We start from the raw sequence: 71282 nt of genomic DNA, 5'->3' as shown, positions 1-71282 counted from the left end.
TGAGTGTCGGCCAGGCTTTGACATGGAAATTTAGCAATGCATTATGGGAAATCTGACCTTTTTGAGGGAATAATAAGTAAAATCTCTTTTTAAGCCTTTTTGCATAACACTTCATTCAGTCTTGAATTCATGCAGAGTCTTAGCACATCCACAAGCTAAGGTTTTGTAAGTTTATACTTATATTAACCATCAGTGATTGTGGTTTGACTGTGAAAGACCTGCCTGTCCAAAATGTGTACAACTCATACTTACCTGGCAAGGGAGATACCATGATCAAGAAGGTGGTTCACCCAGGGCGAGGCTCAGCCATTGCACTCCGGTTGTGCTGACCCCTGCGAATTCCCCAAATGTGGGAATCTCGATTGCATAATTTCTGGTAGTGGGGGACTGCGTTCGCGCTCTCCCCTGATAAGTTGTACAATGAAAAACTGTTAAGTCGAATCAGAGCTCCACTGTTGATGTTGTATCTCTAAAATTGCTGGATTAACTCAAATGAGCACTTATATGCTGTACTTGCTGTAATAATACATATTACTATGCAGTATAGTGTTTATTAATTGTGTAGTTCTTGGTAATGGGGCACTGTGATTACATTTTCTCTGATTTGTCCAAAAAAAGAAATTGAAAGAAAAACATTTGATAATTTCAAAAAATGAAAGCAGCATGTGCTGAATTGGCTACTGGAAATTTAGTCGATTGCGACCATAAAATGATATGAGATGTAAAGAATAGGGAAAATTAAAAATGGCCATGTCCCTATAAAATGCAGTTGGGAATGTTGAGCCTAATTAACCTATTGTTATTTTTTTTTTCTTCAATTCCAGCGGTCACACTTTAAGGATGGAGTAGGACTGTGTTTAAAAACATTAAGCTATGGTGGACAGCATTTAACCTCTCGGTGAGCAGCCTACCGGAATTGACTAGGAGAGGAAGAAGGGAAACCCTTAGCTGTGTGGGCTCGACTGTCTTGTTTCACACAGTGCACGACTTCCAATTATTTCTGAGTGTGCAGCCGACGGACGAGATGACTCCGTAGAAGGTAGGGGATCACATCATTCCTTATATGGTGTAAAACGTTCACTAGGGAAATGTTAAATTGTGCCAGTAATTCATGCAGTGTAGAATGGAGGATAGGAATAATGTGGGTGGCTCAGCCTTCTATTGAAGTACTTTCAGGTACTCTACTTTATTTGGACTGAAATATGAATTCTGTTTTGGTTTGATGTAGTGTTAGTAGTATCTGGACTGTACAGTTGGAGCAGTGCTCTTCCACATATTAGTTATGTCAAGCTACTTTTCGTGTCACACTTGTGAATCACACGTGAAAATATTAGAAGCCTCCAAAATTAAAAATGTGCAAAATAACACACACAAAATTTCTAATTAAATAGGAATAACAAAAATATTATGCAGTACTGTTAAAAAAATAATGCAAAAGTCAGTGCATACTTTTCTTGCAGTGAATTTGACACAGAGAAAATTATTTTGGACAAAAAATGTTGTTCACCCCTCAGACCAGTAGGCGGCGGTATTTAGTTTGGGACCCTTCACTACCAAACAGAGAAAACAGGAAGTTCTCTGCTTTTGAGAGGGAAAAGGGCTTTGTGAGTTATGCCTCTCCACCCCCGCTTTTTGCTCCTCTTAAATTTCAGTTGCTGATCAAATATTTGTCAGAATCTACTTCAACTGTTCATCACTTGAACTTGAGTTTAACAGTTTGACTATTGTTGGGTTTTAGAAGGTTAAAAGGGTGAAAAACATGATTTTAAGTCAGGCTTTGACGTGGAAAAGTAGCAATGCATGATGGGAAATCTGACGTTTTTGGAGGAATAAAATGAACATTAACTCTTTTTAAGCCTTTCTGTATAACACGTTATTCAGTCTTGAATTCATGCAGAGTCTTAGCACATCCACAAGCTAAGGTTTTGTAAGTTTATACTTATATTAACCATCAGTGATTGTGGTTGAAAAACGTCAAGTTGAATAAGAGCTCCATCTGTTGATGTTGCATCTCTAAAGTTACTGGATAAACTCAAATGAGAACTTATATGCTGTACTTGCTGTATGAATACATATTACTATACAGTATAGTGTTTGTCAATTGTGTAGTTCTTGGTAATGGGGCACTGTGATTACATTTTCCCTGATACGTTCCAAAAGGAGAAATTGAAAGAAGAACATTTGATAATTTCAAAAAATGAAAGCAGCATGTGCTGAATTGGCTACTGGAAATTTAGTCGATTGCGACCATAAAATGATATGAGATGTAAAGAAAAGGGAAAATTAAAAATGGCCATGTCCCTAGAAAATGCAGTTGGGAATGTTGAGCCTAACTAACCTATTGTTATTTTTTTTCTTCAATTCCAGCGGTCACACTTTTAGGATGGAGTAGGACTGTGTTTAAAAACATTAAACTATGGTGGACAGCATTTAACCTCTCGGCGAGCAGCCTGCCGGAATTGACTAGGAGAGGAAGAAGGGAAACCCTTAGCTGTGTGGGCTCGACTGTCTTGTTTCACACAGTGCACGACTTCCAATTATTTCTGAGTGTGCAGCCGAACGGACGAGATGACTCCGTAGAAGGTTGGGGATCACATCATTCCTTATAAGGTGTAAAACATTCACTAGGGAAATGTTAAATTGTGCCAGTAATTCATGCAGTGTAGAATGGAGGATAGGAATAATGTGGGTTGCTCAGCCTTCTATTGAAGTACTTTCAGGTACTCTACTTTATTTGGACTGAAATATGAATTCCGTTTTGGCTTGATGTAGTGTTAGTAGTATCTGGACTGTACAGTTGGAGCAGTGCTCTTCCACATATAAGTTATGTCAAGCTACTTTTCGTGTTGTGAATCTTGTGAATCACTCGTGAAAATATTAGAAGCCTCCAAAATTAAAAATGTGCAAAATAACACACACTAACTTTCTAATTGATTAGGTATAACAAAAAGATTATGCAGTACTGTTAAAAAAAATAATGCAAAAGTCAGTGCATATTTTTCTTGCAGTGAATTTGATACAGAGAAAATTATTATGGACAAAAAAAGGTTGTTCACCCCTCAGACCAGTAGGCGGCAGTATTTAGATTGGGACCCTTCACTGCCAAACAGAGATAACAGGATGTGCTCTCTTTTTGAGAGGGAAAAGGGCTTTGTGAGTTATGCCTCTCCACCCCCGCTTTTTGCTTCTCTTAAATTTCAGTTGCTGATCAAATATTTGTCAGAATCTACTTCAACTGTTTATCACTTGAACTTATGAGTTTAACAGTTTGACTGTTGTTGGGTTTTAGAAGGTTAAAAGGGTGAAAAACATGATTTTAAGTCGGGCTTTGACGTGGAAAAGTAGCAATGCATTATGGGAAATCTGACGTTTTTGGAGGAATAAAATGAACATTAACTCTTTTTAAGCCTTTCTGTATAACACTTTATTCAGTCTTGAATTCATGCAGAGTCTTAGCACGTCCACAAGCTAAGGTTTTGTAAGTTTATACTTATATTAACCATCAGTGATTGTGGTTTGTCTGTCAAACACCTGCCTGTCCAAAATGTGTACAACTCATACTTACCTGGCAAGGGAGATACCATGATCAAGAAGGTGGTTCACCCAGGGCGAGGCTCAGCCATTGCACTCCGGTTGTGCTGACCCCTGCGAATTCCCCAAATGTGGGAATCTCGATTGCATAATTTCTGGTAGTGGGGGACTGCGTTCGCGCTCTCCCCTGATAAGTTGTACAATGAAAAAACGTCAAGTTTTACCAGACCCTCCATCTGTTGATGTTGCATCTCCAAGATTGCTGGATTAACTCAGATGAGCACCTATATGCTGTACTTGCTGTATGAATACATATTACTATGCAGTATAGTGTTTATTAATTGTGTAGTTCTTGGTAATGGGGCACTGTGATTACATTTTCCCTGATACGTTCTAAAAGTAGAAATTGAAAGAAAAACATTTGATAATTTCAAAAAATGAAAGCAGCATGTGCTGAATTGGCTACTGGAAATTTAGTCGATTGCGACCATAAAGTTATATGACGTGAAGAAAAGGGAAAATTAAAAATGGCCACGTCCCTAGAAAATGCAGTTGGGAATGTTGAGCCTAATTAACCTATTGTTATTTTTTTTTTCTTCAATTCCAGAGGTCACACTTTAAGGACGGAGTAGGACTGTGTTTAAAAACATTAAACTATGGTGGACAGCATTTAACCTCTCTGTGAGCAGCCTACCGGAATTGACTAGGAGAGGAAGAAGGGAAACCCTTAGCTGTGTGGGCTCGACTGTCTTGTTTCAGACAGTGCACGACTTCCAATTATTTCTGAGTGTGCAGCCGACGGACGAGATGACTCTGTAGAAGGTTGGGGATCACATCTTTCCTTATAAGGTGTAAAACGGTCACTAGGGAAATGTTAAATTGTGCCAGTAATTCATGCAGTGTAGAATGGAGGATAGGAATAATGTGGGTTGCTCAGCCTTCTATTGAAGTACTTTCAGTTACTCTACTTTATTTGGACTGAAATATGAATTCTGTTTTGGTTTGATGTAGTGTTAGTAGTATCTGGACTGTACAGTTGGAGCAGTGCTCTTCCACATATAAGTTATGTCAAGTTACTTCTCGTGTCACACTTGTGAAAATATTAGAAGCCTCCAAAATTAAAAATGTGCAAAATAACACACACGACATTTCTAATTAATTAGGTATGACAAAAATATTATGCAGTACTGTTAAAAAAAATAATGCAAAAGTCAGTGCATATTTTTCTTGCAGTGAATTTAAAACAGAGAAAATTATTTTGGACAAAAAATGTTGTTCACCCCTCAGACCAGTAGGCGGCAGTATTTAGATTGGGACCCTTCACTGCCAAACAGAGAAAACAGGATGTGCTCTAGTTTTCCAGAGGGAAAAGGGCTTTGTGGGTTATGCCTCTCCACCCCCGCTTTTTGCTTCTCTTAAATTTTAGTTGCTGATCAAATATTTGTCAGAATCTACTTCAACTGTTTATCACTTGAACTTATGAGTTTAACAGTTTGACTGTTCTTGGGTTTTTAGAAGGTTAAAAGGGTGAAAAACATGATTTTAAGTCAGGCTTTGACGTGGAAAAGTAGCAATGCATTATGGGAAATCTGACCTTTTTGGAGGAATAAAATGAACATTAACTCTTTTTAAGCCTTTGTGTATAACACGTTATTCAGTCTTGAATTCATGCAGAGTCTTAGCACGTCCACAAGCTAAGGTTTTGTAAGTTAATACTTACAATCACCATCAGTGATTGTGGTTTGACTGTGAAAGACTTGCCTGTCCAAGATGTGTACAACTCATACTTACCTGGCAAGGGAGATACCATGATCAAGAAGGTGGTTCACCCAGGGCGAGGCTCAGCCATTGCACTCCGGTTGTGCTGACCCCTGCGAATTCCCCAAATGTGGGAATCTCGATTGCATAATTTCTGGTAGTGGGGGACTGCGTTCGCGCTCTCCCCTGAAAAGTTGTACAAAGAAAAAACGTCAAGTTGAATAAGAGCTCCATCTGTTGATGTTGCATCTCTAAAGTTGCTGGACAAACTCAAATGAGAACTTATATGCTGTACTTGCTGTAATAATACATATTACTATGCAGTATAGTGTTTATTAATTGTGTAGTTCTTGGTAATGGGGCACTGTGATTACATTTTCTCTGATTTGTCCAAAAAAAGAAATTGAAAGAAAAACATTTGATAATTTCAAAAAATGAAAGCAGCATGTGCTGAATTGGCTACTGGAAATTTAGTCGATTGCGACCATAAAATGATATGAGATGTAAAGAAAAGGGAAAGTTAAAAATGGCCATGTCCCTATAAAATGCAGTTGGGAATGTTGAGCCTAACTAACCTATTGTTATTTTTTTTCTTCAATTCCAGCGGTCACACTTTAAGGATGGAGTAGGACTGTGTTTAAAAACATTAAACTATGGTGGACAGCATTTAACCTCTCGGTGAGCAGCCTACCGGAAATGACTAGGAGAGGAAGAAGGGAAACCCTTAGCTGTGTGGGCTCGACTGTCTTGTTTCACACAGTGCACGACTTCCAATTATTTCTGAGTGTGCAGCCGACGGACGAGATGACTCTGTAGAAGGTTGGGGATCACATCTTTCCTTATAAGGTGTAAAACGGTCACTAGGGAAATGTTAAATTGTGCCAGTAATTCATGCAGTGTAGAATGGAGGATAGGAATAATGTGGGTTGCTCAGCCTTCTATTGAAGTACTTTCAGTTACTCTACTTTATTTGGACTGAAATATGAATTCTGTTTTGGTTTGATGTAGTGTTAGTAGTATCTGGACTGTACAGTTGGAGCAGTGCTCTTCCACATATAAGTTATGTCAAGTTACTTCTCGTGTCACACTTGTGAAAATATTAGAAGCCTCCAAAATTAAAAATGTGCAAAATAACACACACGACATTTCTAATTAATTAGGTATGACAAAAATATTATGCAGTACTGTTAAAAAAAATAATGCAAAAGTCAGTGCATATTTTTCTTGCAGTGAATTTAAAACAGAGAAAATTATTTTGGACAAAAAATGTTGTTCACCCCTCAGACCAGTAGGCGGCAGTATTTAGATTGGGACCCTTCACTGCCAAACAGAGAAAACAGGATGTGCTCTAGTTTTCCAGAGGGAAAAGGGCTTTGTGGGTTATGCCTCTCCACCCCCGCTTTTTGCTTCTCTTAAATTTTAGTTGCTGATCAAATATTTGTCAGAATCTACTTCAACTGTTTATCACTTGAACTTATGAGTTTAACAGTTTGACTGTTCTTGGGTTTTTAGAAGGTTAAAAGGGTGAAAAACATGATTTTAAGTCAGGCTTTGACGTGGAAAAGTAGCAATGCATTATGGGAAATCTGACCTTTTTGGAGGAATAAAATGAACATTAACTCTTTTTAAGCCTTTGTGTATAACACGTTATTCAGTCTTGAATTCATGCAGAGTCTTAGCACGTCCACAAGCTAAGGTTTTGTAAGTTAATACTTACAATCACCATCAGTGATTGTGGTTTGACTGTGAAAGACTTGCCTGTCCAAGATGTGTACAACTCATACTTACCTGGCAAGGGAGATACCATGATCAAGAAGGTGGTTCACCCAGGGCGAGGCTCAGCCATTGCACTCCGGTTGTGCTGACCCCTGCGAATTCCCCAAATGTGGGAATCTCGATTGCATAATTTCTGGTAGTGGGGGACTGCGTTCGCGCTCTCCCCTGAAAAGTTGTACAAAGAAAAAACGTCAAGTTGAATAAGAGCTCCATCTGTTGATGTTGCATCTCTAAAGTTGCTGGACAAACTCAAATGAGAACTTATATGCTGTACTTGCTGTAATAATACATATTACTATGCAGTATAGTGTTTATTAATTGTGTAGTTCTTGGTAATGGGGCACTGTGATTACATTTTCTCTGATTTGTCCAAAAAAAGAAATTGAAAGAAAAACATTTGATAATTTCAAAAAATGAAAGCAGCATGTGCTGAATTGGCTACTGGAAATTTAGTCGATTGCGACCATAAAATGATATGAGATGTAAAGAAAAGGGAAAGTTAAAAATGGCCATGTCCCTATAAAATGCAGTTGGGAATGTTGAGCCTAACTAACCTATTGTTATTTTTTTTCTTCAATTCCAGCGGTCACACTTTAAGGATGGAGTAGGACTGTGTTTAAAAACATTAAACTATGGTGGACAGCATTTAACCTCTCGGTGAGCAGCCTACCGGAAATGACTAGGAGAGGAAGAAGGGAAACCCTTAGCTGTGTGGGCTCGACTGTCTTGTTTCACACAGTGCACGACTTCCAATTATTTCTGAGTGTGCAGCCGAACGGACGAGATGACTCCGTAGAAGGTTGGGGATCACATCATTCCTTATAAGGTGTAAAACATTCACTAGGGAAATGTTAAATTGTGCCAGTAATTCATGCAGTGTAGAATGGAGGATAGGAATAATGTGGGTTGCTCAGCCTTCTATTGAAGTACTTTCAGGTACTCTACTTTATTTGGACTGAAATATGAATTCCGTTTTAGCTTGATGTAGTGTTAGTAGTATCTGGACTGTACAGTTGGAGCAGTGCTCTTCCACATATAAGTTATGTCAAGTTACTTTTCGTGTCACACTTGTGAATCACTCGTGAAAATATTAGAAGCCTCCAAAATTAAAAATGTGCAAAATAACACACAAAATTTCTAATTAAATAGGAATAACAAAAATATTATGCAGTACTGTTAAAAAAATAATGCAAAAGTCAGTGCATACTTTTCTTGCAGTGAATTTGACACAGAGAAAATTATTTTGGACAAAAAATGTTGTTCACCCCTCAGACCAGTAGGCGGCGGTATTTAGTTTGGGACCCTTCACTACCAAACAGAGAAAACAGGAAGTTCTCTGCTTTTGAGAGGGAAAAGGGCTTTGTGAGTTATGCCTCTCCACCCCCGCTTTTTGCTCCTCTTAAATTTCAGTTGCTGATCAAATATTTGTCAGAATCTACTTCAACTGTTCATCACTTGAACTTGAGTTTAACAGTTTGACTATTGTTGGGTTTTAGAAGGTTAAAAGGGTGAAAAACATGATTTTAAGTCAGGCTTTGACGTGGAAAAGTAGCAATGCATGATGGGAAATCTGACCTTTTTGGAGGAATAAAATGAACATTAACTCTTTTTAAGCCTTTCTGTATAACACGTTATTCAGTCTTGAATTCATGCAGAGTCTTAGCACATCCACAAGCTAAGGTTTTGTAAGTTTATACTTATATTAACCATCAGTGATTGTGGTTGAAAAACGTCAAGTTGAATAAGAGCTCCATCTGTTGATGTTGCATCTCTAAAGTTACTGGATAAACTCAAATGAGAACTTATATGCTGTACTTGCTGTATGAATACATATTACTATACAGTATAGTGTTTGTCAATTGTGTAGTTCTTGGTAATGGGGCACTGTGATTACATTTTCCCTGATACGTTCCAAAAGGAGAAATTGAAAGAAGAACATTTGATAATTTCAAAAAATGAAAGCAGCATGTGCTGAATTGGCTACTGGAAATTTAGTCGATTGCGACCATAAAATGATATGAGATGTAAAGAAAAGGGAAAATTAAAAATGGCCATGTCCCTAGAAAATGCAGTTGGGAATGTTGAGCCTAACTAACCTATTGTTATTTTTTTTCTTCAATTCCAGAGGTCACACTTTTAGGATGGAGTAGGACTGTGTTTAAAAACATTAAACTATGGTGGACAGCATTTAACCTCTCGGTGAGCAGCCTGCCGGAAATGACTAGGAGAGGAAGAAGGGAAACCCTTAGCTGTGTGGGCTCGACTGTCTTGTTTCAGACAGTGCACGACTTCCAATTATTTCTGAGTGTGCAGCCGACGGACGAGATGACTCCGTAGAAGGTAGGGGATCACATCTTTCCTTATAAGGTGTAAAACGGTCACTAGGGAAATGTTAAATTGTGCCAGTAAGTCATGCAGTGTAGAATGGAGGATAGGAATAATGTGGGTTGCTCAGCCTTCTATTGAAGTACTTTCAGGTACTCTACTTTATTTGGACTGAAATATGAATTCCGTTTTGGCGTGATGTAGTGTTGGTAGTATCTGGACTGTACAGTTGGAGCAGTGCACTTCCACATATTAGTTATGTCAAGCTACTTTTCGTGTCACACTTGTGAATCACACGTGAAAATATTAGAAGCCTCCAAAATTAAAAATGTGCAAAATAACACACAAAATTTCTAATTAATTAGGTATAACAAAAATATTATGCAGTACTGTTAAAAAAAAAAATGCAAAAGTCAGTGCATACTTTTCTTGCAGTGAATTTAAAACAGAGAAAATTATTTTGGACAAAAAATGTTGTTCACCCCTCAGACCAGTAGGCGGCAGTATTTAGATTGGGACCCTTCACTGCCAAACAGAGATAACAGGATGTGCTCTCTTTTCCAGAGGGTAAAGGGCTTTGTGAGTTATGCCTCTCCACCCCCGCTTTTTGCTCCTCTTAAATTTCAGTTGCTGATCAAATATTTGTCAGAATCTACTTCAACTGTTCATCACTTGAACTTATGAGTTTAACAGTTTGACTATTGTTGGGTTTTAGAAGGTTAAAAGGGTGAAAAACATGATTTTAAGTCAGGCTTTGACGTGGAAAAGTAGCAATGCATTATGAGAAATCTGACGTTTTTGGAGGAATAAAATGAACATTAACTCTTTTTAAGCCTTTCTGTATAACACGTTATTCAGTCTTGAATTCATGCAGAGTCTTAGCACGTCCACAAGCTATGGTTTTGTAAGTTAATACTTACAATCACCATCAGTGATTGTGGTTTGTCTGTGAAAGACTTGCCTGTCCGTGATGTGTACAACTCATACTTACCTGGCAAGGGAGATACCATGATCAAGAAGGTGGTTCACCCAGGGCGAGGCTCAGCCATTGCACTCCGGTTGTGCTGACCCCTGCGAATTCCCCAAATGTGGGAATCTCGATTGCATAAATTCTGGTAGTGGGGGACTGCGTTCGCGCTCTCCCCTGAAAAGTTGTACAAAGAAAAAACGTCAAGTTGAATAAGAGCTCCATCTGTTGATGTTGCATCTCTAAAGTTGCTGGATAAACTCAAATGAGAACTTATATGCTGTACTTGCTGTATGAATACATATTACTATGCAGTATAGTGTTTATTAATTGTGTAGTTCTTGGTAATGGGGCACTGTGATTACATTTTCTCTGATTTGTCCAAAAAAAGAAATTGAAAGAAAAACATTTGATAATTTCAAAAAATGAAAGCAGCATGTGCTGAATTGGCTACTGGAAATTTAGTCGATTGCGACCATAAAATGATATGAGATGTAAAGAAAAGGGAAAATTAAAAATGGCCATGTCCCTATAAAATGCAGTTGGGAATGTTGAGCCTAACTAACCTATTGTTATTTTTTTTCTTCAATTCCAGAGGTCACACTTTTAGGATGGAGTAGGACTGTGTTTAAAAACATTAAACTATGGTGGACAGCATTTAACCTCTCGGTGAGCAGCCTGCCGGAAATGACTAGGAGAGGAAGAAGGGAAACCCTTAGCTGTGTGGGCTCGACTGTCTTGTTTCAGACAGTGCACGACTTCCAATTATTTCTGAGTGTGCAGCCGACGGACGAGATGACTCCGTAGAAGGTAGGGGATCACATCATTCCTTATAAGGTGTAAAACGGTCACTAGGGAAATGTTAAATTGTGCCAGTAATTCATGCAGTGTAGAATGGAGGATAGGAATAATGTGGGTTGCTCAGCCTTCTATTGAAGTACTTTCAGGTACTCTACTTTATTTGGACTGAAATATGAATTCCGTTTTAGCTTGATGTAGTGTTAGTAGTATCTGGACTGTACAGTTGGAGCAGTGCTCTTCCACATATAAGTTATGTCAAGTTACTTTTCGTGTCACACTTGTGAATCACTCGTGAAAATATTAGAAGCCTCCAAAATTAAAAATGTGCAAAATAACACACAAAATTTCTAATTAAATAGGAATAACAAAAATATTATGCAGTACTGTTAAAAAAATAATGCAAAAGTCAGTGCATACTTTTCTTGCAGTGAATTTGACACAGAGAAAATTATTTTGGACAAAAAATGTTGTTCACCCCTCAGACCAGTAGGCGGCGGTATTTAGTTTGGGACCCTTCACTACCAAACAGAGAAAACAGGAAGTTCTCTGCTTTTGAGAGGGAAAAGGGCTTTGTGAGTTATGCCTCTCCACCCCCGCTTTTTGCTCCTCTTAAATTTCAGTTGCTGATCAAATATTTGTCAGAATCTACTTCAACTGTTCATCACTTGAACTTGAGTTTAACAGTTTGACTATTGTTGGGTTTTAGAAGGTTAAAAGGGTGAAAAACATGATTTTAAGTCAGGCTTTGACGTGGAAAAGTAGCAATGCATGATGGGAAATCTGACCTTTTTGGAGGAATAAAATGAACATTAACTCTTTTTAAGCCTTTCTGTATAACACGTTATTCAGTCTTGAATTCATGCAGAGTCTTAGCACATCCACAAGCTAAGGTTTTGTAAGTTTATACTTATATTAACCATCAGTGATTGTGGTTGAAAAACGTCAAGTTGAATAAGAGCTCCATCTGTTGATGTTGCATCTCTAAAGTTACTGGATAAACTCAAATGAGAACTTATATGCTGTACTTGCTGTATGAATACATATTACTATACAGTATAGTGTTTGTCAATTGTGTAGTTCTTGGTAATGGGGCACTGTGATAACATTTTCCCTGATACGTTCCAAAAGGAGAAATTGAAAGAAGAACATTTGATAATTTCAAAAAATGAAAGCAGCATGTGCTGAATTGGCTACTGGAAATTTAGTCGATTGCGACCATAAAATGATATGAGATGTAAAGAAAAGGGAAAATTAAAAATGGCCATGTCCCTAGAAAATGCAGTTGGGAATGTTGAGCCTAACTAACCTATTGTTATTTTTTTTCTTCAATTCCAGCGGTCACACTTTTAGGATGGAGTAGGACTGTGTTTAAAAACATTAAACTATGGTGGACAGCATTTAACCTCTCGGTGAGCAGCCTGCCGGAATTGACTAGGAGAGGAAGAAGGGAAACCCTTAGCTGTGTGGGCTCCACTGTCTTGTTTCAGACAGTGCACGACTTCCAATTATTTCTGAGTGTGCAGCCGACGGACGAGATGACTCCGTAGAAGGTAGGGGATCACATCTTTCCTTATAAGGTGTAAAACGGTCACTAGGGAAATGTTAAATTGTGCCAGTAAGTCATGCAGTGTAGAATGGAGGATAGGAATAATGTGGGTTGCTCAGCCTTCTATTGAAGTACTTTCAGGTACTCTACTTTATTTGGACTGAAATATGAATTCCGTTTTGGCGTGATGTAGTGTTGGTAGTATCTGGACTGTACAGTTGGAGCAGTGCTCTTCCACATATTAGTTATGTAAAGCTACTTTTCGTGTCACACTTGTGAATCACTCGTGAAAATATTAGAAGCCTCCAAAATTAAAAATGTGCAAAATAACACACACAACATTTCTAATTAATTAGGTATAACAAAAATATTATGCAGTACTGTTAAAAAAAAAAATGCAAAAGTCAGTGCATACTTTTCTTGCAGTGAATTTAAAACAGAGAAAATTATTTTGGACAAAAAATGTTGTTCACCCCTCAGACCAGTAGGCGGCAGTATTTAGATTGGGACCCTTCACTGCCAAACAGAGATAACAGGATGTGCTCTCTTTTCCAGAGGGTAAAGGGCTTTGTGAGTTATGCCTCTCCACCCCCGCTTTTTGCTTCTCTTAAATTTCAGTTGCTGATCAAATATTTGTCAGAATCTACTTCAACTGTTCATCACTTGAACTTATGAGTTTAACAGTTTGACTATTGTTGGGTTTTAGAAGGTTAAAAGGGTGAAAAACATGATTTTAAGTCAGGCTTTGACGTGGAAAAGTAGCAATGCATGATGGGAAATCTGACCTTTTTGGAGGAATAAAATGAACATTAACTCTTTTTAAGCCTTTCTGTATAACACGTTATTCAGTCTTGAATTCATGCAGAGTCTTAGCACGTCCACAAGCTAAGGTTTTGTAAGTTTATACTTATATTAACCATCAGTGATTGTGGTTTGTCTGTCAAAGACGTGCCTGTCCGTGATGTGTACAACTCATACTTACCTGGCAAGGGAGATACCATGATCAAGAAGGTGGTTCACCCAGGGCGAGGCTCAGCCATTGCACTCCGGTTGTGCTGACCCCTGCGAATTCCCCAAATGTGGGAATCTCGATTGCATAATTTCTGGTAGTGGGGGACTGCGTTCGCGCTCTCCCCTGATAAGTTGTACAAAGAAAAAACGTCAAGTTGAATAAGAGCTCCATCTGTTGATGTTGCATCTCTAAAGTTGCTGGATAAACTCAAATGAGAACTTATATGCTGTACTTGCTGTATGAATACATATTACTATGCAGTATAGTGTTTGTCAATTGTGTAGTTCTTGGTAATGGGGAACTGTGATTACATTTTCCCTGATACGTTCCAAAAGTAGAAATTGAAAGAAAAACATTTGATAATTTCAAAAAATGAAAGCAGCATGTGCTGAATTGGCTACTGGAAATTTAGTCGATTGCGACCATAAAATGATATGAGATGTAAAGAAAAGGGAAAATTAAAAATGGCCATGTCCCTAGAAAATGCAGTTGGGAATGTTGAGCCTAACTAACCTATTGTTATTTTTTTTCTTCAATTCCAGCGGTCACACTTTAAGGATGGAGTAGGACTGTGTTTAAAAACGTTAAACTATGGTGGACAGCATTTAACCTCTCGGTGAGCAGCCTACCGGAATTGACTAGGAGAGGAAGAAGGGAAACCCTTAGCTGTGTGGGCTCCACTGTCTTGTTTCACACAGTGCACGACTTCCAATTATTTCTGAGTGTGCAGCCGACGGACGAGATGACTCCGTAGAAGGTAGGGGATCACATCATTCCTTATAAGGTGTAAAACGTTCACTAGGGAAATGTTAAATTGTGCCAGTAATTCATGCAGTGTAGAATGGAGGATAGGAATAATTTGGGTTGCTCAGCCTTCTATTGAAGTACTTTCAGGTACTCTACTTTATTTGGACTGAAATATGAATTCCGTTTTGGCTTGATGTAGTGTTAGTAGTATCTGGACTGTACAGTTGGAGCAGTGCACTTCCACATATAAGTTATGTCGTTACTTTTCGTGTCACACTTGTGAATCACACGTGAAAATATTAGAAGCCTCCAAAATGTGCAAATTAACACACAACATTTCTAATTGATTAGGTATAACAAAAATATTATGCAGTACTGTCAAAAAAATAATGTAAAAGTCAGTGCATATTTTTCTTGCAGTGAATTTGATAAAGAGAAAATTATTTTGGACAAAAAATGTTGTTCACCCCTCAGACCTGTAGGCGGCAGTATTTAGATTTGGACCCTTCACTGCCAAACAGAGAAAACAGGAAGTGCTCTCTTTTTGAGAGGGAAAAGGGCTTTGTGAGTTATGCCTCTCCACCCCCGCTTTTTGCTTCTCTTAAATTTCAGTTGCTGATCAAACATTTGTCAGAATCTACTTCAACTGTTTATCACTTGAACTTATGAGTTTAACAGTTTGACTGTTGTTGTGTTTTAGAAGGTTAAAAGGGTGAAAAACATGATTTTAAGTCAGGCTTTGATGTGGAAAAGTAGCAATGCATGATGGGAAATCTGACCTTTTTGGAGGAATAAAATGAACATTAACTCTTTTTAAGCCTTTCTGTATAACACTATTCAGTCTTGAATTCATGCAGAGTCTTAGCACATCCACAAGCTATGGTTTTGTAAGTTAGTACTTACAATCACCATCAGTGATCGTGGTTTGTCTGTGAAAGACTAGCCTGTCCGTGATGTGTACAACTCATACTTACCTGGCAAGGGAGATACCATGATCAAGAAGGTGGTTCACCCAGGGCGAGGCTCAGCCATTGCACTCCGGTTGTGCTGACCCCTGCGAATTCCCCAAATGTGGGAATCTCGATTGCATAATTTCTGGTAGTGGGGGACTGCGTTCGCGCTCTCCCCTGATAAGTTGTATAATAAAAAGATTTAAATACGCTCGAACTTTGTCATCTGCTGCATGTTGTGTGGTTCAGCAATCAGTCAGCAGGTTCTGTTGTCTTCAAACATTTACTGTATATGATGTCACTTATTGTGCAGTATTTATAAATTGTAGGAAGACTTCATTGGTAAAGAAAAGCTGAGTCTCACCATGTCGCAGTAGTAGTAAAGAGTTTAATTATGATATCTGTATACTCTTTTTCTTTAAACTACTTAGTGTAACTACTGTAACTCTAATACCGCAACCCTAAAGCAGCAGAATTTGCCATGCAAAGATGGCAATGATGTTGATTTATTTTTGTATTTATTTCAGCTGTCCTTGTGGAGTTTGTAATTTCAGGTTCAGCTGTACAGCTGTACTGAGACCTGTGTGTAAAGTTTTGTTAATCTTAATCCGGTAAATATGGGTAATAATTGTCAAATTAATTGCCATTCAGTTTCATTATTGCGGTTTCTATATTCTCTAGATGTGAAATACCTGTGCATGTATGTTATCAATTTTCCTGTTCTGAATTTGATAGTTATTTTGGACGAAATAGTGTTGTTCACACCCTAGACCATTAGGTGGCAGTGTTAAGATTCCTACCCTTCACTGGCAAACAAAGAAAACAGGAAGTGCTCTCTTTTTGAGAGTGAAAAGGGCTTTGTGAGTTATGTCCCTCCACTGCCACTTTAATTTCAGTTGTCGATCATTTGTCAGAATAGACTTGATGAAAACTGAAGAAGTAGTGATGAATTTTAAAGTTTGAGTGCTTGTTTTTAGAAGGTTAAAGAGGCAAAATAGATGATTGAAGCCCATGCTTTGATATGGAAATGTTGCAGTGCATCATGGGAAATCTGACTTTTTGAAGGACTAAAATGTAAATAAGTGTATCATAATAGTCTTATTTTCAGCAGTTCTGATACTTTTCTTCTGCTGTTGTTTGTCATATTGTAGTCATGTTTCACCATCTGTCCTTGGTGTGAGTGTAACTTTTACACCCCTGAGTAAGAAGGACTGTGCAGAGAATCACTATGTTTTCTGCGTTAGTTGTCAGTCATCGCTTCTCGGCCTTTTGGCTAAGATCAAGTGTAGTATCTGTTCTTATCAGTTTAATATCTGATACGTCCCCTACCTGGGGACCATATATTAAATTGATTTTTGGAACTGGGAGATGGAATAGGGGCTTGCTCCGTCCACTCCACGCATCAACCTGGTATTGCAGTATCTCCAGGAATGGTGCACCCCCCCTCAACTGTTAAAATTAAAATAGTTCTTATGTCTGATTTACCTCGGGCGGTGCTGACAGTCAGCGTACCATGACTTCAGTTGGTTCAAATGTGTGTTGTTATGCCCACATTATACTTCTACGACTGCGAAATCCGTATAGACTGCGCACCACGGAGACACCTCAAGTCGTCATACTTTTGCGTTGTGGTGACGGACACGCGCTGCTAGTTCCCGCCCGATCAGTATGGGACGCTGCGCAAGGTCGTTGTGCTTCTGGCTACAGTGAGCAATGGCGTCCGAGAGAGAAAGACTGTTGTTGTTGAAACAGTGGCCGTTTCTCACTTTTTTGTGTCACTGAACGCAGTTTTAAGATAATTTGAGGCAAGAAATTGGCCATTTAGAGTCTAAACATGTGCTGTGTGTGTTAAGATGTGACGTATTTATAGTTTGGCAGCGGCGTTGTCGGCAGTGAACAGCTCTGCGTCTGTGGACGCTCGGTGCTCACAGTGAGCCGGCACAGAGCAGCTTGCATGGCCTGTCCTGAGGACCAATCGCAGCTCTTGCCGTCTCCGTTGTCCCTTGACGGATTGACGGACACTTAAAAAATATTTGTGCAGTCGGAGACGACGCAGAGGCTCTTCGACAGTCTCTCCGTCGATGCAGAGGTCTCTGCGTAACCTACGCAGAGCATTTTATGCAGGAGTATAAATTGGGCTTTATTGTTGCACATAGCAAAGTCAACAGTTGGGATTTATGTCTGTCTGTCTAACAAATTGCTTTACATATGCCCTCAATTTGAGCAGTGCTATTTGGAGAATCAGGGTTAGGGTTTGGGTTTGGGTTCGTAGGGTGGCAAAACTGAAACTGCAGCCTCTGATATTGCAGGAAGCCTTCGTTGGAAAAGCTGTGTGAGAAAAGCTAAAATTAATATATATATATATATATACACGTGTATATATATATACATAATATTGTCAATTGTACGGAACTGCAGGCCCACAGGCAGTAGGTTAAGGCCCGCAGAACTAAGTCCCTTTAGTTTTAGGCCCGCAGAACTATGCCCCTTAGTTTTAGGTCTGCAGAATTAAGCCCCTACATTTTTTCACAGTCGTTGATCAAATGACATTTGCCAGAATCCACTTCAGCCTTTAATCACTTGAACTCAAGGTTTTACAATTCGACTGGTTGTTTTTCAAAGGTTTGGTAGCAATAGACGATTGTAGGTCAGGCTTTGATGGGGAAATGTTGCAAAGCATGATGGGAGATCATGAGACCCCTGAGTAAGAAGGACTGTGCAGAGAATCACTATGTTTCCTGCGTTAGTAGTCAGGCATCGCTTCTCGGCCTTTTGGCTAAGATCAAGTGTAGTATCTGTTCTTATCAGTTTAATATCTGATACGTCCCCTACCCGGGGACCATATATTAAATTGATTTTTGGAACTGGGAGATGGAATAGGGGCTTGCTCCGTCCACTCCACGCATCAACCTGGTATTGCAGTATCTCCAGGAATGGTGCACCACCCTCAACTGTTAAAATTAAAATAGTTTCTTATGTCTGAATTAGGTTGGGTAGTGTGAAATACCTGTGCATGTATGTTATCAATTTTCCTGTTGTGAATTAGATAGTTATTTTGGATGAAATAGTGTTGTTCACACCCTAGACCAGTAGGTGGCAGTGTTCAGATTCCTATCCTCACTGGCAAACAAAGAAAACAGGAAGTGCTCTCTTTTTGAGAGGGAAAAGGGCTTTGTGGGTTATGTCCCTCCACTGCCACTTTTTTTTGTCTTCTGTCTAATTTCAGTTGTTGATCAATTGTCAGAATAGACTTGATGAAAACTGAAGAAGTAGTGATGAATTTTAAAGTTTGAGTGCTTGTTTTTAGAAGGTTAAAGAGGCAAAATAGATGATTGAAGCCCTGGCTTTGATATGGAAATGTTGCAGTGCATCATGGGAAATCTGACTTTTTGAAGGACTAAAATGTAAATAAGTGTATTATAATAGTCTTATTTTCAGCAGTTCTGATATTTTCTTCTGCTGTTGTTCGTCATATTGTAGTCATGTTTCACCATCTGTCCTTGGTGTGAGTGTAACTTTTACACCCCTGAGTAAGAAGGACTGTGCAGAGAGTCACTATGTTTCCTGCGTTAGTTGTCAAGCATCGCTTCTCGGCCTTTTGGCTAAGATCAAGTGTAGTATCTGTTCTTATCAGTTTAATATCTGATACGTCCCCTACCCGGGGACCATATATTAAATTGATTTTTGGAACTGGGAGATGGAATAGGGGCTTGCTCCGTCCACTCCACGCATCAACCTGGTATTGCAGTACCTCCAGGAATGGTGCACCCCCCTCAACTGTTAAAATTGAAGTAGTCCTATGTCTGAATTAGCTGGGGTAGTGCTGACATTCAGTGTACCAGTATCTGCAGTTGGTTCAAATGTGCATTGTTAAGGCCACATTATACTACTACAACTGCGAAATGCGTTATCCGACTGCATCACCATGGACACGCCACGAGCCGTCATACTTCTGCGTTGTGGTGACGGATATGCGCTGCTATTTCCCGCCCGATCAGTATGGGACGCTGCGCAAGGTTGTTGTGCTTCTGGCTACAGTGAGCAATGGTGTCCGAGAGAGAAAGACTGTTGTTGTTTAAACAGTGGCCGTTTCTCACTTTTCTGTGTCACTGAACGCAGTTTTAAGATAATTTGAGGCGAGAAATTGGCCATTTAGAGACTAAACATGTGCTGTGTGTGTTAAGATGTGACGTATTTATAGTTTGGCAGCGACGTTGTCGACGTTGCCGGCAGTGAAGAGCTCCGCATCTGTGGACGCTCGGTGCGCACTGTGAGCCGGCACAGAGCAGCGTTAGCTCGGCCTGTCCTGAGGACCAATCGCAGCTCTTGCCGTCTCCGTTATCCCTTGACGGAGTGACGGCCACTTAAAAAATATTTTGTGCAGTCGGAGACGACGCAGAGGCTCTTCGACAGTCTCTCCGTTGATGCAGAGGACTCTGCGTAACCTACGCAGAGCACTTTATGCAGGAGTATAAAGTGGGCTTTATTGTTGCACATAGCAAAGTCAACAGTTGGGATTTACGTCTGTCTGTCTAACAAATTGCTTTAGATATGCCCTCAATTTGAGCAGTGCTATTTGGAGAATCAGGGTTAGGGTTTGGGTTTGGGTCTGAGTCTGGTTTCGTGGGGTGGCGAAACTGAAACTGCAGCCTCTGATATTGCAGGAAGCCTTCGTTGGAAAAGCTGTGTGAGAAAAGCTAAAATTAATATATATATACACACGTATATACGTATACATAATATTGTCAATTGTACGGAACTGCAGGCCCACAGGCAGTAGGTTTAGGCCCGCAGAACTAAGTCCCTTAGTTTTAGGCCTGCAGAACTAAGTCCCTTAGTTTTATGCCTGCAGAATTAAGCCCCTACATTTTTTCACAGTCGTTGATCAAACGACATTTGCCAGAATCCACTTCAGCCTTTAATCACTTGAACTCAAGGTTTTACAATTCGACTGGTTGTTTTTCAAAGGTTTAGTAGCAATAGACGATTGTAGGTCAGGCTTTGATGGGGAAATGTTGCAAAGCATGATGGGAGATCATGAGACCCCTGAGTAAGAAGGACTGTGCAGAGAATCACTATGTTTCCTGTGCTAGTTGTCAGGCATCGCTTCTCGGCCTTTTGGCTAAGATCAAGTGTAGTATCTGTTCTTATCAGTTTAATATCTGATACGTCCCCTACCCGGGGACCATATATTAAATTGATTTTTGGAACTGGGAGATGGAATAGGGGCTTGCTCCGTCCACTCCACGCATCAACCTGGTATTGCAGTATCTCCAGGAATGGTGCACCCCCCTAAACTGTTAAAATTAAAATGGTTCTTATGTCTGAATTAGCTCAGGTAGTGCTGACAGTCAGTGTACCAGTATATGCAGTTGGTTCAAATGTGCATTGAGATGAGAATCAGCACCTCTAAGTCTGAGGCCATGGTTCTCGACCGGTAAAAGGTGGTTGGCCCCGCCGGGTCAGTGGAGAGAGTTTAAGTTCGCGCTCTCCCCTGAAAAGTTGTACAATGAAAACGATTATCTTTTGTAGGTTCAGATGTGTGCCTATGTCGTTGCCCACAGCAAAGTCAACAGTTGGGATTAATGCCTGTCTGTCTAACAAGTCACTTTTGATATGCCCTCAATTTGAACATTGCTATTTGGAGAATCAGGGTTAGGGTTAGGGTTTGGGTTTGGGTTTGGGGGGTGGCGAAATAAACATTTCAAAGTGGGGCCCTGAAACTGAGCCTGGCAAACCTGCTTGGGGGCTCATTTCTGTCACTTACCTAACTGGAGAGTTGGTGCTGGTTCCCGAAACTGCAGCCTCTGATATTGCAGGAAGCCTTCGTTGGAAAAAGCTGTGTGAGAGAAAAGCTCAAATTAATATATATATATGTACACACTTATATACATATATAAAATTGTCAATCGTATGGAACTGCAGGCCCAGAGGCAGTAGGTTTAGGCCCATACATTTAGGCCTGCAGAATTAAGCCCCTTAGTTTCAGGACTGAGGAATTAAGCCCCTCCTTTTTTTCACAGACGGTCTTTCTTCTTCACTTTTCTATGGATATGTAACAACATTTAAGTCAACAGAGCATATTTGGAGCACAATTCAAATAATGGTCACACATTTGCTCATGATTATATGTATTGAAATGAGAATTATTTTATTTAGACTTGCCTCAGACGAATTCTAGTACACTGTACCATATCAAATATATTTAAACAAGTTAAACAACAACAACTCAGACTTAATACTATTGATGGGCTGACCATTCCTTTTGCAGGGCTGCAAGCTTAATATTTAGGCTAATGTTCGCTTAAGTTTCCATTGACAAGAGTGCTCTTATACCAGTCATTGTTATCTCATCAATGATGTTACACATTCCTGTGCTGTTGGTATTGCTTAGAGGTATAGTCCACAGACCGTGGTGTGGAGGGCTGGGGTTCAAATACCGCTCAACTATTATGTACATGTACACTACTCTTCAAAATGTATATTTCATTTTAAACAAGTTGGAGCAGTGTTCATTCGCACACATTAACTCAAAAATACACTCTTATTCTGTTAAGGTTAACTTTAAGTGTCCAGGTAGCATAGGGAAAGACGAACTTAATTGCATTGATGACATGTTAGCATGACATACATCCTTTCAATCCTTTGAAGCAATTCTGGCATTTTCTATTGCTTTGTCTTATTGCGTTCACATTTCAATGTTCGAGTGAGAGGGACCATGCAAACGATTGCTACATTACCTCTGACAGTTTTCAGTCATTGCTTCTCTACCTTTTGGCTAAGATAAGATTTAGTATCTGTTTTTATTTTTGGCTAATTGTGAGAATGACATTTACATATCGTTGTGGGGCATGTTCATAGACTGTGTTGTTCCGTTCAACCTGGGAAGCAACAGCCAAAAGAAGACAGTTTGTACCAGTTTGTAAAAGTAGATATGGTGACAGTAGTATGACTAACTGACCTGACTAATCCCAAGTGACTGATTGAAACGGCAGTTACAAGACCCACATGGTTTCATGGTGAATTCGTTTTGCCATAAAAGAAGAATTATGACCTTGGCTGCAAGGTTGTTGCTCAACACTGCCCACAGGGGATCGTCCTGCTCCTGGATTAAGTTCTTCTCTCCGAGCTGTCGGGGGTCTTGGGAAACTCCTTTGCCTACTCAGGTGAGGTCATTTTCAGAGACTGCTGCTTGTCATGTCTCTGGAGAGAGGAAAACAAAGGGCAGTGAAAGTGACAGAAAGAAAACCACCGGCGACAGGAAGAGGGTCTGTGGCTCTGGAGGATCAGGCACAGGAGGAAATCAGCTTTGCTGCCCTAAATGTGGAGATCCATGCACCCTGGTGTCAACACGATTTGTAAAATGTGAGAAATGCTATCAGATTTTTGAGGTTCTGTCTGAAACTGACTCAATGAAGGGGCTAAACCAAGAGCTAGAATTGGCTGTGGAGGCAGTAAAGCTGGCATTTGCACGGAAACCTCCCCCTCCCCCAAAGAAGATATATGCTTATCTTGACAAGTATGTTGTTGGCCAGTCCTACGCGAAAAAAGTGTTAGCAGTTGCAGTATACAATCATTACAAACGCATCTACAACAATATTCCTGCTGGAAGTGGTCGGCAGGTTGAGACGGAAAGACAACCTTCTTTTACACCTCGTGTGCTGCTGCAGACAGCAGGGATCGGTCCTCATGAAAATGCTCTGGGTGTGTCCATGCAGCATCTGGCAAATCAACAGACAACTCAAGAGAAGAGAGGCAGCAAGATCCTGGACTCCACATACACTGAAATTAAACTGGAGAAGAGCAACATCATACTTCTTGGACCAACTGGTTCGGGAAAAACATTGTTGGCACAGACATTGGCCCGTTGTCTGGACGTTCCCTTTGCAATTTGCGATTGCACCACACTAACTCAAGCCGGATATGTGGGAGAAGACATAGAGTCAGTGATTGCTAAACTGCTGCAAGATGCCAACTACTCTGTGGAGAAAGCACAGCGAGGTATTGTTTTTTTGGATGAGGTGGATAAGATTGGCAGTGTACCTGGAATCCATCAGCTCAGAGATGTGGGAGGAGAAGGAGTTCAGCAGGGTTTGCTCAAACTTGTGGAGGGAACAATTATTAATGTTCCCGAGAAAAACTCCAGGAAACTTAGAGCAGAAATGATGCAGGTTGACACAACAAACATCTTATTTGTTGCATCAGGAGCATTCAATGGACTTGATAGAATCATCAGCAGAAGAACGGATGAAACATTTTTAGGATTTGGAACTTCTTCAAAACTGGACAAAGGGCACCATGCATCGGTAGCAGCGCACGTGGCTAACACCAGCAGTGAGACAGACACAGTGGCAGAGATCAAGGAGAAGGACAGACTGCTGAAGCACGTTGAGGCTCGAGATCTGATAGAGTTTGGAATGATCCCAGAGTTTGTTGGCCGTCTCCCTGTGGTTGTTCCTCTACAAAGCCTGGACGAAGAAACATTAGTCCAAATTCTGACCGAACCGTGTAACGCTGTGGTGCCCCAGTACCAGGCTCTTTTCAACATGGACAATTGCGATCTCTATGTGACTCGGGATGCTTTGAAAGCAATAGCCAGAATGGCACTCGAGACCAAAACGGGAGCTCGTGGGCTTCGTTCCATCATGGAAAAGCTCCTCCTTGAACCCATGTTTGAGGTGCCACATTCTGGCATCATAGCTGTCGAGCTGAACAAAGATGTTGTCCATGGAAAAACCAAACCCAGATATTTGAGAGCTTCAGCCAAGTCCGCGGAAGAGGAATACGACTTGGGCATTGAGGAGGAGACTTGGGCTCAACAGGTGGATGCTGCTAATAGTTGAACCACATGGCACTGATTTCAGCTAAAGCTAATATTGCCTGAAATCATTAGATACCAACATAAAGATCAGGCAGAGTGTACAATTAATAAAAGTTCCTAACTGGTTCTCACTGAGAACTGTTTTTGCTATTTTATTCATGAACACATTTTGTTTAATCATTCAAGGATCATAAATTACATAGATTTTTGGAAAAAAGGCTTATTCTATCCAGATATTGCAGAATTTCCAGGTATGTTGCCTATCTGTTAGTAATGTTAAACGTAATCTATGCTTTCATAGGACTTATTAAAGCGGAACTAGACCGGAAGTTCCTATTATCGCTGTTTTTTTGGTGTGTATCTGCGTCATTACCTTGTTTATGAAGCCCTGACGGTTCGAAACAAACAGTTCAGCCACTGCTGAGAACGTTGTGTTTTATTATAATCTCGGGGCTCAACGAGATCACTGAAAATCCCGTAACAGTTACGTAAGCAGCGGTTCTCCTGAACAGCAGATCCTCCTGCTCCGGGCACTAGTCCGGGCACATCCGGTTGCGTACATTGAACCGCAGAAGAAGAATAACGTCCGTTGTGGAGGTGTTTCACGAGCAACAGTGTCTTCTGACTCTGGGTCTGAGGGTCAAAGTCATAAAAGGGACTGCGGCGGGGAGTCGTGAAGAAGCTATTTTTAAACACTGTTAAAACAATGTTTTGATAATGAGGAGCAGTGCATCCGCCGTTTCAGAGGGGGGTGCTGCGCTTCTGAGAACGGATGTGCTGGATAGTACTGGCCAATCACAAGACTCTGTCTTCTGGGGGTGAAAGTTCACTCTGAAATCTCGCAGCAGAAAAACAGCTTCAGAAAAGAGGATTTCTATCAGCTCGTTTACAGCAACTAGGAGGTTTTTGACCATAAAAACAAGTTAATATATGTAAGTAGACCTCCATAACTAACATTTATGTGCAACAGGACCACTCTATGTCACCTTTAAAGTGCTCAGTCAGAATAAAGGTATTCTAAAGATATAAACAATTTAACATGTGACTGCTCACAGGTCAGGACAGATATGAGGGTCTGACATTTGGTTGACCAGGTGGGTGCACCGATCTGCAGTGCCTTTTCCATCCCGAGTTTCTTTCAGATCTGACACATTTAGATTTATTTCTTTTTTCTCAGTGGGAATTATATTTGTAAAACTACAAAATTTCAACTAGAAGTCAAAATTAATACACAAATAACACCATGAGTAGTGGACAATGTTCACATTCATGACAATTCCTGCTAAATCCAGGGATCTGCTTATAATCAAACATTTTTCCTTTCATAAGACTGGTTACCTTTTTGGTGAAGTCATATTTTACGACTGTGCCAAACAGACAATCTGTGCGCAGTTTTCCCAAATGTTGTGTGCAATGTGGAAGGACTTTCCTCGCAACCTTCACTGAAGATCTTGAGAACCCACACCTTGGTCGTGGTATCGTCCTCAGTTCAATCCCTCATCAGACAGATCACCTGCGTGTCCACGTCACACCTGAAATAACACATTCCTAATAAATCTTTACTCAGAGTAAAGTTAACACAGCGCACTCTGGACAGTTTCAAATAACTGAGACTTAAGAGGACTAGGTTATGACGTGCAGCTAATTCATAGTAATTAGAGATAACAACACAAGACCATGATTTTAGTTTTAAACTGCAGGTTTATTATTTTTTAAACATCATGTTCTTTTTGTATCAGTTACAAGTTTAGTTCACATCAACCAGTAAACACATAAAATGGGAAAAAAAACATTCACCAACTTGGAAATAAAATTAGATCAATTCAAAATTCACATTTTACATGGTATTTATTATAAATTACACAAGAGACTTACTAAAGGTTAGATTTGACCTTTTAATTACACTGCTGGATTGTTGTTAAAATGTAATTAAATGCTTGTCGTTTGCATTATATATACAGTTATATGAAAATAGGAAACGTAATCAGACTTTTCTAGTTACTGAATATCTGCGGCTCCTCCTGAGATTTCTTCCATTTTTGCACCGTTTAACACGATGCAAAAGGGTCTAAGGACAGAGGACAACATGTTTGTAAAACCCACGATGGCAAACTGTTATTTAGGAATTTAGGCTATATACTCATCAAAGTCAGGACCATGGTGGCAACAAAACCGGCGCATATAAAAACCATGATTAGATCTTTGAAAAAGTATGTCCAGCTTTCTTTGTTCCATTTCTTCCCCTCCTGAAACCACTTCTTGGCGTGTTTCTGTAGGCAGTCGACAATGACGGCTTCCACGGCCGTTTGCTGCTCAAGCAGCATGTACCGAAGCATGTCGCCATATTTCCCCCGAAGCTCCTTAACGACAACCTTCGCTAACGTTTTGGCTTTGTGTATGTGTGGAATGTGGCCCTCGACAACAGCGAGTCCTTTCCTCGTTTTATTTATCAGACGGGACATGTGGAAGGACATCTCCTCGTGTGAGAGTCCTTTTTGCGCACCGGTCCTCCCATAGATGTGGATGGCCACTGCTGCGAGGAACATAAGGGCCCGTGTCTCTGTGCTGTCTATAGGTGGATCTATCCTGTGATTGAAACATCCTTTGGTGATACATATCCTCCCTGATGGATTAAGAATTATTTTTATGTCATCTGCAGACCTCTGCTTGAACAAAAGGATGTTTGATTTCCTTTGAGAGTGCGTGGAGTAATCGTTCATCCCCAAGTGGATGTTGTTTTTGTTCTTTGACGTGTCTGAGACACCACGGAACACAATGACGAGACGTCCTTTCATCTTTACTCAAATGACATCAGCTCACAAAGGGTCCAGTAGTTGGTTATAAAAGAGTAGAAATACAGCAATATTGTGACATTAGTGTGTTAAATGTGTCTGTACGTTAGCGACTTGGCCTGTACCCCCTCCATCTAACATAAGCATATCATTAATACATTATCTGAGATAAACTAGGATTCATGGCCTTCAATTTATAAAGATTAATGCAGATTTTTGTTTTGTTCTTTTCATTATAAGAAGTAAACTACCAAAATAAGCATTAAGGCCACATTATACTTCTCCGACTGCATATGCGTTATCCGTCTGCGTCACCACGGAGACGCCTCGAGCCTTCATACTTCTGCGTCGTGGTGACGGACACGCGCTGCAATTTCCCGCCCGATCAGTAGGGGTCGCTGCGCAAGGTTGTTGTGCTTCTGGCTACAGTGAGCAATGGCGTCCGAGAAAGAAAGCGAAAGACTGTTGTTGTTGAAACAGTGGCCGTTTGTCACTTTTCTGTGTGACGGAACGCAGTTTTAAGATAATTTGAGGCGAGAAATTGGCCATTTAGAGTCTAAACATGTGCTGTGTTTGTTAAGATATGACGTATTTATAGTTTGGCAGGGGCGTTATGGGCGGGGATCAGCTCCGCGTCTGTGGACGCTCGGTGCTCACTGTGAGCCGGCACAGAGCAGCTTCGCTCGGCCTGTCCTGAGGACCAATCGCAGCTCTTGCCGTCTCCGTTGTCCCTTGACTGAGTGACGGACACTTAAAAAATATTTTGTGCAGTCGGAGACGACGCAGAGGCTCTTCGACAGACTCTGCGTCGACGCAGAGTCTCTGCGTAACCTACGCAGAGCACTTTACGCAGAAGTATAAATTGGGCTTTAGTTGCAGCAGTGGCTGGGAAAATAATGTCTAACTGAGAAATTGGTTATTAGATTAAAATATAATTAAAAGTAGCTAGAATAGCCAAATAATACTCAACAAATAATGGTTTGGGACATTGCCTTATACATTGATGTCCGTGCCACTTGTCAAATGCTCATAATTAAATTATCTTTTTGCTGTGAAGGTCTCGGTAGATGGTTTATTCAAAAGCACAGTAAAGACAAAACGAAATGAAAATGATTCCTAATGTTTTACAGTGTAAATTCAATCATATACTGCATACAGAGATGTTTGTATGATTGAGGCTGAAAAGTGTGGTCCCTTTAAATGCACGAGGAAGTAGAACTTCAGGGGGGTGTGGCCAGTCTGTTGACAACAGCACAAGGTACGCAGCAGTAAAACGTCTTCACTTTGTTATCATCTTTAAGACCTAAATAAACTGCAACAGAAGCACAGAAACCGTTTTCTAATAATGTTAAAACATCTACTACAGAATTTGACACGGTTGTTGTAGTCATTTGAAGAGTAGTGTTGGCTGGAATAAAAATAGCTCCAGGTCTGCCTGTGTTGGCCACGAAGAACAGCAGAAATTGGCAGCAGTTTGTGGCTTTTTCAGAACACTAACGCAGCCTCACCACAGTATCAGATGTGTTATTCTATATTTGCACTGCTTAATGGCAAAGTACTAATTCCTGTCTGACATATCTAATGTGATTTTACTGTAGCAGCAGCAGATCAGACCAGCACAACATTCAGAGGTGTTTACGTCCATCGCTTCCACACAAGTGGTTCATTTCAGACATATTTTCTGGATGTTAATTATACACTCTCAAACTCATCTGTTCCCATGGAAAAAATCCCCTCAATTACAACTTCCCATGGCAGAGCTCTTGAGCTGGTGACCAGTTATAAGTATCTGGGATTTGTTATTGATGGGGAGCTATGTTTCAAAGAGCATGTTAGAAATCTGGTTTCTAAATTAAGGGTCAAGCTCGGCTTCTTTTATAGAAACAAGTCTTGTTTCTCCCTCAGATCCATGAAGCTCCTGATATCTGCCACGTTCTTACCACTACTTGATTATGGTGATGTGTACATGTGTGCCTCTAACAGCTGTCTACAGTCTTTGACACCAGTCTATCATTGTGCTCTGAGGTTCATCACTGGCTGTAGTCGCCTCACCCATCACTGTGATCTGTATGCTAATGCTTCCATGTCTTCCCTGTCTGTAAGACGCTACACACACTGGATGACTGTGGTCTATAAGGCTCTTCTTGGCTTGGTCCCTGCTTATTTAAGCACTTTTCTTCAGAGAACCAGAAGCCACTACGCCTTGCGTTCAAATGACATTTTGCACTTGTCTGCTCCACGTGTTCGGACTGAGATGGGAAAAAAAGCTTTCAGTTTCTCTGCCCCTGCTGCTTGGAATACTCTCCAAACTGAACTTAAAATGCCGGCTTTTATTTCATTAGGAGCTTTCCGCTCCATCTTAAAAGACAGACAACAGAAATCCTTTGAACAGTGTCTATTCTTAAATCGTTACTGTGATCACAACTGCACTTTATGTTTATCTAGTTGGAATTTTATATTTCAATGTTCTGTTTTGTAAATGTTGCATTTCCTGCTTCTTATTTAACTTTTGATGTGTGCTGCTGCCTTTCTTGGCCAGGTCACCCTTGTGAAAGTGATCTTGATCTCAATGGGTCTTTTATCTGGTTAAATAAAGGTTAAATAAAAATAAAACACTCAGGAATAACTACAATACTTTTAAAGAGATGTGGCAGCTCTATTTAGCGTATATGGACATTGGACACATTGCAAGCTTCGAGTTGTAATTTTTGCAAGCTCTATGCCGTCAGTGCTTACTGTTATCTTCCTTGCCTCTAATATTATTTACATTATCCATTTATTTGATTATTTGATTTATCTATTTATTTCATTTTCTCCTCTCTTTTCAGTTTGTTGGTGGGTTGAGTTGTGTGTTTTCATGTATATCTTGTTGAATTGAAAGCTGAAAAATTAAATATTCTAAAGAGATAATTAGCTCAGCAGTTTCTGAAAAAGTCAACCATCCTTGACTTTTTCATCCTTGGCTGCTGGCCAAAGTTAAAACGTTTTTAAGCCGTCACGACCTTGAGAAAGCCATACATGCGCTAATCAGTTCCAGATTAGACTACTGCAATGCGCTGTATGTTGGCATCTCCCAGACTTCTCCCAGTCGCCTTCAACTTGTTCAAAACGCTGCTGCCCGTCTTTTAACCAACACAAATAGAAGAGAGCACATCGCCCCTGTTCTACACTCTCTCCATTGGCTTCCAGTCTCTTTTAGAATCGATTTTAAACTTTTAATGTTTGCCTTTAAAGCTCTTCATGATCTTGCCCCATCTTATTTATCTGAGCTTTTAACTGTTCGTGATCCGGGTAGAGCTCTGAGGTCAAACAACCAAATGTTGCTGGAAGTGCCCAGGTCAAAATATAAACACTGGGGTGATCGAGCCTTTGCTGTTGCTGCTCCCAGGCTCTGGAATAAACTCCCTGTTGAGATGCGTCTTATCTCTGACCTGGGCCTCTTCAAATCAAGGCTAAAAACCTATTTATTTAGGATGGCTTTTAATACCGAGTAGTATGGTGACACTTTTTATCTTTTGTCTTCTTATCTTTTATCTGATTCTATCTTATTTTATTTTGCACTATTTTATTGTTTTTATTGATTTTAATTACTTTTATTTGTTTCCTCTTTATTTATTTCTTGTAAAGCACTTTGGATCACCGAAAGGATTGTTGTAAAGGGCTGTATAAATAAAGTACATTTACATTTACATCCTTAAGTCACATAAATCTCCTTCCATTCTGATGCTCAGTTTGACCTTCAGCAAGTCATTTTTACCACGTCTGTGTAGCGACAGTAAATGCATTGCTGCCATGGGTTTAACTTTTGAGATATTTGTGCTAACAAGCATTTGAAAGGGTTTTAGCCAATGAAGTGACCGGTGCATGTATAACACGTTCTCTGTTCGGCATTTACCTCGCGTCTCTTTGTCGCTTTTCAGCAGGTGAACTTGTACAGCCATGTCCTCTCCAGAGATCAGCGCTCTCTCCTGGGGCCACATGAAGGTGAAGGGATGCTCCTCCGCCTACAAGGACTGTAAAGTCTGGCCTGGAGGCAGCAGGACCTGGGACTGGAGAGAGACCGGGACAAATGTGAGTGACATCACATTGTTCACAACATTATAGATCGGTGTATGTGCGTATGCAGGCAATACAGCCTGGCAGAGCACACTGATGATGTGGCTTCTTTTTCCATCCCAGCATCATCCAGGAGTTCAACCTGCTGATCTGGAGGAGGTGCTAAAAAAGGGAATAAATCAGTTGGTGATCGGCAGAGGCATGAGCGAAGCTCTGCAGGTAAAAAATATAAAAATACTTATAGTTTTCAACAAGTCAGGATTCAAAGTAAAGTCCAAAGAGCATTGTGATTTTAAGTATACACTACTCACAAATGGTTAGGGATATTCAACAAGAAAAGTTCATGCTACAGTGATATTCTACCACAAAAGCAGGGCGTTTAAGTAGAATGATGCAATGGTCATTTCTTTATATCAAATAAGAGCTAACACTGTGGTGGCAATACCACTAAAAAAAAAAAATCTCAATGTCTCAATAACTTGATCAATTTTTAAGTGTTGTTTTGGAACCACTATATCAGATAGTTGTGATTTTTGCAGTTAATCACCTTGTTAGAGAAAAGCATGTTATTCAATAAGTCTTGAAACATTGAACAATTGGACATGTGCATTCAAAAGTTTTTCGAAGGTTAACTTAAGTTCACCTGTAAAAGTTTTAAGTGCATTTTAGGTGCATTCTGAAAATGAATCCAAAAGCCAAACATCCCTAACTTTTTGTGTAGTGTATAATATTAGCAATCCGCACCACTAAGGTTTCCATCAGTATTATACAATATATTTTATATTACACATTCTATATATTGCAATACAAAGGTCCAATTTAAGCACTGAAATTAACTGATTTCACTCAGGAGCAAAACTCAGTATTCAGTTATCTCAAGTTTCTCTGGATAATTTTCACTCCAGACTGGTTTGAAACTTAAACATGGTAACATTTCAAGATCACTCTCTTATTCCCTGCATGCTGGAAGTGTGAGCTGATTCTGCACCGAGTACAGCCACATCAGTAACGGCTAACGACACAGATCCGTGAGAGAGAATAAGAGAATATATGTGACATATAATATGACAAATCACAGAAAAGTACCTTGAGTCATGCAATAAGTTTCACAGAAATAGGACTGTAAATTCACTGGGATGATAAATATAGATCGAGTTTAAAATTAAAACCGGAGACCGAGCCACAACTCCACGTGACACTGATTACTTTCACATGGACACCAATAAATTCAACTATTGTTTGTTTCAGTATATGTAAACACCACCAAGCCTCATCTGTGTCTTAACTGTACGCGCTTTCAGTGTATGTGGCCCACAGTTTGGTAGCACTCGACACAAAATACAATCAATGTGTGTAAAATGGAAAAAAAAAAAAAAAGAGAAAAGAGAAAAGGATGCATATAAATAGTGTCAGACGCACCTGAAAAGCCTCCTTTTCTCTCAGGTTCCCTCCACCACTCTGGACTACGTGAAGCAGAAAGGCGTCAACGTCACAGTCTTGCAGACAGAGAGGGCTGTGGACGAGTACAACAAACTGGCCAACCAGGGCGTGAAGGTGGGCGGAGTCTTCCACTCCACCTGTTGACGCTCCATCGTCGTACACTATTCTGCCAACATCATCAGCTACAGACACTGATTTGACTATAGCTTTGTTTACTTGCACTGTTAATAAACGGTAAGAAAATAAATGAAAGGTTCACTTTGAATCAAATTAGTGATTAAATTCATGTTCCCGTGAGCTGTTTTTTTGTAGACTTCGGTACCTTTAAATGGGGTCTTGTTTCTCATCATTGAGATTCCTGTTGAGTTTAAAATTGTTTCTGTGTCTATCTTTGACCCGTCTGTGTTCAGCTAACATTAGCTGCATTGCTACTGTTGTCCAACATGGATGTTTTCATTTGAACGCATGTGTCCGTGTCTCAAACATGAATTCACAGTTCACCTGGTTTTGTTGTAACAGATCGTTTTTCATTAGGTGAAAATGTGTGTGTGCTTGTTTGATACAGACAATAACATTCATCACATTTGTTTGTTGTCACAAGAAAGAAAGTCCAAAACAAATCGAGAGTGCTCATGACGCAACTGTCCCGTTTTTCCTCTTCTGGCTTTTGTTAGCGTCTGGCAGGTTTGGGCATGATATACACTTTGACTGCTTTGCTCAACTCGATGGTTCCCTCAACAGCAGCTTCTGGTTGCGGGACACCATCCATGCTGTCGCTCCACCACTGATGGGAAGCTGTGGATGAGAGCGAGGCAGAGGACGAGCTGTAGGCCAGCAGGAGGCGCACTTCAATCTGAGATGGTTCTGTATGAGAGAAAAAAAAGACAAGGGCCGTTTCTCAATATCCATACTTGTGCATACTCCCGTAAAACGTCATCAGCCTCAGTCCAAGTTCTGTTCCATTTCTCAAGAACGCGAGCAGCGAGTACGGTTCTCATACCCGGAAGGGTTCTCGCTCCGCCCATTTTACCAAGTATGCATCGGGTGGTGACTTGAGCGTACTTGGGAAAGCCATATATCCCAGAATGCATTTCGGCAGAACACAGCAGGATAAAATACAAATATAAACCTGAAATAAATATTTTTCTGTGTCCCGGAACGCAGTTTTGGAATCATTTTAGGCGAGAAATTAGTCATTAAGAATCCAAACGTGGTTTGTGTAATAAGATATGACGTATTTATAGTATGACAGCGCTGTCGGAGGTGATCAGCTCCGCCTCGGCGAACGCTCGGTGCTCACAGTGCCCGGCACAGAGCAGCGTCACTTCGGCCTGTCCTGATGAAATGATCCGCTGGTTCAGACGGCTCCGTCATTACATACTTGGTGTGATCGATAGATTTGTTGTTGACATGTTGTTTTTACTGCAAATGTTTTGACCTGAAAGTGTGAACTTTTGTATAATATTAATGTTTAATTTATTGTAACTTTGAATTTTAGATTTATATTAAAGTTGCACTGTCATTGTATATGTATTTACATATAATGGACAATATTTTATAGTGTATAAAATATTTAAAATGTGAATATAACAATATATTTATTTATTAAAAGTATTTTATATGTTCATTCATCAACACTGTAGGTGGCGGTAATGAGGCTTAAAAGTGCTTCCCGCCTACCGCCATTCAAACAGTAGAACAAGGAAGTACGCTGGTGTTCCAATTGAAAAATCGTACTCGTGTACTCCCGTACTTGGCAAGTATGTACTTCAGTCGTACTTCTCAAGTATGTACTTTCCAAGTAAGCAAGTACATACCTTATTTTAAAGAAAGTGCATATGTGAGCTTTACTTACCCGTCCATGCGACGTGTGAGAGGTAGACCTGAGTGATGAGTCTGTGTCTGTGTGGTCCAGGCTTTCTGAAGTCTCCAGGTTTGGGATGGATCACATGACTCTGGCCATCAGGATACAGAACCTGCAGACAGGTGATTAAGCCACTTATCGGACAAGTAATTAATGTGTATTTCGGGAATAAAATGATTTCAAGCAACTACAGTTTAAATTCAAGTACAGGACGTGTGGCCTGAATTGAACTTTTAAATTGATTTAACCCTACAGTTAAATTAATTGAAGCTGTTATTCCACACCAACATCAACCTGAACAGACCCAAACTGACCTGTACTTTCACACTGTTCTGTGGATCTTGGACATGCTCCAGCGTGGCATCGATGTCCAGCGCCACCACCAGGCCGGATGTGAACCTCAGTGGATTGTCAGACTCCCCAGTCGGTTCTATGATGGTGGCTGTCGCCCGATGGATCTGTCAAAGAAAATGGAAGAATGTGCTGTTGGTGTGCAAATTTTACAACAGAAAAAAATAACTCTTGTTGGTCCAGTTCTTCAACTTATTCATTCTACCTGTTCGGGAAGTCTGAGCTGCAGCAGTCCGCTCTGTCTCAGCGTCGTCTGCAGAATCTTCACCAGCTCTGCTGGTTTACAGGACGACAGCCGCGGCATCAGCTCCAAAAGCTTATCCACAAAACTGTCCTGAAGGTGGGGAAGCTCTGTCAGGAATAACCTGAGGAGTTAACAAAGAGAGAGTGCAGAGGAGTCGGTGACATCATCTTGGAAATGTACTTGCAATAAAAGCCCCACATGACAAGTGAGGCTGAATGATTTGGGATCTAGATATGATTTGATTTGCAATCTTTTTTTTTTTTTAAAGCTTCAGTTCAATAAGTGTACCTCATTAAAATAGTAAATTATCTATACTTTAATGCAAATATGAGAACTTAAAACCCTTTTAGCACCATAATAATAGATATATTTAAATACTTCCAGGAGAAGTTCAAATGATTAAAATTGCACAAAGTAGTGAGGAGTTACGATAATTTGAAATACACGTGAACAGCGGCGTCACCGGTGATCCCCGTGGTTGTAAAAGGGTTATAGATATGAATAACCTTTACTGTGCCTGTAACAGTTATGATCTAAAACATCCTTTTTGATTTACTTACTGAAATGTCTCAAACTCTAATTCAGATTTGAAAACGCATCAGAATACTCTCCTGAAACATTTTGTTGGCTTTTTCAAAAAAGTTTAACTAATCGCAGACATCTTGCTTTTCCTGTGCTATGTTGCTGTTGTGCTTTTGCTGTCACTTCCTGTTCTGCTTTACAGCTTTAAAGGTTGGGTGTCAATCGTTTTTACCTTTGAAAAGACTCGATATCCTGTAAAAACTTGTCGCAGCTGTTGATGAGGGAATCCAACCTGAAGAGAGAAGACACGTCTGAATGGACTGATTCTGATCGCGTGAACACACGTGGTCCACATGAAGCCACGCGTGTGCGTGTTCTACTGACCCTTGCCTGGTGCGAGCAGTCAGGACGAGCTGCAGGGCTTTGGCCTGGAGTCGAACATGATGTATCGTGGCCACCTGTCTGTTTTCCAGACCACTGTAGAGAAACTCCAGCTTGTATGTTTCTTCTAAGATCTACAAAAAAAACGTCACACACGATTAAAACAAACGCCCTGAATGACCTCATCGTGGTGATGTCACAGTGTTGGTGTGCTGACCTGTTGAGCTGCCGCTGCTGCTGTGACGTTTTGTTTGAGGCAAAGCGGGACGGCCATGTTCCACAGCTTCTCCTGCAGAGCCTGAGGTAAGTAAGGTAAGAGCAATTTAGTAATCCATTAATCTGTCGATTATTTTCTCGATTCAGTGAGTTGGTCGGACTTGTGTGGTCCGTACAATATCAGAAAATGTAGATTGCCGTTTACCAAACCTGTAAATGATAATGTACTCAAATGTCTTGTTTTGTACACAACGCAAATGATTTAATTGTACTGACTTCTTTATTAAATAAAGCAAAGAAACCAGAAAATATTCACATTAAGAAAATGAAAAAATCAGAAAGCATGTTATAATATATGAAAAAACACTCAAAGTAATACATCTACTAACACAACGTGACAATTAATTTAATAAGTGATTAAATGTTGCCGTCTCATACAACAACCAACTCTCACTTCACATACAGAAACTGAGAGATGCCACATCTATCCTTAATGTGCTCTTACATATTCAATACTCACATGTGACAGACTAAACACACACAAAAACACTCTCCTACCTTCATGAGCAGCAGCTGGCAGCGCAAGTATGTAGCACAGAAATCAGCAGCTCCAGCCAGTTCTGTCTGCAGTTCTCCAAGCCGCTGCAAGTCTCTGACAGACACACAAGAGGTTTTTTACGTCATAAAACAACCACAAGCACCGCTACAAACTTTATTTGCGGTATGACGCTATCACAAAACATGAAAGGAATAGTACACCTGCTCAAGTCTAGGATATATTAGGAATACGTTTGCCATTAGACAACCTTTTCTGACTGCAAACGGAAGATTTTTGCTGCAAAGAAAATCAAGCAAACTGACATCGTGGAACACAGGAGTTGATCCACTGTTGCATCCATATGTGCCTATTATGCGACTACAGTGCCACAAACCTCACTTTCTTAACAGACTGCAGTTTAGTTGCAAGAAAACGCAGTAAACATCCTCTGTAGATATCGTTGATTTAAGCTAACATTTAATTGGTGAGCGTCCGTTTCACACACTGGTTCCCAAACAATAGCACCAGGCTGGCAGCTCGTGTGGCGACATCAGCAATTATAATGGGTCAGGATGTCATACAATCACATTTTAACTATCACTTAATTAACACGTAAGAAGTTTTGTCCACTATTTTTGGAAGCTAAGAGAAACAAAACAAAACTTATATGTAAGACATTTTCAGTTTTCCACATATAAAATGTGGAGAAAAAAAGGAGGGCCAACATGTGAGCTCATACCTTATGGTGAAGTTGAGCAGATCCTGAGCTCCGGGTGCCTCCAGATTTTGGATGGTGCTCACCCTATTCAGACTCTGCTGAAGGAAGAGCTGAGCCGATTCCACAGAACCCGAACCACAGCCCGAGTCCACCGAGTCCAGACCGTACACCTGCTTCCTGCCTGGCAACTACAACACAGGAGAGCACATACAGGTGACAGTGATTTTAATGTAACTGCACAGCCAGTAACGAGCGTAGACAGCAGGAATATGACCTAAAACAACATTATTTTATCATTTCTCACTCTCAGAGGCGGCACAAGGTGCGACAGACTGTCCCTCAGGTACACGTAGTGTCTGAAGGTGTGATCGGAGAACAGCGCCGACATAGTGGGACAGGACGTAGCGGCATTGAACACCAGCACGAGCACCGCGATATCTGAGGTCGACATCCAGAGTTAAGACACAAGAACAGCTCAAAAGGTCCTTGAATATATCAAATATATAAAAATATAACCAACAATAACTTTTTAAGAGATACATTAAATGCAAGGTGTTTGACTTCACTTCACTGTAATGGGTGAAATAGTGTTAGAAATAATCGTGTCACATTCTGTCATATATAATTTAACATCGAGGCTATAACATGAAATTTACAGAGCGGTCTCACGTCCACACAAATTACAACAGTGCACAGGATAAAGTTGATGGGGCTCGTTTACATTTAAGTTTAAAAGGACATTAAAGGATACAGGCTGGGTCGTCCATGTCGTGCTCTGGTGTGTCAAAATAAGGGTGTGTGCTGAGCAGTTCAGAAACCAGCGGCAACACCAGGGTTGGGTGGCGGGAACCCAGAAACTTTAAACACCTGAGTAGTTAGAAAAAAAAAAAAAAAAAAAATCATCATCAGGTTATAGAAGGACATAAAACAAAACTGCAGGTTTACACAGCGTATTGTAGTTTTGTTAGCTTTATTAGTAATTAGTATAAGTAACAAAATATAATGAAAAAGGTTTGTTTTTGGCAGGGTTTTGACCAGAGGGCTGATGGCAACTGAAAAAAATGCTTTCATCTCTTCGAATGTCTCTAAAATCTTAAATAAGATCATTATACTTTATGCAGACTACATTCACGTCTATTTTAATCATGGAAATTCACAATCAACTTATTGTTAATGGTGTTTTTTCACTTGGAAGCTCTTACTTCCAGACAGAGTTGCGGTCAGTTGGATACTTGTTGAGGTTCTTCAGCAGCTCCAGCAGAGCCAGTTGGATACACTCTTTAGTAGAGACATTGGTGAAACACAGTAGTTCATGGAGAGCTTCTCTGATGTCACGAGACGAATCCTGGGGAATGAGAGCGACTTCATCAGCTTGTGTTTTATGGACAGATATGTGAGTGTGTGCGCGTGCGTGTGTGCGTATACCTCTAACACAGCCAACACAGTGTCCAGTTGGTCCTCTCTGAGTGTGATGTGCTTAGAGATTTCCCTCAGAACATGGATAGACTGCAGTCTCACTTCTTCGATCTCGTCGTTGAACATGTCGACCAGGAAGTCCAGACATTTCTCAGCAAAGCTGGCAGACGACCGAGCCAGCTGGCACAACGCCTCCACCGCTGCTATGCGGACCTCTGAAATAACGGACAGAGTGGGGAAAAACGTCATTAAACAAGAGCTAAACAAGATTCGATCAGACTTTCTTAGATGTTTTATATTTCATTGTTTAATTATTCAACATAACATAGGGTAATAGTCATAAAAACCTATAGTAGGCTAAAAAAAAAGATTCTGTTTTGGACACTAAAATGCACTGTGTATTCCATACCAAACATCTCATCCTCGAGGCCGTGAACAAAAGCCCCACAGGCCCCTGACGCAATGAGGTTCACAGTGTTTGTGTCCAGTTTCTCTTTGGGGGCGTCATCGGCCCACTTCCTGCCTGAGGAAAACTCTCCAGAAGCAAAGAGCTCCTTGGCTCGTTCATGAGCTGTTCGCTTCCTCTGGACACAGAAAAGAGGAGGAGGAGAAAGTGTGATTATTATAAAAAAACATTTTCTATTACAAAAGGAAACTACGTTTTTTAATAATTAATGATTGATCGTTCACTCACCCTGAGATCTGACATCAGCTTTTTATCCAAGGTTTGCTCCAGAAAGTGAGGACTGACCTGCAGCATCGAACCCTGACACACACACACACAGAAAAAGTCGCTGTCGGTAAATGTCCTAAAGTTAAATTGTGCATTAACAGCTCTGTATTCACTGATCGAAAGTGTTTCCTCAGCGTTGCGTCTCACAGTGTCAAGGTAATAAAGGAAATCTAGAAGAAACTTTTCCAATATCCAACAACATTTCATTGTATCCAATCAGGAACCAGAACTGACAAATCTGCTGTTGCTCAACAGACAAATATCCTAAAAAAAAAAGGTTCCTAACTGAAGGATTTCAGTGAGCTCTTTGAATTACCTTAACAAAAGTGACACGGATTTCAGTTTCCTGTTGGAGAAGGCCATCTAACAGAAATAGACGTGTTCCTAAAATACCCCACACTCGGCTAAAATCTGTTTCTCCTGTTGTCCCTGCTGGCAGCCACGTTCTCACCGACAACAAGCCCGTCCTCGTCGCCACAGTGGGAGAACACAGCGTGGGCTGCACTGATGTAAGTCAGTACCTCTTACATTTAAAAAAAGACGTGAAACTGAACTTTATACCTACTCTGCAAAACAGTACGTCACCAACATAACTGTGTGAATACGTGTGTTGTTCTGATCCTGTTGCCTCACCAGTGTTTTGGCAGCCTGTACCCGAACCATCCAGGAGCCATCACTGACCATGTGACTGATCTTCCCAAATGCATCATCAACAAGTCTGATCTCTTCATTAGATGATGGAATGGGCACAATGCTGTTTGGAGATAGAGAGAGAGAGAGAACAGTGAGTTTGACATTTATAAAAAATAAATAAACGTATCTGACATTGTGACTCAACCTTTATTTGTTGTTTAAATATGTTACATATAAAAGATGAAGATGCTTAGCTTATGCAATAATATTTAAAAACAGCTATACACTATTGTACATACAACTCTGTGTATGTGTGTATGACTCTTATGGTCAACATGCGCCCCCTGCTGGAGACACCTTGACATTACATACATATGCTTTGTGATGGTCGATGTTGCTACATGACAAACCACAAAGCACTGTGGGATACTGTGTGTCCACTAAGATAGCGTCTAATAATCCTTAAATGAATGAATGAACCGCACACTACAAAATGAAAACTTACTGTATAACAGACTATACAACTTAGTGAGCAGTGAATGATTTAGGAAAAGCCTGGGTCTCACCTTTCCGGATACAGTTGACTCAGCACCCAAACCATTTGCACAGCTGCAGAGCGAACCTGCTCGTAATCATCCGACAGCAGCCTGCAAGCCTGGAAATACACATTTTTTTTCCAAATTTGATTTAAATCCAAAAACTATCTGAATAATTCTGACAGCAAAGATGTTTAAATTATGAGCTCATGTGAGAACACAGCAGTAGAAACTCTGGATATTTCATAGCAAGCAAGTGGGAGAGCGTCCTGCCTCCTGCATGCTCAACCCAGGCTCCACTGATGTTGTGAACGTGTCTGACCCATAAAATCTCCTGCTGCGTTCATCATACCTAAATGAAGGTCATGTCTGAAAATGGCTAATGATGTCTGCAGGTTAACCAGCTATTACCTGTTCATAAATAATCTGATGAATCTTCATTCCTCTCTCATGCAGCTGCAGCTGAAAAAATAATAAAGAGCAAGCAGAAAGTGTAGCATTAGATGTACGGTTCTCTCTTATTAGCACAGTGCCGTTTTGTTTTTGTTGGGTGCAGATGATGGCGGTGTCGTACCATAGCTTTGATGGCTGCAGTGCGGACTCTGGGGTCCTGGTCTCCAAAGTAGTCACTGATGATACTCTGGACGTCCCTCACCATTACTGGAGAAACAAGAACAAATAAAAAAAACTGTAAAAGCACAATTAAAAGATTTAATTTAGTACTTTGACTTAAATCGATTAAATTATAGAGAAAAGCATCTTCTCAATTACAACTACTGCAGTAATCCTGCCTACTGCAGCTTTAGGCCATATTATGACATTAATATCATACCAATCAATGCACCTGCTCCATCACTCTCTTTGTTCAGTGGAGAGTCTACAATGCCGAGACATCCAAGGAGCAGCAGACACTTGTTCCTCACCCCGAAATATGTATCGGATAAGTGCTTGGAAAAGAACCACAAAGTGAGTGTTATTGCTTTATGGAAAACTGTGTGTGTGTGTGTGCTCACAAGTGTGCGTGAGAGTGTGTGTCACCTTGCAGGCCACATCTATGAGCCTCTGTCTGACTGTAGGACTCTCAGGTAGTTGTGAACCAATGACCAGCAAAGTGTCCAGCAGCTGTGCGAGGACCTGATGGGACTCTGCAGACACAGACAGCAACAGAAGTGAGCAAACGAGAAAACAAGAAAGGAAACACATGCAGCACATTTCAAGAAAATCTCTCCCTGACTACTAACACACATAATGGATTGTAAATCTGAGTAAACAGAATCCAAGGTCCAGACTGTAAGCAAGTCTTACTCTCATTGCCGAGTGTGTTAATGGCGTCATCGACGATGCAGTCGGGGCTGAAACCCTGTGTTTTAGAGAGCAGACCCAGCAGAGAGGCGATCTTCAGTCTCACAGAGTTATCCGTCTCCTGGGAGAAGAGAACGTCATCATCAGATGTACTTAATTTAGACACAGTACAGTGAACACAACTTAAACAATCGTATAGAGCCCTTAAGTTTTATTAAAGGACACTAAAGGTTATTGTTAAGCACAGCAGAGTTATTTTATTACAGCTTTGCAGAGATTTTCTTTACATTTCTATATGTCTGTAGTTCTTTACCTTGTAGTAGTGCTCCAACAGGATCCTGATCACACCCTCCACACTTTCCACTTCCACAGGCTTGCGGGCAAACTGCAGCAGGTACTGCAGGGCATCAGTGGAGTTGGTGGCCTTACAAAGGTCAATGTGCAGAGCAGCAGATTTACTGGGTTTGGACAGACGTAGCTTCTTGGCTGGAGCTTCTTCTTGATGGATCTGTTAGAAACAAAAATTTGAGAAAAATAATTTTTCTTTCTCAAAACAAACGAGTGGGCTCCTTGTATCCACTCATGGTTCGTAACATGTTCTTTAGATTTTACATTTATAAGCTTCAGTTTTCTTGATTTATTCAGTCTTATGCTGTCCTCTTTAAATATATTGCAAACATGAACACCGACCAACAGTTCACTGGATATTATGAGTTCTATGTTTTTTCCATTAACAGCATAATATAGATATAATACATTAGGTGTCACTAGCAACAATTTACCAATTCCTAAATTAATCATAAACAATTTAAACGTTTTAACTTTTTTTGGTTTGGTCTTTTTATTAAATAAAGATAAGTTATTTGATTTGAGGACCAAACACTACATTATAGGGCGACATCATTGTGAGTTCACAAATACAAGTGTCACATACAATGGACAAAATGAGTTCTAATGGCAATGAGTGGACTTAAAAAAACATATATATAGAAATAATAAACAAATACATCGTATCATACAAAGTGTTGCTCATCTGATGTTTACATGAGTTTAATATCATTTACCGAGTCAGAAAATAGAACATTATCTTTCAAGTGTCACAAAACAACCTCGCTGTCTGTTTTGTTAGCTAACATTTACATTTGCTAATGTGTTAAATGACGACGCTGTCAGCTGAGCTCAGCGGTGAATAATCGAACCCCGTGAACCAACAACCAACATTATATCTATCGTGTGAAATGTCAAAACAGCAGCTTTTGTTTCGTAAATAACAGATGAGACGTGCACTGTCTTGTGACTGTGCTAACGCTAGTTAGCATCTGGTATTAGCATTAACACCTTAACAAACTCTTCGGCGCCGCGTTCACATCTGTTTGTAACATCTCATAAAGCGGAAATAAGAGGGCGACATGTGCTCACCTGTACAGTTTTGGAGAACTCTTCGTAAACTCGCTTTTTCAGATGCGCCGCCATGTTCAGGAGCAGAGTGTTAGCGAAGCTTCTGTGCGACCGCTACATTAGAAAGATTTGTCCCTTCCGACTCCCGTACAGCCGTTCTCCTTCTCATTCGCATTTCCGGTAGGGTGTATGCTGAAAAGCGCAATGCCGCCACCCACAGGACGAACTATTGTACGGTGTGTTTCAGTTTTACGGGTTTTTACGTAAATATTATGTCAATCCTTTCGTTGCAAATTGTGAGATAAACTCCACTGGAAAATATTAAAAAGACGATGTGAAAATATCAGAGTTAAACAAACCAAGCAACTATATTAACAGTCTCACACATGTTTCCTTCACATCAACAGGGGTAACGGCTTAAAATATCACTGCACAGTATTGATTTATTATTATTATTGTTATTATTATTATTATTATTATTATTAGTAGTAGTATTTTTAAATCCATTATACAACTGAAAATATCCATTAAATTCAGCTACAAAATGAATGCAACTATAGGGAATTTAGATATGTATAATGATATAACTATGGTTTCTAATCCTGACATGGAATCAAGTGTCTTTTTTTTAAAGCCCTTAATATAACTTGAAAATTAGGAACTAGTCCTTTGAATAGATTTTTGTTTTACATTTAAGATTTTGTAAAAGTGTTGTTAGCACAACCCCCTATTTAATGTGTTATGATTGGGGCAAGTAATGACTGATTTCAGGAGATCATGATATTTGAAGATGGTTTTGCAAGAAAAACAAAAATTGCAAAATTAAATGATCAAATTAAGTTTATGAATTTTTTTTTTTTATGAATAGGTATGATTTTAATGACATTTTCCAGACTCAACGTCCAAATTACAGTATGTATAATAAAAAGATAAACAACAACAACAACACAGTTAAGTCTTAAGTCTTGTTTTCATTTGGCCTGTTTCTGTGTCACGTTCCTGCTGATAAAATGAACCATATAATACACATCAGTGACAAATACAGTGATGACTGGTCATCTAACTTCCTGCAGCTCAACGTCATCTGCAGACGCTTTGCCTCTTACACGGTCTATTCTCCACGTGAAGACTCCCACCATGATCACCATGACCGGCAGAGCCGCGCAGAGCACAATGCGGCTGATGGGCAGCTGGACCTCACAATCCCTGACACGTGAGGGAATCGGATCCTCGTCCGTGGAAGGATTTTGGAACAAAAATGCAGACGTGAAGTCCTGAAATGCCGCACTGCTGTTCTCTGTGGGCTTCACCTGACATCTCCACTTCCGGTTGTTGTCCGCCCTCTGGAGTTTTGTGACCAGAGTGATGTTGCAACGCGTGGGGGCGATCAGTTCATACCTGCACGCAGAGGTACATTAGTTCATCTTTTATACATTTTTAGTACAACGAAAAGGTCACAGCGACCACATTGACAGAAACACAAGAGAAAAGTGATGACCTGCTCTCTCTGGGCAGCTCAGTCCCGTTCTCCATCGCCCAGCTGAGTCTGAACCCAGTGGAGGACGATCCACAGCTTCCCGTATCAAAGTATGTGTGGAGGATGCAGCTGAGGACGAGGTTTCCTCCAGGCTGAAGGTCAGCGATTGTCAAAAAAGCAGTGACGGTGAGGAGAGAGAGGTAAACATCGCAGACGGACTCTTCCTGCCAGAGGCAGGCGTAGGATCCAATGTCTTCCAACCTGAGGTCATGGATGAGGAGGGAGCAGTTTGATGTGACGGACAGGCGGTCGGCTCGGTCCGATTGGGCGCTCACCTTCCCTCCACTGACGTCGTAGGTGTAGCGCACGTGGACTCCCCTGTAGAAGCTCCAGGAGACGAGGGAGCAGTCTGAGGCCTTCAGGTTGGAACATGGCAGGAGGACGTCGCCTCCAATTCTGCTGTACACAAACACTGCATTGTTTTTACACCAAACACCTGAAAACACAAGAGAAAAACCAATAATTTCACTTAGATTTTTTTTTTTGCTTATAATAAAACCCCATTAATTTAGGAAAACATTGTGTAAAGCTCAGACCTGATGATATAGATCAGATGACAGTCGGAAACACATGCTTGTCAAAAACAGGGCGACCAGCAGAAACAGATATCAGCCATTCTTAACTAAATGTATACCAGCTTAATTTTATGCTGTCCTAAGAATATGTTCAATGGTTAGACAGCCTTTTCTGACAGGAAACTAAGTTTGTGTCACTTTGCGTTCACGCCCCTGCACCAAAGTTCATCCAGAAAACCATTTTTTTTTTTTTACATCATAAATTACACAGCTGTTGATCCACTGCTGCCTCCGTAAGTAAGTTCGAAATTCGAAATTGTAGACCAGCAGCTCCTGTCTGTGTCCCTGCAAGGCTAAAAATGTAGATTTTCTCCATGGACCTTGGTGCAGAAGAGTGAGTGATTTACAGAGTAACACGAGCTTCAGCGTCTCTTGTTCTCTGTTCTTAAAATCTATTTTTCCAGATCTGCCTGTCTGTCTTATAATAATAATAATAATAATAATAATAACAATACATAGATTTTATATAGCACTTTTCAAGATACCCATAGACCTTGATGACAGTTCACGGCACAATAAAAAGTAGTTTTGTTACACACTTTCTTTCTTTCTCGAGTTGTATGTGTAAAATGATCCAGTGTATCTCTGCAAAGCAAAGGTTAGAGAGATAAAGAACGAACATTTATTTAGCCATTGAGACATTTTTTTCATCATCGAACATCGAACCTTTTCACACTCCAGCAGTGAGCAGATGATTAATATGGAAACCCTCCACATACCTGTGAGAAACAGACAGGTGAGCAGCAAAACTCCCGTCAAGCCTTTTCTCTTCATCGTGGATGTTTTTCGCACCGACAGCAGACGCTTGTGTCCGTGTGCAGCCGCAGCCGTTTCAAGACATCTCACTTCATTTCCTGTGTGACACTGAGCTGAACACACTCACTCGCATCACCACGATGAAGTGCTGTATCATGTCCATGAGTGTGTGTGTGTGTGTGTGTGTGTGAGAAGTTTTCTGACGAATGATGAAAATATCAACACTCCACTGTCACTTCTTTTGTCCATCGTGTCCTTGGAAACAACATTTTTTCAGACTTTCCGACTTTTCAGAGCTTTTAAACCACATACTAGTGTGTATTCACGATGATGGTCGAACGCTCCGAAGAACTTTATCACCATGTAATTAGTGATGTTTTTTATTGGTCACGTGTGATGGACTTGCCACAATATACAGCGCATATGGTTCAAAGTAAATAAAATGAAGATTTAATGACGCTTCAAATTCAAACTAAATGTCGTTGACTACGGTTTTCAAGGTAGAGATTTTTTTTATAAAATGGAAGTGTATACATACAGCACTGTGCAGAAGTCTTAGGCCACCACTAGATTTGTTGTTTTAGCAATGCTATAACGACAAGTATTTCTATTTCACTTTACTGAAACACATCCAGAAAATATGTATGCGATTTTTTGTTGTTTAAAAAAAAAAACAAAACAAAACAAAAAAAAAAACATCCTCTACAGGTGTGAAGTATTTAGTGTGATCCACCCTTACACTTGAACAATAACACAGCTCTGTTAACACTGGAGTGGAACCTTAATTAATCCTGTGTTTGTACTGGTTCATTTAAAGAAACATCTGCTGTTGAAAAGACGTCTATTACGCCAGGTTTATTCAAGACTTGCTAGGGCATCACATACACATGTTGCATGAGTTAAACTCATTGACAGCTCGCTAATATATAAGAGCAGCTTTAAGTGTCATCACTACATGCAAATTCACATGATCACAGAATTTGACAGACGAAAAACAACAGAGCTGTTGGTGCCTGAAACTGTTGCCCTGTATACTATATCAGTTTATATCTGTGTAAAAAGATTAGTTTTTGTACAATGGAGTGCAGGCATGTCCTAAGTCTGGTCCATGGGCATTTGGTTTAATTTATGGCCAAGGAAATAGACGTGGACAGAAAATTGGCCCTGTTTACATGTCGTCCCATTAGCTCTGGCAAGATAAGATAAGATAAGATAGTCCTTTATTAGTCCGGCAGTGGGGAAATGTACATTGTCACAGCAGCAAAGGCAGTAAAGACAAAAATAAATAGTAGTTGCACTTTAAAATCAGAGCAGAGGGTTTGCAGCCCAGCCACGACGGACAGATTCATGCGTTCACCTCTTACACCACACGTGAAAGAAAGGCAGATTTTGTTTTTCATTTGTTGGCTTAGGTTTGGTGACATCGTCATCTAAAAACTATTTGAATTGTGACAATGAAAAAAAATAAAATGAATATTAAGCCGATACTGTTAGAAACAGGTCTGAAGAGAGCATTGGTTGCCTCTTTAAAGAGCTTGGACATCCCTGATGTAGTAAAAAGACTTTCATTGTTTATTCACTTGTAAATGTAGATATTTGTTGTATTGTTTTTATTTATTCATGTATTATTTATTTCTGTTTCTGGCTGAGTGGTGTTTATTCATGTCTATTTCTGTATTGATTATATAGCTGACACTTTTGAATACATTTTTCAAATAAAAAAGGAGATTTTCTTCATTCTCCAGCCACAGCTAAAATGAAATTTACCTTTAATTTGCTTTGTTTTTTTTTAACCTGTTTACCATGAAACGAAGTGACCTTTACATCCGTCGCCTACTGCGAGAGTGTGATTTGAGGTGTGAAATGCTGTGAAACTTCTCTGAAAGGATGCATCATTGTGGCACGCTGGAGAAAACAATGCTCGAATCGTTTCGTCAAGTTCTCTGAACAGAGGAAGGAAAAGTGATTACGTCGGCCGTTTTGTTTTGCGGCCGACCAAAACCGTGTCAAATGTTTCCATGTTGTTGTTTTTTTTTTTATAATCAGTATCAGTTCTTTTTCTTATCTTCCATACCTCACACACCTGTGAGAAACACCAAGGTGAAGCCTGTGAAATGTGAAATTAAAGCGTCTCCGTCCATATTAGCTGCTCCGCAAGCTTGTTTTTCTGATAAATGCTCACAGCGTGTATATAAAAGCTCACATCTCTTCATGAACACGTCAAAGTATTTTTTCTGTTACACACAAACACGCACTTGTACATGTTTTGTAACTGCTGTTTTTCATTTTAACACGTTATTCAGGAAGTGGTGTGATGGTGAAGGTGAAGGTGAAGCGTCTTTCATGTAATCTGCCCCTGGGCCAGACTGTGGTGAACACTGTGGACGCTTTCTGCTGACACTTGCATTTGTATTTCTGACACTGATCTTGTTCAACGAAGATGTGCATGACCGTCATCAAATCTGACACTCGTTCGTATTGTATATTATCTATATTTTGATATAGATAATACACAAATTACAGCTGCCCTAAATTAACAGCATTGGTAATTATCAAAAATCATTATTCATGTCTCTGTCATGGTTAATACACCAGTGTAGAAGCTCTTTCACCGAAATTATACTTTTAATGCTAAAATATCATTATTATTGTTACCCATGAATTTTCAAATGTACAGTTTTACAAAAAGAAAAACCTACAGAATAAATAGTAAAGCACATTATTATTATTTTTTTAAATTTTTTGATTAAGATGTCAAATTATAGTAATTTACTTCTGAACAGAAAAAAATTATTTTAGTGGTAAACATATTATGCTTTATTCATTTCTGTCTTTTCAAAGAAGCCCAGTGAGTTGGCACAAATGTGGGTATAAATTATTTTTCCTAAATAAATAAATAAATAAATAAATAACAATGATTTTAGTTTTAAACAAGTTTTTGAAAGATTTCTAAAATATTTATGTTTCCTAATTTTTTTTTTTATATCACTGTGTCTTTATATATACGATTTCCTTTGTGAAACCTGTGTCAATGAAAACAAATGGTAACTGGGGGACTTCACAAACATAACAGGGTATTAAAAGATACTTCTAAGAACCTAACATTTACACAAGATAAGTAAATACTAAATACTTTGCTGTATCAATTACTCAGTCTTAAAACACATCTAAACTTATGAAATTCATGATATACAGACTCTGTACTGAACCAGTTAATGTTCAAAAGTACATGGGAACGTAAACATGATTAAAACACAATTTTAAGACAATTTAGGTATTTTTTAATATACTGCAATGAATCAAAATGCTGATTAATATTAATGCAACTTGGATTTTTTTTATTTTTCTTTATTTATTGACTCTCCTATTTATTTACTTCACCACTTAATTTCCAGATATCTTTTCATAATACATTTGTCTGTTTTACTTTAATTTATTTTTGAATTTTTCTGCTAAATTACGCAAATAAGGACGTTTTCACTATACATTTACTTTCAACATTATTATCTGAGCACTTAATGGCAAACACATTTCTTAATTGTGGCATAGATTTGTTTACTAAACGTGGCAATTTGTGTTCTTCCTAATACACGGCTTCCGCTCTAGACAACAGCTCGGTCTCGTCACCACCAGGTGAATACGACTCTATAGAAGTAGTCGTAGCTCTTGGACAGGAAGCTCTTCTCCATGACGTGAGGCTGGACGCTCACCTCGTAGCCCTGACTCCCAATGTCCATCTTCACACAGTCCAGCAACTCTTTAACAGAGACGACGCCCTTCCAGGGACCGAACGTCACCACCGACTCCTTATCGGCCTGCAGGCTGTGGATGGCGTCTTCGTACGAAGCTAAATCCTCCTCCGTCTGCAGAACACAGATCATGATGGTGGAGTGACGCGTGGCGATGGCCTCGGCTCTGGCAATGCGAATCAGCACCTGAAATAAAACAGGACACTTTACAGAGACAAAAAAGAGAAGGGTTTGAAGATGGGAAGAGAGTCTGAGAAGTCTGGTGGTAGTGAATTCCAGAGGTGGTGCTGAGGTGGGTGGAGGAGGAGGATCTGAGGGGAGTGGGATGAGGGGGTTCTGGTGATGAAGCAGGCATCTGAATTCTGCACCGATCGAAGTTTATGGAGGGATTTGTGAGGGGAGACCAAAGAGTTAGTATAACAAATCAGTGGATTTGCCACCTGGTGGCAATTCAAGGGAATAACAGGTTTCAGGCACTTCCATAATGCTTTCACTGTGTAGTTAAAATGTTGCGCTGGTGCTTGTATTTCTCAGCTAATTTTCAGTCATCAACATTGACCTTGTCTGGACCAGTCGTCCTCATGGAGGCCAAAACCTGGTCTTCTGAGGAACTGGTTAAGTTTAGGGCTAATATTGGAATTGTTGTTGAACTGGTTATGGTTCAGGTTAGTGATAACACTTTGTTAAAGGTGCATTATGTCATAAATCTAAAGCAACTGGCCATAAAATCCTCCTAATATGTCACAGAGACTCAGGAATAATGTTCATATAACAAACTGAACTCACCAACAACAACAGTACAGACAAAATATTTGCATTAAAAAAATATTTTGCAGACTGCAAATCATGTTTATGTTTTGAAATCATGTTTTGGCGTCATGTGGCGCCACCTACCGCCGTCTACCAATCATTGCAGTCAGTAGAGTCTCAGCTGCCGAGCAACCACAGTTAACTCTACAATGGCTACAATGGCGGAGAAAACGAAACGTAGTGACCTTGGTATTTTGAATTTGAGTGTAGTAACCGTTTCTGGCCACATTCTTACATATGGCGCCTCTAAAGGTGAAGTAAGTAGTTTATAGTGCCATCTAGAGGAGAGGCTGAAATTTACAACAAAGAACTGCTCCTCTGCTCACCCCCTCCCTTCCCTGAGCGCTACGGTGTCCTCAGCCGGTCAAATGTCGTCCTCGTCGTCTTTCTCCGTGTCAGCAGATGAGGTTCGTGAGGCGAGGGAGAGGGCGAAGCAGACGAAGCGGAGAGAGTGGAGGCGGGACTTCCGCTACAAGTAAAGAGACGCTTGATTTGTTCTCTCGCGTTTGTCCTTACAGGCTCCGGTAGAAACATGGCGTCTCGCTGCTAACAGTGGCTATGCAACCGCGGCCCGCGACCATGTTATTTTACATGACTTTTTGAAACACTACGAAAATGAAACAAAAACTATTATACAGCGACTAGACAATGCAGGAGCACATAATATGTATAAACAAGTGGATTTTGGGTTATATAAACCCATAAATACTACACATTGTCCCTTTAAGGTTGTCCAAATGAATGGATGTCGAAGCAGAGTGTGTGTGTGTGTGTGTGTGTGTGTGTTACTGCACACCTCAATGTTTTCTTTGTAGTGGGGGACTCTGGAGAGGAACTGCTGTCTTCCCACCAGCTCTCCAAACATCTGAGGAGTTTCCTCCAGATGTTTGATGAGAGGTTTGATGTTGTAGAAAACTGCCTCCCTGTGAATCTACGCACACGCACACACACACACACACACACTTATATATTTATTTCATATATATATATATATATATATGTGATCAGCGAGACTCAAACCTCATGGATGTTCTCTGTGGGCAGCTGCTCTGACCGCAGAAACTCAAGGACAGCTCCAAAATGAGACCCGTTGCGGTCGATGAAATAGCGCCCCTGTGGGTCAGCGTGTAGTTTGCGCTCTCTGCCGAACAGTTCCGCCAGTTTGGAGTTGGGGTGTTTCCTCAGCGTGCTCACAGACGTGGTGAACAGGTGACCGCCAACGTTTAACTGCACAACAGCAGAGTGCTGAGAGAAGGACAAAAAAGAGTCATCATTTCATTCAAAAATAGAACTGTGATACAAGCATCAGTTATGTAATAATGCTTTGTTTATAGGATAGTGTTGCATTATATTGTGTGAAATGGAACTGTGTCGATGTGTGTGATTGTTTTGTTTTTTATACTCTATCGTGACTACTGGCCTAATCCTAATCCTGACTTTAAATTTACCCTGAACTTTAAAACCTGTCTTTACCCTAAAACGTAGTAATTTACAATTATGGGGACTAAGGATATATATAAAAATGCATATATATGTGTATATATAAAAATACTCAATATAATCTCTAATAATATCATCCCTCTCTTACTCTTTTTAGACACAAACATGTACATATTTACATGGGTCAAAGTACATTAAGTATTTGACTGAGATGTGACTGTTACAGCTCATTAATTTGAATACTTAGGTAAATATTAAACCATATGTTCCGAATTGATTCCAAACCTTCAACACTTATTTTAGATTATATTATATATTAGATAGATCAGATTCAAGTTTTTTTTTGTTTTTTGGGGGGGGGGGGGGTTTTGAGCTACAGTCTAAAAATAAACACGGTAGATTCCCGTAAAGTTGAATTTCAGTTGTTGAAAACCGCCTTTAACCGAGTCCCTGAACTCACCACAAGCTTCAGTCACCTGTTCAGCCTCTCGGGAGAAAACAAACTTTATTTCTCTCTCGCTCCTCCTCTGAATTTAAAACTAATCTTATGATTACAATGGTGTTTTTTCTTACTGAGGCTGCGGCCGCGCACTGTTTTCCGGGTGATTTGTAGTCCGGCAGGCTCATCTTGTCGTCACAGTTCCACAGTTTGTCCAAGTAGAATCGAGAAAGTTTTTTTTTTTTTTTACACCGATCGGCAGGTAGGAGCCAGGGGCGTGGCCTAAACCGGACCTGATGCTCTCGTTCTGACAGGATGAGTCACTCGTTGTAAAATATGTTTGACCAATTTCTTGACAAGTTTATAACCACCGAACCCGCTGATCCACCCACTCAGGGGGGTTTTTAAGCTTCTTTCAGTAGTGTAAAAATCCTCTTGACACTTGTCAGTCGATAAATCAGTATAAATTAATTAAACATTCATTTTACCCAATGTTAACAAATACAGGTTAAATAAGGAGGCCTACATTTAAAAGGCAAGACTACTGTAACCATGGCAACACTATACTTCCTGCAACTTCTAATGTTGAACTTCTCTTAAAACATGGTTGAAAATAATATGGGATATTAAAGGTCACCATCATTCCAGATAAGAGTGAACTGAACAAAAAAATGAGACCTTTTTTAAGATCTAGGGCTCATTAATAACAGTCTAACATCATCATATAAGGCTCCACTGTTTTCTATATCATGTATGATCTAGTTATTTCTACTTGGAGTAATGTTTTTTTTAATCACACTCAAATGTATGAATGTAATGAAATGCAACCTTTAATCGAGCAAGTTCGTTCATTTCTTAGCATTTGAATGTTACTTGAAGAACAGTGACATAATAGTCAAGATCACCAATACTTAAGACTTTTTCCAAGACCTTCTCAAATTATTTTAAGACATTATCATCACTTCAAGCTGTACTCAGCAGCACATATTTAACTGAGAAAACAGTTTTAGTTTGCAATTAAATCTATAGAACACAACCACACAAAGGAAAGCATAAGCTGGAAAGGAACAAAGTTTGCGCATTTTCGGATATTATTTCAAGCCGGGGGAGCGCATTCACTGTTGCAATATGTGTAACGTCAAGTGTGCGCACGTGGCTGAGCCGATCTTGCAAGGTGAGCATGCCTGCACATCTTAGATTTTAAACAAACACAGGTAAGAAAATAAATACATTCATGCATAGTTTGTACAGTCAAACTATCGACAAAATATAATTCCTCAAATTGTGATTAAGAATTAATACTTTAAGGGCCTCAATTTTCCCCAAATTGATTTATCAACTTTTAATTATGAGACCCTGTGAATGGGTTTTAGTTAAAATGGCATAAATCTTTCTGAAGTACCGTCTAGGAAAAGGGAACAGAGTGAGACATCTGTCTCCATGCATCCAGGTAAAGATCACAAGAGAAACGGTCACTGCTTCCCTCAAGAGATCCTGAAGTGCTTATCACTTTAAGTAAATTAACAAATGGGTTCAAGTTTCACAGACAAAATACTCAGTCACACTGTGCATTAACTCCTGAGTTGCTGCTACAGCTTAAGGACAGACATTGCATTTTAATTAAAACAAAAACAGCAGAAAAATGTTAAAATAACTTTTACAGTTAGTCACATCAATCCTGTCCATATTTGTTTCTGATGCTTCAATATGAGTGAATGGAGAAATCAACCTCTTCCTTAATAAATATTATTCAACAAAGTGACCACACAATGTTAAAATGTATTTTCCAGATTTTATTGTTTTTGTACACAAAAATCACAGGGTGATTTCTTCCATCTGTTGGAACGGTTGAAAACCTGGAGAAAAAGAGAGAAATCAATAACTTTAAAATAATTCATTTAAAAACAATGTAAACTGTATTGTGCTGAAAACAAAAGGAGCAGTTCTGAATCGTTTTAGCATAAAAAAAAACAAAACCAATTTTCTGGTCCACAGCTGCATATAATGTAAATGAGGAGCTACTTGGACCTTCTCAGACAAATGCCTCGATGTCTTCAACTGAAAAGGACTCGCTGCTCTGAAGAACTGGAGCAGAACCACAGAACGTGGTTCTGAGCCAGCGACCAACAGAAACAGACTGAGCCCTGTTCCGACTCGTCATCGTGTCATCACTGAAGGGATTTTGACTTTGGTTAAATGCCTACTGTTGCACTGTTACTGCACAGACACAAAAATAAGCCTAACACCGAACATGTCCTCTATCAATATATCCATCTGACATTAACCAACAGATCAATAACTGCTCCATTTTATAAAACCTGTCATCTCTTACCCCTTATGCAGTGGGCACAGGTGCACCCTGGGGCATGACAGGCGCCTCTGGCTTGGCCCCCTTCTGCTCAGAAATTGGTGTGGTGGGCAGGGTCTCCTCCTTGGGCTCTACAATGCTGACATGGTCAGGCAGGGGCTTCTTGGGGCCGATCTTACCGGTGGAGTCCCAGGGCAGCATGATCTTGACCTTGATGCCCAGCACACCTGACAACAACCAACACAAGCAAAGGTAAGAAGTAGAATCACAATAAGGCCATCCTCTAATCTTCCACCAATGACTGAACAATGAATGAACGAATAACAAAGACTACATGGAAAGAGTTTGTCTCGGCGCCCACTAACACTAACCCTGTCTTAGCAGGACGTGGCGGACTGCTGTGTCGACGTAGTAGTTGACTGGGTCTCCACTGTGGATCATCAGACCATCCACAAACTTCATGGACTTGGCCCTCTGACCCCTCAGCTTACCGGACACAACCACCTCGCAGCCCTTGGCACCACTCTCCATGATGAACCTCAGAACACCATAACAGGCCCTGGAAACAGAGAGTCAAGCAGACTTTAATCAATAATCACTCCATTTTCATGACTGAGAACATTTACAGCACTGATACACTTAAAGCGGACCTAATTATTCAATAATAATATATATTAAAAAAAACTTGCCATTTCATTTGGTAAAAATATATTTTTTAGCATAGAGCTGGAGAACTTTTTCAAGTCAGTTATTATGGTTATTCACCATCTGTTACATCACATCCTCCCATTTCTCGCAGTATATCTTATGTTGGTCTATCTATATCGATGTATACTTCTGTAATTCAAGTGAAAACGGAGCGTTGAAAAATTTACTATAACAAAACTACTAAGACAAAGTGTTTGCACAGCTTCAACCTTCTCAGACAAATGCCTCGATGTCTTCAACCGAATGGGACTCGCTGCTCTAAAGGCACCAGAACAGAACCACAGAACGTGGCTCTGAGCCAGCGACCAGTAGAACTAGACCGAGTCCTGTTCCGACTCGTCATCGTATCATCACTGAAGGGATGAAACTGCACACACTTACTGCGACTATAAAGTATATTATATCATGAATACTGCTACGATAGACTGTAGTCTATTGTTGTTAGAAAGGGCACAATGAAGACTACAGACTGTTACAAGGGGGTGCTTGTAAAATCTGGCGATATGAGGCAACACTTAATTTTACCTTTCAGCTTACCCATTACAACAAGGAAGCGGGAAACGGGTGGATACCATTGATGGAGTAGGGTGATGGAATTTGTGCAGCTCCACTTACCTACGAACAGCCAGGCCTCCGAGCAGCTTGTAGCGCAGAGACTCTGCCTGAGCAATGGCACACAGACCACGGGTGGCAACCTTCTCAGCATACAGCTATAAGAGTGGGGAGACATGTATTCAGTCATTGAAGACAGACAAGGCGGCTCCATGTCACCGTTAAATCAGAACCAGTGTGTCCTCTTTTCTTTACATAAGAGTTCATAAAATGCAAAAGAATAGAATGCTAGCAAAAAATATTGTTTGGTATCTGCAATACAGATTCACAAACCAATGTCAAGTTTCAATCTACCATTTCCTTCACAAAGTATACAGGATTGTTACAGATCACACTGTGCAACATGAATTTGATAAACTGGAGTGACATCAACTATGCAGGTGGCACATCATACACTGCTTAAAAAAATAATTACATGCCCCAGGCATTTAAAGCTTTAAATACACCTTTGTTATTAAAAGATACCATTGTGTGATGGTGCATAATTCCAGGAACTGTTGAATTTTCTCTGCCCTACTGTAGAAAAAGCAGTACACTGTTGATAGTTTCACCCTTCTCAGACAAATGCCTCGGTGTCTTCAAGTGGAAAAGACTCATTGCTCTGAGGAACTGGAACAGAACCACAGAACGTGGACCTGGACCAGTTAACAGCAGAACTACTGAGTCCTGTTCTGTCTCGTCATCGTATCATCACTGAAGGGAAAGCAACCAAGGAAAATGTCCCTTAATATTTGATTATAGTGATAAAATACACTAGTGTTGCAAAATCATGTGCCACCCTTTGCCTACAATTTACTTTATATGTTCCTGCTGTGTCAAAAGATGCGAGTTGTCATTTATTAAGTAATTCAAAAATGTTCTTGTACCTCCACACTGCCCTCGGGGAAGCCAAACCTCTTCTGGACCACAGCGGTCAGCTCTCTGATCCGGCGGCCCTTCTCTCCCAGAACATTCTGGGTCCTGTAAGCAAAACACATTCAGGGTCAACATCAATCAACAGCACTGTCCAATGAAAATACACAGATCATGTTTGTTTGGTCATGCATCAAAATTTGGAACTCTAGTATAAAGCAAAGTTTTAGAAATCAAAGGTTTAGAGAATATAAATCCCAAACTGGGTGTATGTTACAATTTAGAGGTTGAATGTTGGAGCTGGGAATGACTTAACACCTTAGTTAAGTGTTCCAGTCACTTAAGATATTGTCATATTATCCCTCATCACCCTTCTCAGACAAATGCCTCTGTGTCTTCAAATGCAAAAGACTCACTGCTCTGAGGAACTGGAACAGAACCACAGAACGTGGACCTGAACCAGTTACCAGCAGAACTACGGAGTCTCGTTCTGTCTCGTCATCGTATCATCACTGAAGGGAAAGCAACAAGGGAAAATATGTCTTGATATCCAATTATAGTGATAAAATACATCAATGTTGTCAAATCTTGTGCCACCCTTGGTCTGTTTTAAAAACAAAACTGCCAAAAAAACAGCAGACACAGGTCACTGAATAACTGAGCTGAAATCATGCACCTACGGAAGTGCCCAAATGTGTGTTAACTCACCTTGTTGCCAGGATGATGATCTCAGTCCTAGTTGGAGTCACACGCACCTCCACACCAGAGTAACCATCCTCAGCAAGTTCACGAGTCAGGAACTCGTTCAGCTCAGCCTTGAAGATACCGTCTGAGACGAACTAAGGAAAGAGAACACAACCAACAGTCAATGCAAAGAGCAACACACTCAACTTCAGTGTGGTTTGACAATTAAAATAAATTACATACATTTAAAAAAGAATACACTTCCCCATTAAGCACTCATTTTAAGATACGAGTTATAACACATGTCTGTGCTGACAATATCACAAAATGCTCAACTAACTGAATACAGGGACAAAATGACAGCAGCAATATAATTATACTACATGTGGACATTCAGATATAAAAAAAGCCCACAGACCGCTACTGGCTACATCATTACAGCTCCACTAATATAAAAACTTCATCAATAACTTTAGAATTAAATTAAAATTTAAAAACTTCAAAAATCAATGTAAACTATATTGTGCTGAAAGGAGCAGTACATAGAATGTAAATGAGGAGCTACTTGGACCTTCTCAGACAAATGCCTCGATGTCTTCAACTGAAAAGGACTCGCTGCTCTGAAGAACTGGAGCAGAACCACAGAACGTGATTCTGAGCCAGCGACCAACAGAAACAGACTGAGCCCCGTTCCGACTCGTCATCGTGTCATCACTGAAGGGATTTTGACTTTGGTTTAATGCCTACTGTTGCACTGTTATTGCACAGACAAAAATAAACCTGCCATCTCTTACCCCTTATGCAGTGGGCACAGGCGCACCCTGGGGCATGACAGGCACCTCTGACTACTACTGGCTACATCATTACAGCTCCAGTAATATAAAAACTATTACTTGTTTAATTTACCAACAACCATGACATTTAAATTGCATAACGCCAATAATTGACTGTTTTTCTAAGTTAAGAGTCCGATAACGGCGGGTCTATTCGGGATACGGACCTTTTCCGAGTCTCACTTCACTCGACTGTGAAGCTAAGCTAACCCACATATGTACACACACAACATAATTACATATACAACGACAAAACAACTACATTTCACAGTCTTGAGTATGTTTTAAAGAATATGAATGAACGCCTGGGTGTTTTAACCGGGCCTATGTCTGTGAATCCTAGGTTATCTGTCATCTCCGGTAGCAATGTAACGAGCCATGCTAGCTAGCCCAAATGAGGAGCTCGCTGCGCCGGCAGCATCTGGATTAATCCTCCCGCGGAAGGAGGTGCATGAGCTCGACTAACACCGGGGAGAACACGAAAAACTAGTAACTCAACAGACGTATGGCCATTTTGACAGAAACGTGCTTTATCTGAGCCTAAAACGCCGATGAAAGTGTGCTAACCTTCCTCTTCTTGGAGATTTGCACCGCCATCTTCCAAAAGGCCGAAGGCAGGAAAGGACCGTCAGTGGAGGCGGAAGTGGCTATATACCAAAATCTTTAACTTCCGGTGACGTCTCTTTCAGGCCCCTGCTAGTACTTGTAGTTTTTCAGTCGTTCAGTTTGATTCGTTGTATAACGTTTAACAACTAAAACAATTTTTTTCTGTTCAGAAATTAAAGTAAATAACTAAAATATGTTTTTCTTTTGTTTTTTTTTATGTGTGTGTGTGTATATAATGTAGATTTATATTACAATTACAAATCATGTTTGTTGTAAATTACAGTTTGTGTCATTTGGAATTTTCTCAACTCATTTCAGTTAATATTTTTGTTCAAGGAGGTCAATGGCATAAAGAAAGTACATTATTTTTCACTTAAATCTGTACTACACTCAGTTTGGTGTACATTTTGAGGTATTTGTGCTTGAGTAGATCTGGAGCCATTGAACGCATTATGCGTATTTCTCTTAGGTTTCCAATAGGTGGCCCCACCTCACTGTATTTGTTACTCTACTGCTGCAGCCACATGTTGCTGGTGGGCAAAACTGCAGAGCACTGAAGAGAAGTCTCCTGACACTGAAGAAGCCCTTTAAAGACGGAGAAAACAATACATCAAACGTATATTTCATATATAAAATCTAGGTTATTGTAAATATAAATCTTGTGTGGCAATGTTGGAATCATTCAAATTTCACTGCAGTCAGTCACTACTTTACAGGTACAGATTAGATTCAAGATTCAAGATTCAAGATGCTTTATTTATCCCGAGGGAAATTATTGTGCAACAATTGGGAGGTAAAAGTGTAGATGTACAAGAGTTAAAGATACATAAAATAAAATAAAATAAAATAAAATAAAAATAAAAATAAAACAAAAATAAAAATAAAAATAAAAGTAAAATAAACAAATAAGACAAATAAGACAAAGTGCCAAACAGAAGGGAACATGTTGGTAAAATGTATTCATTTAAATATGCAAAATGTTTATAATGACTGAATCCCTTACTTTAAATATATAGTGTGGTCTCTAGGTGAGTTTATGACACTTAACAGTTTTAATAAAAGCGTGTGGTTGAGGTGTCTGAATATGCTGTTTATCAAGTGTTAAACCAGACCAAAAAAGCATGACAATAGTATTCTACTCTCTCAGTTAAATGCTGTTTGACTAAAAACATTGCAGATTATGATTGCTGCTTCAGACATTGGCTGTGAGTCACACTCAGTGACATCGTTTTTTGGCGAAATGTGGATCTCTTCCTAACAATTGCAGTTTGGTGTTGTTGAGAATGTGATTGTGTCGAACAGATGCAGAGCGGTGTAAAAAAAAAACAAAAAAACAAAAAAACAGGGGCTGTGTAAAAACAAGTCATTTCAGGACAGCGTGCACTGCTCACTGAAGAGGGCAGATTGATCGGGTTTCTCCTCCTGACACCTGCTGGGCTCCACATGGAGCTGCAACTGAAAGAGCAGGTCAGTGCTGGAGTCACATTAAAGCAAGTCTATAAATGAAGTGATTGAAAACAATTGACTGACTCTTGTGCAAGACTTGTCCTGAATCATTAATGACTTTGTTCATTTATTTGTGGCTTTAAAAAAAAACCCCTGCACTGGTACTGATTGTTTTCCTTATGTTCAATAGAAAGAACACTCTCCAGATAACATTACCTGGATTTAAAAGAAAACATAAATAACAGTTTTCACAAACAGTCACTAAAATCATGGACATATTTCAGACATCTTAGTATATTATTATACTAATGGACATGGTGTCATTCAGACACCAATTTCTAAAAATATGCATTAAAATGAGCTCATATCATTCTCTTAAGGTCATAGAGTAGAGTTTTCAAATGTGAGTTGAATTCATATGAGCTGAGAATGAATTTGAGTAATGAGTTAATTAATTTGTGTTTTGTAATTTGAAATATTTTCACCAATTACCTTGTAATTGAATAATGATCCCAAGGGGAATAAAAACATCTTGTTGAGGGTCCTTGGTTGAAAAGAAATTGAACCTCTGATCTAAAGACATTCTGAATATGTTTTCACAGAAATGTTCAAGGAAGTGTCGTGCATAATCACTATAGTTTCTGAAATGACCCTTTAGCTGAAATGAAGCAGACGACAGTGACCTAAATGTTGACAAATATGTTGTGATTTCTGCCTCAAACTCAGGTTTAGTGTTGACACAAAGGTGCTGCGTTCTTTGTGCATGGTGGAGTGAATTGCAAATGTCTTCAGATCCATCCCAACCCCACTTATACACACACACACCTCCTTTCAACTTTGCCCCAACTCTGTCCGTTCCCTCCCGTGCTGCCCGTTAACCGACCAATCGTTTTTCTTCTTCACTCATATCCCTGTAAGCCGGTCCTGCTGCTGAATTCCCCCCAAACCACTTCATTCAGCCATCTCTGTACACACACACACACACTCTCACACACATACTTCCAGAGAAGCCACCCCTCACCCTCTCTCCCAGGCTGATTCCAGTCCATTCCCATTGAGCAGCATTAGCATACAGATGTTAGCCTGAAAAGGGAAAGCAGGGGCACACAAAGGGCCTGCATGACCAGGAGGGGAAGGAGGGGTCGAGGGGCTGCACAGGGATGGCCCTTGGCCTTTTAAGGTCTAACACACACACACACACACACACACACACACACACACACACACACACACACACACACACACACACACACACACACACACACACACACACACACACACGGGTATTGAATGGTAAGTAGCCGTGGGGGTGGGGGTTTGGGAGTTATGGGAGTCTGCTCCTCCTCCTTCACTTTTCTGATTCATTCACGGGAGGAAAATCCTCAGCCTGTGGCCACAGCTGAATACCAACACACACAAAACACACACACACACACACACACACACACACACACACACACACACACACACACACACACACACACACACACACACACACACACACACACACGCTCCTGTGTGTGTCCTGTGGTTAGTTGTTGATTAATCAGTTCTTTAATTGAATAACTGCAAACTATTTGGATAACGAATTAATTAGTTTAAGATTAATTGGTTTGAGTGATTTGAAAAAAAATGTAGTTCTGTGAATTGAGTGAAGAATATATTCTGGTTCCTTTCCAGGAAACTAGATATCTTTGGAAAAAACAAGACATGTGAGGATGTCCATTGAGGTTTGGTCAACAATAATGACTTCTTTTTTTTATAATTTTCTTGACATTTTATGGACTAAACAACACAATTGATTGAGAAAATAATCAACAGATTGAGAGAAAATTGATAAAAAAAATAATAAAGGATAATGTGCTGTTGTAGATGAAACGGTATATAAAACTTTTATTTTAAGTGCACAAAATCTACTTAATCCACAACACACACACACACACACACACACACACACACACACACACACACACACACACACACACACACACACACACACACACACACACACACACACACACACACACACACACACACACACACACACACGCACGCACAGGGAGGGGAGGACCTCAACTTCTGCTCCACTTTGTGTGAATAGATGGAAATCAGTCACAAGTATCTCTGTGTCCCATTGTGTGCCGGCAGGTCTTTGTTCGAGCATCTGTTGCCCAAACATTCTCCTCAGTGTCACTCACTCTAAATTGGTCTGTTCAGACGAGTCGCAACAAAACTCACTCCTCTTCCCACACAACACAGACATATAAACACACTCTCACACACACACATATACACACACACACATATACACACACACACAGAGGGGAGGGCCCAGAGATTCCCTAAACGCAAGTAAAGGAAAGAGTTAATCTTTGCTCTTTTTGTGTGTCAGTGTGACACAGATGATCGTAAAGACCCAGGGAGCTGCCTATGATGCCTATGGGAACCATTTTAATTTCCTTTAAGTGTATGATTTTTTTTGTGTCTCTGATCGTGTCCAACGACATAATAATTCCTGTAGATTTAACCTATTTATTGTACTGTATTACTACTAATATGCGAAGAAACTGAATCAGTCCACAGACAAAGTATAACGCACCATTAAAACCTACAACTCTATTGCTCGCACATCCGTTTTATAGTGCAGTTTTTCTCTCTGCAGTGGTTATACGACAGCCTTTACCCCACATTTTAAAAATGAGCTAATGTGAGCCAGACTTCTGATCGTTCCCCTCTCAATTATGTTGAAATGCTCCACTCAGTTAGGGCCCACACTGAAGACATTTTCTGAAGGCAACAGAGAGACGGCCAAAACCGCAGCGCGTCATATGCCAAGACATTTGGCACATGAAAATCACGCAGCAATCGAAAATGAAAAAAACCCCAAAACATTTAGAAACAAAACACCCTGCTGGTAAAAAACTAATTCACGGGCACTTTAATTGCACTTTATTTTTGTGCATGAATTCATTTGACACAATCTGTGTATAGTGTTTTACAAACAGGTTGGGAACCACTGCTCTGTGATTTGGTTGGTTAGCCCTGTCCATATATATGTCCATATTTAAAGGCATGATAGGGAAGTTATACCATAATATATTACATTGCTGTTAGAGGGGAATTTTGACAGGTTAGATCTACAGATACCTCAAGCCTCAGCAAGTATTAGTGCAACAGTCTCCTGGAAGCCTTAAGATTTAAGCATTTAAGGCATTGACTTAACCATCCACTATTGTACTTGTATACTGTTACACTACTTACTGATGTGTTGATGATGGTGGTGGTGTTTGGGCTTTTTAGGGCAGATGGAATATGTAGCGTTACAATACCGTCTTATTCTCTTATCTCCTTAATCCCAGTCTTTTACCATTGTTATCTTGTTGTTTTGTATGATTATATGTCTATATATTACTGTGACAATACAATATTACTGTGTTTAATACATAGACAGTGTGTTATGAGGATAAGGCAGAAGTGGATATTGATCACAATCATAGTTGCTAATCTGGAGAAAAGACTTAAATTGCTGCAGTGAATTACAGCCTTTACGTGGCTGTGTTTGCAAGATATTTAGCAAATTGAATTAAATTCATAGTTAAATATCTCTGACAGAGTGTATTCAGATATGAGGCGGTTGAGCTTGAGTTTCAGAGGCTTTTATTTTGAAATACAGGTGGACAAATATATTAGATAAAGAGCTAACATATCAACATAACCCATGGAATGTAAACAATAAATGCACTTAAATTATGTCAAACAACAACCACAAAATCAAACAACACAATATAGGTCTCGCTTTGAAAAAACAAAAAAATAAATAAGAACTTTAATTTAACAAAAGTTACAAAGAAAATCTCGTTGTCAAATCAAGCTGCAACAACAAGAAGAAGCCTCTCTGGGCAAGTTGAGCAAAAAAACAAACAATAAACCTTTTTTTTTTTTGCCCGATTTTCATTTAAAACTCGCTTGATTTCACCTGCAAACACGGGGTTTTCTAGCTAGCTAGTGTTGACCTACAACCACGTTGTCATCGAGGCAACTCTGACAGATACGGATCAACTACAAATAAAGGGTCACGTTGTTCCTGTGCGTTCACGTCACACGAGAAGAAGCAGTAACACAGACGTCCCGATGGACTCTTGGATTAATCACACAAGGAAAAATGACACATTAACACTCTTTTTTCTGGTCGTGTAGCATCTCGACATGTGCGGTGAAACCGTCCCTCACCACCGTTGTGCTTCGTGTTCAGATAACAGCAACATTATGAGGTTATTACAGTCAGATGGGTGAAGCCCAGTGGAGAGGAGAGTAGACTCTGACTGTGTTCTCACACCAACAGCAGGAAATATTGCTCATTGATAATGATTGATAATGTTTCCCAAAGTTTCATATGCAAAGGAGACTATAGACAAACTCAATGAGCTGCTTGTGATGTGAAAACCCAGCGAGTCCTGATTTCTGCCAGGCCTTTTAGCCAATAAGGCAACATACATATAGAATGCCAAAATGTCTTCCACCCTCCTCTCCTCTCCTCTCCACAAGCCTCCTTAAAGCTACTGGATAGTGTAAACCAAGCAGACAGGATAACATGGATGCATAAAGTAAAGCATAATTTCTCCGGCATTATTAAAACACACAGTCACGAACAGCAAATCATACAAAAAGCAATAAATAAGTCTAAAAAAAAGAAAGAGTTAAGCAACAATACTCCTAGCACTGTATTAACTGTCGAGGCTAAAGGCTAGGTTAGGTGTTAGCAGTACTAAGAGGTTAGGGCAACTCTAACATCAACTTTGGTAACTAGAGTGTGAGTACGTTGCCTACACTTGTTCATTTTTCGCTGCCAGGGCAATTTAGTGGTTATAACGGCTGGCAGCCATGGAACCAATCGATCAGCGACAGCATACAGTAGTTGGTTCCACATCGTTGGAGACACTGGTGAAGGGATCCACCGCGTTAACTGGTCAAATAGTCTTTCTCCAATCAGGGTACAGGATAATTCTTACACAGAACCTCCCACCGAGCAGGAACAACATAAAGACAAACGCCCGGGCTGAGTGAAATACCCGCCAAGCATTCTCTAAAAAATGGGTATACAACAGTATACAGCAGTAACAATGGCAGAAAAAAATAACCTTATAAAAAAAAAACAAAAAAAGCACAAAACAAAACAAAACAGAAGTCGGCTAAAACTGGACAAACACTGAGCAGCGCTACAACTGCTTGGATGAGAAATGCAATATGCACATATAGTTAGGTACGTTTACCTGGCTGCGTTTAGGGAGGAACTGAAAAACTAACGTTTTAATCTTTTGTGACCGGACTCTTAAAATGTCTCGTGTTGACAGTGGAGACAAACATCAGCTCCTGGTCACTGAGAGTTAAAACGGTTAGACCATCTGTCCCTGATTCAATTCAGCCCTACAGTAAATCCCTTCCTTACTCGTCTGAGATAGACATGCGGCTGAAGATGGGCAGACGTCGGCCCTCAAAGCTTGGCGACTCTGTGCCGCTGGAGGAAGAGCTGAGGGAGCAGGAGGAGGTGTAGCCCTCCTCAGATAGGGAGTCCGCTGAGGAGCAGCGCTGAAGGCCACACAGGCTGTTCATGGAGGTTGGCTGCTGCTGCTGCTGCTGCTGCTGGGGGAGGTGGTATGAAGGGTTTGGCTTTTTGGAGGTGAAGTTTGAGTTGGGACACCTGTTGCTGTTGGAGTCGTTCACGGCGTAGAAGCGCAGCGCCGAGTCCCCGTTGTCACCTGCCAGGTCGGAGATGCCAGAAAACAGGTAGGGGCAATTCTTCAGCGACGCTGGCTCAGGAAACAGAGGCGAGAGGAGCTCGGGGCTCCCGATGGAGGACGGAGGAGGAGAAACAGAGGAGGCCCGGGTGAAGAGGAGAGACGAAGGCTTTGAGTCCTCAACTGGCTGGAAAATCTGCGAAGAGGAGAAGCCTGCGAAGCTGACGCTGTGACGCAGCAGCGGAGGCCTTGGCTTCTGTTTCTGTGGCAGTACAGAAGCGCTGCCAGCAATGAGCTCATCGGCGTTGTGGATGAAGTGGCAGCGGGCGCCATATGGACAGAAGCCTATCGTGTGGAAAGTGCGGCACGGCTCGGTCTTGTACTTGGGGTGCCTGTTAAGGCCTCGCATCTCATCCATGCCGTGTGCAAACTGGCACTTGGCTCCGTACTTGCAGGTCCCGCTTTCTTCGAAGGTGCGGCAGAGTTCGGTCTTGTAGCGGGTCGAGATGTGAGGCGAAGGGGTCGGCAGTCGGGAAGCGGAGGGGGAGGTGGAGGAGATTGAAGTGTTGCTGAGGCAGAGGCCTGGTGGGGGGAGCAACATTGTCGGCGACATGCTCGCAATTTTGTCCTCCCGGCTTCCAAGGCTGCCGCCGTTGCCCTCAATCATGCTGACGGAGCGGTCGACTCTGAAGGGGATGTGGCTGAGTACAGAAGAAGGAAGCTGACCCTCCCCGCTCCACTGTTGCTTGGAGGCCATACTGAGACCCCAGCAGGCCGCGTCGCTCACCTCAGAACCGCTGTTGTTGAACTTGGAGTTGGGGAGGGTCACGGGGCAGAGAGAGTGGCGGCGCTGGAATCCCAGGACCCTTTGGCTGTGCTGCAGCCGTTGCTGCTGCTGCTGCTGCAAACAGGCAGACGAGCCATCTGTCGCCTCCAGGCCACGGAAATTCTGTCACACAAAAGGGAAAAGAGGCATAAAAGTGAGCTTTGTGCATTCTTGGGGAAAGACCAGTGAGGTCAAGTTGAGTAGATTGTTAAAGCTGGAACTAAATACTGAAGAAACTAAAACACAATACTTGGTTTTTTTTATAATTTGAATTTGAAGTTAAAATATACATTTCAATTAAAAAAGTTTTTGAAAACTGGTTTGAGTTTTTGCAAACACGTAGATAAAGCATGCACAAAGTAAAAAGTCACAAAAAGTCAAATTCTTTGACTGATTGTTGTTTCAGCCATTCAACTTTTGTCATTTCAAACACAATTAAAGAAAAAACCAAAATCCCATTAACATATTTTGATTTTTTTTTTTTTACATTATGTGAATATTATATAATGTTTTACATTTTATAGAAATTCTGGGTTTTTCAATTATTTTCTGAAGATTTTCAACATTTTTAAACATTACTTTTGAGTTTCATACACAAAGAATGTGACTTTTACAATCTTACTTAACAATAAAGTGCATTTCCTACTAACAATGAAACATGCAAATGTATATGTTCGCACTTTAAGAGATGAGATTTTGTACATTTTCCTTAGTTTTTTCAGCTTTAATCTTGCATTGCCTCTTTTGAGAGGCATCAAAGGCCAGAGCTTGTGCCAGTCGCACAGACAATACACTCTTAACTATTACAAGTTGATAGACACATGCAATCGTTTTAAACCACCATTAGTTTCTCTTACCTTGCAGAACTCCTCATCCAGTTCCAGGAAAGGTGAGAGAAAGTCGGAGGGCATTGTTCGCTCCACCGCCCTCACAGAGTGTCAAAGCTGGGTGTCCCACAGACACAAGTCTGGAGATGAAGGCGAAAAAGTTTCTGCGTCCAAAGATAAGGAAGGGAGACGTCTGTGGAGCAGCTGAGGCAGTTGTCGGAGGACTGGGAAACACTCAGAGATTTCAGTTTGTCTCTATGAAGGTAGTCTTAGATGGTGAAAGACGGAGAAGCTGCTTGTTCCAGGAGTTGAAAGAAGTTTCTTTGGGGAGGGAAGGAAGGAAGGAAGGAATAAAGGGGTGATGAATGAAGAAGTCAGGTCTGCTGTGAAGGAGGCAGGTAATTGGGGGGGGGGAAGAAGCAAAGTGGCTCCTGGAGGAAAGTTTCTGGGGCCATCTGTTGGAATCTGCTTAAATAGTTGGGAAACCCACCCATGCACCCACCCCTTCCTGTGTTCTCCAGGGGGCAGGGCATGGAGTGTGTGTTAATGTCTCTGTGTGCGCGCTTTGGGCTAATGGGGGAGGTGTCCTGCATTGTAATGGTGTGCTGGGGGGCAGGGTGGGTACAGAAAGAAGTGGGGGGGGGGGGGGGGGGCCTGAATGAAGCTACTTTTCTACCCATTCATTACCAAATCCTTAAAGATGCATTCTTCTCCTTTCAACAGGCGGTCCCCCCTCACTTTGTTTAGGATCGATACAGCTAAGGAGATAATGACGAGTGTTGCAAATACCAAACTCATTCATAGCCATTAATGCAATTTACCTTTGCATTTTGATTTATTTTGTTTATTTACAAAAGGACAATGTACGTACAAAGAAAATACCAACGTTACCATTTGATGCACTGAAATAAATGAAGACTTTTAAAGTTGTTTTCGTGCCAAAGGAGCTGCATCTCCTCTAGAGCTGCAACTAACGATTATTTTCGTAATCGATTAATCTGTCGATTATTTTCTCGATTAATCGATGAATCGTTTGGTCCATAAAATGTCAGAAATTTTTTAAAAAACGTTGATCAGTGTTTGTCAAAGCAGGAAATGACGATGTTCTTGAACGTCTTGTTTTGTCCACAAACCAAAATGATTCATTTTAATGTTTTAATGATTTCTTTGTTATGTGGAGCAAAAAAAACAAGAAAATATTCACATTTAAGAAGCTGAAACAATCAGAAATCTGGTTTTAATCATGAAAAAAGCTTCAAAACGATTATCGATTATCAAAATAGTTGGCGATTAATTTAGTAATCGATTAATAATCGATTCATAGTTAATCGTTTCAGCTCTAATCTCCTCATCTTGCCAGACAGTGTGCAACAATGGCAAAGTTTAAAAGTACATTTTAACTGTTTAGAGAACTATGCTAATTGTCATAACTGTTTATACATTGACATTAGAAGTTAAATTAGTGTCCGTCATGAGCAATTAGACTTTGTTTTTACACCCGCTACGAAGAAGACAGCTTCTTGAGACGCACTTTTTCTAGTCTCCGCATCTGTGAGTTCACTATGGCTGTTACTCCAGGTATAGGAGAATAATGTAATGGACTCTAGTATCAGGTATTCATGCAGAACTGGAACACCAGACTGACACTGACTCTCAGCAGTATGAATGTACGTGGGCGTGGACCAGTGACAGTTACCTCCCATTGAACCCAGAATGTGAAAAAAAACATGTTATGTTATAGAAAGTGAAAAAAACCCACATTTTATGGAGCGTCTCCTCTCCGCTTTGTGTCTGAACCCATGTCAGAACAGACAGAAACTCAAGGTTATTCACTTTTTTCATGTCTGAAAATGTCATTTGAACAATTACTGTGTGACATTGTGTCGTACATCGAACACTGGACAAGTGCAAGATACAGATTTGACGTTTCGAACTTCCAAAGCAGTCAAGCCTTTAATCGAATCAAAGTTATAACAGCAGTGAGTCGGTTGCGTCTCCCTCTACGGCGTTTGTTCGTCCTCCTCGTGTCAGTTGTCTGCTCTGGTTTCCTCCCAGCATCCAAAGTCATGCCTGATGGAAACTCCAAAATGCCCACGGGTGTAAACGGAGACTAAAATGTGTCAGACTGACGACCACGCCCAGTGTTGTGAACATGTATGTGAGATGCCTCTGAGGCACAAATGATGTCACTGTGTGAAATTGAAAACAATGCAGAATGTGGACACATACTGAACTACAATGAGATACATAAACAATACAAGTCCGTGCTGACACTTTCCACATTTGAAGATCCTGAATGAGTCAAACGTTCACACCTCTATATATCGTTATCTTTTATATTCACGGGGACACGTTTATGAACAATGAGGACAATCATGACGTAAGAGAAGAGACATGTGGCACAGAGGTGACCCTTCCACACCTTCAGCGGGGATGTTCTCATCGTCACTGTGTTGTTGCAAAACGTGTTGTTGTGTTTTAAATGCAAATGCAGGTTAGGAGAGATGGTTCAAAGTTTGCAGATTGGAAAAAAGCACCAACTAGCCACAAATACACAACAAAGCAAAACATCACAACAAAGCAAAGAGGTCTATGGGTTTTAATGGGCCATCGTAGGATTTGCCACATAGGTGCCGCATGATTGCTGCTAACCTTTGCAGAATTTAAAAAATCCATCGAGAAAATCTGTATTTTTTTAGCTTTAAAGGACACTAGAGCATCTGGTCCACTGCTGCCTCACTCTGGAAGTTTGTGACAGTTATTGAAATGCAAACAAACAAACACACGTATCAGCTTACTGATGAATTCTCTGTAAAACTGCAGATTTTCTTTTCAAACTTCGGTGCGAGGCGTGAGTAGTTAACAAAGTGACACAAGCTTTACTTTCCTGTTAAATCTGACTTAAATTTCACTAGGTAAGCACTTTTAAGTGACTATTTGTGTGTGTATCTCCACTAGCAACCTTACTTTTCTCCTGTGCACAGTGCAGCCACCTGACTATGTGTGGGTATCTCTTCAAACCACGCTATCTTGAACTGAACTATCACTTTAACTTTATTTAGTATTTTTTTAACATTTATTTTTTCCCATATTTATTATTCAGCTGTTGTGTAATTATGATAACTCTACATAAATGAAACCGGTTGCAATCGACAACTTAAGAGA

General features: G+C 40.3%; 6 protein-coding genes across 8 annotated transcripts; 2 read left to right on the top strand and 4 right to left on the bottom strand.

Moving 5' to 3' along the window:
- The first annotated feature begins 14372 nt into the window (after nt 1-14372).
- Nucleotides 14373-32804, top strand: aamdc (adipogenesis associated, Mth938 domain containing). Of its 2 annotated transcripts, none has more exons than XM_083886018.1 (4): nt 14373-14473; nt 30947-31097; nt 31206-31301; nt 32526-32804. In XM_083886018.1, the coding sequence occupies exons 2-4, from the start codon at nt 30966-30968 to the stop codon at nt 32664-32666; spliced, it is 369 nt and encodes a 122-aa protein (XP_083742144.1). In that variant the 5' UTR covers nt 14373-14473; nt 30947-30965; the 3' UTR covers nt 32667-32804. The 2 variants fall into 2 exon arrangements, with proteins under 2 accessions (XP_083742144.1, XP_083742143.1); XM_083886017.1 differs by lacking the exon at nt 14373-14473 and adding an exon at nt 28251-28284.
- LOC310925151 (ATP-dependent clpX-like chaperone, mitochondrial) lies at nt 22463-24256 on the top strand (the record flags this gene model as incomplete). The annotated part of the gene is made up of 1 exon (XM_083887022.1): nt 22463-24256. One exon carries the CDS (start codon nt 22463-22465, stop codon nt 24254-24256), a length of 1794 nt encoding a protein of 597 aa, XP_083743148.1.
- Nucleotides 32805-33188: 384 nt separating the features above from the next.
- On the bottom strand, nt 33189-43514 carry ints4 (integrator complex subunit 4). Of its 2 annotated transcripts, none has more exons than XM_083886014.1 (24): nt 43396-43514; nt 42290-42484; nt 41980-42097; nt 41713-41819; nt 41507-41621; nt 41249-41334; nt 41086-41136; nt 40705-40793; nt 40139-40259; nt 39467-39538; nt 39182-39356; nt 38782-38987; nt 38559-38701; nt 38108-38223; nt 37661-37794; nt 37378-37544; nt 36659-36752; nt 36102-36182; nt 35888-36018; nt 35736-35795; nt 34943-35102; nt 34701-34844; nt 34378-34498; nt 33189-33386 (listed from the first exon to the last, which is right to left on the bottom strand). In XM_083886014.1, exons 1-24 carry the CDS (start codon nt 43447-43449, stop codon nt 33193-33195), a joined length of 2934 nt encoding a protein of 977 aa, XP_083742140.1. In that variant the 5' UTR covers nt 43450-43514; the 3' UTR covers nt 33189-33192. The 2 variants fall into 2 exon arrangements, with proteins under 2 accessions (XP_083742140.1, XP_083742141.1); XM_083886015.1 differs by having other exon boundaries at nt 41519-41621.
- A 6351-nt stretch (nt 43515-49865) lies between these two features.
- kctd14 (potassium channel tetramerization domain containing 14) lies at nt 49866-52868 on the bottom strand (the record flags this gene model as incomplete). The annotated part of the gene is made up of 4 exons (XM_083886583.1): nt 49866-50177; nt 51598-51732; nt 51822-52046; nt 52815-52868. 4 exons carry the CDS (start codon nt 52866-52868, stop codon nt 49866-49868), a joined length of 726 nt encoding a protein of 241 aa, XP_083742709.1.
- A 1584-nt stretch (nt 52869-54452) lies between these two features.
- rps3 (ribosomal protein S3) lies at nt 54453-59334 on the bottom strand. Its single transcript, XM_083887361.1, has 7 exons — nt 59245-59334; nt 57869-57999; nt 57175-57268; nt 56312-56406; nt 55360-55547; nt 55013-55215; nt 54453-54536 (listed from the first exon to the last, which is right to left on the bottom strand). Exons 1-6 carry the CDS (start codon nt 59272-59274, stop codon nt 55016-55018), a joined length of 738 nt encoding a protein of 245 aa, XP_083743487.1. The 5' UTR covers nt 59275-59334; the 3' UTR covers nt 54453-54536; nt 55013-55015.
- A 6734-nt stretch (nt 59335-66068) lies between these two features.
- Nucleotides 66069-67581, bottom strand: LOC310924352 (mRNA decay activator protein ZFP36L1). Its single transcript, XM_083886062.1, has one exon. The coding sequence runs from the start codon at nt 67219-67221 to the stop codon at nt 66172-66174; it is 1050 nt and encodes a 349-aa protein (XP_083742188.1). The 5' UTR covers nt 67222-67581; the 3' UTR covers nt 66069-66171.
- Nucleotides 67582-71282: the final 3701 nt, after the last annotated feature.

Source organism: Microchirus variegatus (genome assembly GCF_963457635.1).
Source record: "Microchirus variegatus genome assembly, chromosome: 3".
In the NCBI taxonomy this organism is placed as follows: Eukaryota; Metazoa; Chordata; class Actinopteri; order Pleuronectiformes; family Soleidae; genus Microchirus; species Microchirus variegatus.
Note: the sequence above shows the minus strand (reverse complement) of the source record. Positions and strands in the feature narration are given on the sequence as shown.

Bases quoted from the DNA above. Each gene is read 5' to 3' on its own strand.
- LOC310924352 (XM_083886062.1), bottom strand. From the start codon at position 67,221: ATGGCCTCCAAGCAACAGTGGAGCGGGGAGGGTCAGCTTCCTTCTTCT.
- ints4 (XM_083886014.1), bottom strand. From the start codon at position 43,449: ATGGCGGCGCATCTGAAAAAGCGAGTTTACGAAGAGTTCTCCAAAACT. The intron at 39,357-39,466 runs GTGAGTGAACGA...TTCTGTGTCCAG, and splicing joins AGCTGATGTCAGATCTCAGG to AGGAAGCGAACAGCTCATGA. The intron at 38,702-38,781 runs GTATACGCACAC...CTCATTCCCCAG, and splicing joins CTGTGTTGGCTGTGTTAGAG to GATTCGTCTCGTGACATCAG.
- aamdc (XM_083886018.1), top strand. From the start codon at position 30,966: ATGTCCTCTCCAGAGATCAGCGCTCTCTCCTGGGGCCACATGAAGGTG. The intron at 31,098-31,205 runs GTGAGTGACATC...TTTCCATCCCAG, and splicing joins GGAGAGAGACCGGGACAAAT to CATCATCCAGGAGTTCAACC. The intron at 31,302-32,525 runs GTAAAAAATATA...CTTTTCTCTCAG, and splicing joins GCATGAGCGAAGCTCTGCAG to GTTCCCTCCACCACTCTGGA.
- rps3 (XM_083887361.1), bottom strand. From the start codon at position 59,274: ATGGCGGTGCAAATCTCCAAGAAGAGGAAG. The intron at 58,000-59,244 runs GTTAGCACACTT...CTCTTTCCTTAG, and splicing joins AAATCTCCAAGAAGAGGAAG to TTCGTCTCAGACGGTATCTT. The intron at 57,269-57,868 runs GTGAGTTAACAC...TTTTGCTTACAG, and splicing joins ATCATCATCCTGGCAACAAG to GACCCAGAATGTTCTGGGAG.